The sequence below is a fragment of the Lactuca saligna genome, chromosome 8, assembly GCF_052625555.1.
Source record: "Lactuca saligna cultivar CGN05327 chromosome 8, ASM5262555v1, whole genome shotgun sequence".
Lineage (NCBI taxonomy): Eukaryota > Viridiplantae > Streptophyta > Magnoliopsida > Asterales > Asteraceae > Lactuca > Lactuca saligna.
Window position 1 is genome coordinate 107,457,603 of NC_136424.1, and position 72,089 is coordinate 107,529,691.

The 72,089-nt window shown below is 38.1% G+C and overlaps 5 protein-coding genes and 1 long non-coding RNA gene across 6 annotated transcripts; 1 reads left to right on the top strand and 5 right to left on the bottom strand.

Moving 5' to 3' along the window:
* Positions 1-4,195: 4,195 nt before the first annotated feature.
* On the bottom strand, positions 4,196-6,519 carry LOC145009986 (uncharacterized). Its single transcript, XM_078968590.1, has 4 exons — positions 6,487-6,519; positions 5,805-6,373; positions 5,542-5,612; positions 4,196-5,427 (listed from the first exon to the last, which is right to left on the bottom strand). Exons 1-4 carry the CDS (start codon positions 6,517-6,519, stop codon positions 4,196-4,198), a joined length of 1,905 nt encoding a protein of 634 aa, XP_078824716.1.
* Positions 6,520-6,804: 285 nt separating this feature from the next.
* LOC145011715 (uncharacterized) lies at positions 6,805-13,602 on the bottom strand. The gene is made up of 3 exons (XM_078970444.1): positions 13,546-13,602; positions 12,144-12,987; positions 6,805-8,253 (listed from the first exon to the last, which is right to left on the bottom strand). Exons 2-3 carry the CDS (start codon positions 12,961-12,963, stop codon positions 7,013-7,015), a joined length of 2,061 nt encoding a protein of 686 aa, XP_078826570.1. The 5' UTR covers positions 12,964-12,987; positions 13,546-13,602; the 3' UTR covers positions 6,805-7,012.
* Positions 13,603-29,338: 15,736 nt separating this feature from the next.
* LOC145012089 (uncharacterized) lies at positions 29,339-30,846 on the bottom strand. The gene is made up of 2 exons (XR_013664378.1): positions 30,632-30,846; positions 29,339-30,007 (listed from the first exon to the last, which is right to left on the bottom strand). It is a non-coding gene; the product is annotated as an uncharacterized LOC145012089 (long non-coding RNA).
* A 510-nt stretch (positions 30,847-31,356) lies between these two features.
* LOC145012782 (uncharacterized) lies at positions 31,357-33,118 on the bottom strand. Its single transcript, XM_078971578.1, has 2 exons — positions 32,973-33,118; positions 31,357-32,750 (listed from the first exon to the last, which is right to left on the bottom strand). The coding sequence occupies exon 2, from the start codon at positions 32,735-32,737 to the stop codon at positions 31,436-31,438; it is 1,302 nt and encodes a 433-aa protein (XP_078827704.1). The 5' UTR covers positions 32,738-32,750; positions 32,973-33,118; the 3' UTR covers positions 31,357-31,435.
* A 1,319-nt stretch (positions 33,119-34,437) lies between these two features.
* On the top strand, positions 34,438-35,035 carry INH3 (inhibitor-3). Its single transcript, XM_078967043.1, has one exon. The coding sequence runs from the start codon at positions 34,501-34,503 to the stop codon at positions 34,801-34,803; it is 303 nt and encodes a 100-aa protein (XP_078823169.1). The 5' UTR covers positions 34,438-34,500; the 3' UTR covers positions 34,804-35,035.
* A 2,043-nt stretch (positions 35,036-37,078) lies between these two features.
* Positions 37,079-39,528, bottom strand: LOC145012212 (uncharacterized). Its single transcript, XM_078971003.1, has 3 exons — positions 39,142-39,528; positions 37,564-38,784; positions 37,079-37,452 (listed from the first exon to the last, which is right to left on the bottom strand). Exons 2-3 carry the CDS (start codon positions 38,725-38,727, stop codon positions 37,429-37,431), a joined length of 1,188 nt encoding a protein of 395 aa, XP_078827129.1. The 5' UTR covers positions 38,728-38,784; positions 39,142-39,528; the 3' UTR covers positions 37,079-37,428.
* Between the last annotated feature and the right edge of the window lie 32,561 nt (positions 39,529-72,089).

Sequence of the window (72,089 nt, forward strand, 5' to 3'; positions counted from 1 at the left end):
GTGCTCCGCCTGTTTCCATAGGGGTGCAAGGGGGAGAAGAAGGTCGAAGCAAAGAAGAGGATGCGAAAACTGTCGGAAAGGTGATATCAACTCAGCTTGTTGCTACTCTTCCAATTCCTTCAAAACCAATTTCTGCAACAACAATTACTACAAGAACAATTACCAAAGGTATTGTTATTGGAAGAAATGAAGGAGCTTCAAGCTCAATACCTCAAAAGGATGTTGTTGGAAGAGGAAAAGGAATATTATATGAAAAATCAAAAGAAGAGTTGAAAGCAGAGGCTGAGGCTGAGATGGAGAGAATGAGGCAAGTTCAGAGCATTATGAGGCAACGGGCAAGTGATCCTCCCTCCATGAATAAAGGAGACCCTGCAAAACTTTACTCTTACGAAACCATAGAGTCAAAAGTTGTGTGTAGGGAGATGTATGAGTTTGAGAAGAAGCCAAAGAGAAGTTATGATATTGCGAACTCAGATCATTGCCAGTTGGACTTCCCTATAAATGAAATGCTGTTCATCAATGCACAATATAAGATCAGTGAGAAATTTGATAATCCGAATGATTATACTCAAATGAAAATCAGATTTCATGCTGTCTTGGGGAAGAATCCTGATGAAGTTTGGTCGTTAATGAAGATGAAAAAGGTGGTGACGATAAAGAAAGATATTCTGTTTGAAGAGATGCTACAGAATTTTAGATACTTTGTTATCAGAGCTGACAACAAACAATATGACTTCACAGTTGCTGACTTTCCTTTGATAAATTGCAATGACTTAATTCAAGTAGCACTGATCTTGAAGCATATGGAAGAAAACAATCTCAAAGTCTCTGATACAGATGTGTTTAAAGCAGGCTTCGCACATGTGAAGACTTTCATAGAAAATTATTTCGATTGTCTAGCCCTTACTGATGATGAATTAGCACATGTTGTGGGAAGGGAAGTGAAAGTTCCATGGGAGGAGACTTTGACACAATCTGCTTTGTCAAAGTATGCTGTTGGAGAAATCTGCCTAAAACCTTTTGGCATGGTGTTTTCTGGGAGAGACACAAAAGGAAACCCGAAGAAATTTTTGTTTAAAGTCTCAGAGATTGAAAGATATAATTCTTCGCAATATATGCACTTCATTGTACGTATGAACAATTGCAAGAAGAATACCGAAGGAGACAAGAAAGATTTGAAGAATGTGATCTCCTGGTATGGAGAAGTGCGAAATGCAATTCATTCTGCAATTCAAAAGCTTATGAGTTGAATTGTATCGACTGTTTACAAAGGGGGAGAATGTTGATGCATATTGTAAAAGTCGAATAGAGTGTTTTGTATAGTTTCGCATTTTATGTTATTTTACTAAGTCATCTTTTGTGCGAAGTTAAAATGTATAGACTTAGTATATTTTTTGTTCGTTCCCTATAAATAGGGACTTAGGCTAGAAGTTGTAGCACGATGCTTGAACTCACTTCTGCTTAACTTTGTAGTCAGTCTTAATCAATATGAGATCTGATTAATATTTACTCTTTGTGTTCTTCATCTTAAATCGTTCAAATCTATCTTTTCTTTTTCTAAATTCTTGATAACAATACTCATCAAATTTGAAACACTATTTCATTTTATTCGGCGTTAAATGTATATAAAGTAGTAACATAAATTTATCTATGTGGCATCCTAGTTTCATTGTTTCTGTTACCACATTTTATTTTTAAAAATGTACCAAATTATAGCGATATCATGATAACTGTTTTGGCATATGTTATAAAAACTGTATTTTTATTTTCCTTTTTACCAGTTCTAAACAGTAAATAAATCTTTAGTAACAGACGCACACAAAAAAAAATACTCTCTCACATATTTCATTCACAACTTCAAAACATACAAGAAAAATAACCACCAAAACAAATCAATCAATCAATCACCTGTGAGAGCATGTGGTCTATGCTCAAAGGTAAAAAGAGACATTCCTGTTTGTGAAACAGCTCTAACAAATCCCATGTTAGCAGTTAATGTTGGAGAATGCCAATAATCTCCTGTCCCAAAAACAATCTTATTCTTCAATGCAAGTTTTCTAGTGGTTGGAAAACTCATCACTCGTGTTGGAAGACTCATCATTCGTGTTGTGTGAAATGTGTGAAATGTGTTTCAGGTACATCTTAGGATCGCGGGAATGCGCTGGCATGATTGTACACACCAGCTTGTGGATTTATGTTTTGAGGATTCTGGGATATTTGACAAACAATTTTTATGTTTTGTGTTTTGAAACATTAACAAATTAGGCATGAGAGATGTTAAACTATGTTTTGTGTGGAATTAAAAATGAAAATTTAATTTGAAAATTTAGAGTGTTACAAGTTGACTTTGAAATGAAAGAAGATAATTTGAATAAAAATGAGTTATTTGTTACTTATACGATATTTTTTTAGTTTTATAAAACAATCTTTCATGAATATTATCTTTAAATAGTGTGTGCATTTTTGTTCCTATTTGTGAGGAATCAACTGTCATAGTTTCTGGTGGTATAAAGTTGTGCTGATAAAGGTGGTTGTATGCAATTAGAGAAGGGCACATGGCAAGACCTAGAGACCAAGAATGTTAGTTTTGTAATTTCCTTCCTAATTAAAATTATTACATCTCTTTTTATAAATGCTAACTGTGTTGTTAATTTTGGTGTGGTAGATGATGTGTAATATTCAACACAAATGTTCAAAAATTCAAATATGAAGACCAATAGGCAAACATAATATTTCCTTCCTCATTTACTTTTTGGTCAGAATTGGAGTTTAATTCCATTCCTATCCTGCATTTGGTTTAAAATGAATAAACAACAAAGATCCCTAATCTAGAAAAAAGCAGGAAGGCATCAAAGTAAGTAGCACTTGGTCCTATTTCCATGGGACTAAACATGAATTAGAATCCAGTTTCATTCCAATCCTTCTTTCGGACATAAGATATTAAGAAATGGAGAAGATGTATGTGGAAATGCAAAATATGAGACGAAATTCAAATTTATGGTACATTATACTTTGAAATCAAATATTAATCAATGTTAAACTTTGACAGAAGCTTTAGGTATTTTAATGTTAATGTGTGGATTGTATAATTATTGGATGTGTTTGGTATTTAAATGTTAATGTTTGGTTTGAGATTTTATTATTATTTGATGTTTTTGATATTTTTGTTTTACATTAATAACGAATAATAAAATATGATATTATATATTTGCGAGGGATTAGCTAAGGAAAGAAAAAAAATCACATCCTAAATTTGCGAGGAATTAGCTACAGAAAGGAAAAAAAATCACATTTTAAATTTGTGAGGGATTACTGACAAAAAAATTGAGGTTTGCGAGTGATTAGTGACGAAATATAGTATTAAGTTATGTTGCTAGAGTCCTAAATAACCATAGTAAGTGACCAATCGTCGCTATGGCCGTCGCAAGAAAAAAACCATGCTCCGTCGCTAAATCTCTCACTAAGTCATTAACCACACTTTAATTGGCTATAGAGTAAATCTGTTTATCCGTCGCAACGCTCTTTAGCGACGGACTCGTCTGTCTCTAAAACCTATGTTTCTAGTAGTGAGTTGTGATATCTAAAAATAAAATAAAATTGGATCTGTTAATTAAGTTGATGTTTGAGCTTTAATTTCTGGAACTATTGGGTTGATGTTTGATATTTGAGTTGATTAGTTGGAATGTAATAGCGTTTCTTGTCTTCAATTTGAACTGTTGTATATCGTTTTAGACATAAGTTTTGTATATTATAGATTTTCATCCCCTCTTCTGCAAAAGGACATTTCATATATTTATTCCTGTGATCACCATCCCATCATGAATAATTGTGTTCTTCAACTAGAATTAAAGATTGTTACAAGATAATATAAAATACTTAATGATTTTAAATGATTCACACCAACTCATAAATCCGAAGCTAGTTAAAAATGATTCATGATATAAATAACAAAAGTAAAGAGTATGGCTACATACACCAAGCCCAAACCAAACGACTTTTTTTTTTAATCTTTACATCAAGGGAGAGCATTATATGCATATGTTGGTATTACAAGGGAGGCTAAAAGTGGTATATATGCAGGTTTTATGAATTAAAACAGGGGACTGAAGGACGCAAAAAAAAAAAAGGTTGCACCTTTATTCACTTTCACAGTAAAACAAGATGAGACGATACCATCAACGTACACTTTGCCATTTTAACTCAACAATGATTGGTTGTTGTTTTTAATTTGTTTTGATAATTGTTTTTTCATTCTGTACCATGCAAGGTGTGGGAATACTAGCGCTCTTAGTATATTGGCAGGTTGATGACACTCATTATGAACTGTGTACTTGCATTTCAAGCAATTAAAGATCATCCTATACTGCAATTTTTCATGACAGTAATAGCAATTACCATGGGACTTGATCCCTTGAGTAAATGTTAGAAGATGTCGGTGTTGTATTAACCGAAACGTCCCTCCAAACTTGACATTAGCGAAATAGAAAATAGATCTCTTATAGTGGGTATATACAGCCTGCTCACACTGAATGATTAAGGGTGCACAAGCAGTATGCATAGACTGGAAACAAGTACCACAATGATAGAACCAAGATTCTGGGTTAAATTCTTCCTCACAAATTTCACAAAAGTAGTCGCCAGGATGGTTCTCGACTGGATTGTATCTTAGGGTCAATGGATGCTTATCGTACTTGTGCCTAATCAATCCAGGCAACATAAAAGCACACTCTGTATCCAAGTAGAAATCGCATGAAGGGCAAAAGAATGCAATGCAATTTATTAGGTAATTACCACATGCATCGCATGATGTTTCCGATAGACTGGATGAAGCATCTATTCTAGAGAGAAGATGGTCAGGGTGAGCTTCATGCGTGATTTCTTTGGGTAGGAATGCACAACTGACATCTAGATAATACTCACAAGTCCTACATCCATACGAAAAACCATTGGAAGGTAACATGCAAATTTTACACCCAAAAACACGAAACATTTCAGTAGTAATGCTTGGCATGAGAAAAAGTGTATGGTTTGGATGCCCAGGGTGGTCTTCTATTTTAGGGGGTAGCCTAGCACACCACTCATGAAGAACAAACCCACAATCTAGACGAACATCTTTTAAACACTTATAAAATGGTATTTCTATGATTGGTTTCACACATCCATCACATAATAGTTGAATTTTCTTCAAGGGGTTGTGAAGTAAAATCGAATTCTTATTGAGTGATGTTTGCTTGTCTACAAGAACCAGTGGGTGATTATGAGTAAGATGTTTGAGATGTTCACCATGGTTTTCATCAAGTACTACAAAGTCCTTCTCATTATTGATAAAATGGTGCTTGAGAAGATTGTAACTTTCATTAGGAAATGGACAACGGAGAAGATTAGGATGGTCATCATCTTTGAAATTTTTACAAATCTTTCCACAACCTAATAAATAAAACAAATACTGAAATTTTATCTAAGACCAATAAATCTTTGAGAACATCAAAAAAGAATATATATATATATATATATATATATATATATATATATATATATTACCTGGGCGCAAAAATTGGCCGTACTTTGAAGTTGCACAGTGAATGTGGACATAGTATCGACATCTATCACACCTGTAAACCCAAAAGTAAATATAGAAGCTTGTATCACAAATTCTACATCTGGGATAGAACTTAACTTTTTGATCAATGTTGGGAAAGGAATATGTGAGGGTAAGTGGATGAGAATGAGTGAAAGTGTGATTAGTCGGTTGTTGGATAAGTAATTTGGTAGGAGAGAGAGCACAATCCTGATGGATCCAAAACCAATAACAAGTGGTGCAGTGGTAGAAAGTCCCTTCATGTTTGCGACCACATGCATTGCAACTAGATGTCAATTTCTTTGGGTTACGTTGCAGTTGGTGATGGTGGCTTGGGTGGGCTATCTTTTGTTGAGACATGGTAGCACAAATTATGTCCATATTGAATTTGCAAATGGAACAATGGTAATTGATCAAATTCTTCCACTTATGAGTGCATAAACCACAGGTCCATTCTTTATCTGAACTAAAATAAAGATCTGGATCTTGAAATCCCTTGGATAAGGTAAGATTGTGGTTAGGATTATGTAATGGGTGGTCTTGTAGGGTATTGGGGATTTCTGCACAAAATTTGTGTAAAGAGTAGTTGCAATTCTTGCAAGTGTAGTAACGCAAATGAAATGAATAGATGTCTTCCTCACACATGTTGCATTGGCCAACATGGTGGTCTTCAACCACAAAGTCATCTACATCTTCCTCTTCATTGTGGTTTGGCTGTAGTTGGACAAGGTTGAGTGGATGATTGTGACTGAAGTGCTCAACTTGCTCCATTGCAGATATCGATGAAATGTCTAGCTACACAAATAGATGCAACTAGAAACATGAATCTTTATGCCATCACATAAGAAAAATCATTGGTCAATCGTGTGTAGACATATCTTACACTCTTAGGTTTATCAAGTAGAAACCATGAGATCAACGTTTGATCTCAACTTGCACATTAAGTGAAGTTCATGGTTTCAACATCCAAATAAATTTGAATACGATATATAAATCATGTAGATAAATGCTCGTCTTAATTAGCTTGGTTTTTTTCCAAACAAGATTTTTTGATCAAAGGCAAACTCATACGCCAAGCCCAAACCAAACGACTTTTTTTTTTTAATTATTACATCAATGGAGAGCATTATATGCATATGTTGGTATTACAGGGGAGGCAAAATTGGTATATATGCAGGTTTTATGAATTAAAACATGGTACAGAAGGACGCAAAAAAAAGGCACCACCTTTATTCACTATCATAGTAAAACAAGAACAAGAGGGGACGATACCATCAACGTACACTTTGCCATTTTAAACTAAAACAAATGCAGGAAATAACGAAACTAACTCGGTACTATATATAGCCAACATGGCATATAACTTACTCAAAACTCTACAAAAACAAAAACTTTCTGCAATAATAATTAAATAAAAAAGCTCAAATATCTGGATTAAGTCAACAATGATTGGTTCTTTTTTTTAATACGTTTTGATAATGTAGGTTGTCGCTTCTTCATTTTGTGACATGAAAATAGTTTTGCGAAGAACGTGGTTCTTTTCTTGGCAGGTTGACGACACTCATAATGAACTGCGTACGTGCATTTCAAGCAATCAAAGATCATCATATACTGCAATTTTCCATCACAGTGCTTGCATAGACCATGGCGGTTGATCCCTTGAGTAAATTTTAGAAGATGTCGGTGATCTTTTATCCGAAACATCCCTCCAAACTTGACATTAGCGAAATAGAAAATAGATATCTTATATTGGGTATATACAGCGTGCTCACACTGAATGATTAAGGGTGCACATGCAGTATGCATAGACTGGACACAAGTGCCACAATGATAGAACCAAGATTCTGGGTTAAATTCTTCCTCACAAATTTCACAAAAGTAGTCGCCAGGATGGTTCTCGACTGGATTGTATCTTAGGGTCAATGGATGCTTATCGTACTTGTGCCTAATCAATCCAGGCAACATAAAAGCGCACTCTGTATCCAAGTAGAAATTGCAAGAACGGCAACAGAATGCGATGCAATTTATTAGGTAATTTCCACATGCATCGCATGGTGTTTCTGATAGACTGGCTGAAGCATCTATTCTTGAGAGAAGATGGTCAGGGTGAGCCTCATGCGTGATTTCTTTGGGTAGGAATGCACAATTGACATCTACAGAATAATCACAAGTACTGCATCCATATGAAAAACCATTGGAAGGTAACATGCAAATTTTACACTCAAAAACACGAAACATTTCAGTAGTAATGTTTGGCATGAGAGAAAGTGTATGGTTTGGATGACCAGGGTGGTCTTCTATTTTAGGGGGTAGCCTAGCACACCACTCATGAAGAACAAACCCACAATCTAGACGAACATCTTTTAAACACTTGTAAAATCGTATTTCTGTGATTGGTTTCACACATCCATCACATAATAGTTGAATTTTCTTCAAGGGGTTGTGAAGTAAAATTGAATCCTTATTGAGTGATGTTTGCTTGTCTACAAGAACCAGTGGGTGATTATGAGTAAGATGTTTGAGCGGTTCACCATGGTTTTCATCAAGTACTACAAAGTCATTCTCATTATTGATAAAATGGTGCTTGAGAAGATTGTAACTTTCATCAGGAAATGGACAACAGAGAAGATTAGGATGGTCATCATCTTTGAAATTTTTACAAATCTTTCCACGACCTGATAAAAAAAACAAATACTGAAATTTTATCTAAGACCAATAAATCTTTGAGAACATCAAAAAAGAATATATATATATATATATATATATATATATATATATATATATATATATATATATATATATATAATTTTTTAAAATTAAGTTTGGTATCTAGACAACCTTATTTTTTAAAATTTCATTTTAACAAGTTCATAATATAAAAAATATATTAAACCTTTAAAATGATTTCTAATTTAAAAAATAAAAAATATAACGTCTTATTTTTTATAAAAAGTTAGAAACATTTAAATAAAACCTTTGTAACTTTGTATCTTTAACAATAGTATTTTTGGAAAAAATAATTACACACTTATAAAAATAGTATTATGATGAACTCTATCATTTATTTTTTTGAACTTGAATAAAAAATAAATTATGTTATATTTTATAAAAACAAATATTTCTTAAAATCAAAATATAAATACTTTAAAAAACTTATTTTTTTAAATTCTTTTTACAAAGTCGGTACTATAATAAGTAGAAATATTATTTAATTCTTTTTTTTTATTTGAAGAAAATTTCCAAGTCTTTTTTTATGAAAAATTAAAAAAAAAATCAGACTTTCATTATTGTGGTTATTTTGTAGAAATTAAATTTTAATAATTTTGGTTTTTTCTCATTTTTATTTTTACAGAAAAAAAAATTATTGACAAAAAAAAACTGTTGAAAAATGAAAAATACTCACTCCCCTAGTGGCGATACGTGTCACATGTAGGGAGAATTAGGCGCCTGTGGTACGTTTGGACGAGAATACCTCATATTCTACTAGGTTCTAACTTGTAGAAACCACAATTAGTATATTTAAAAATTTTATATAGATAAAAAAAATAAAAAAATGTCAAAAAAACCCTAAGATATTATCAATTGTAAGTAGTTATGAATTAATTTGTTAAGCAAAATAAACATAACAATGTTATTAGGATATGATTGTGTATTTTCAAATTTTGAATTGAATTTAATTTAATACCAAAAAAATAATAATAATAATAAGAATCGTAGAAAAATATCACGTATCAAAAAGAGATTCTAAAAAACTGACACGTACCATTTTTAGGTTTTATTTATTAGAAAAGGTAGATTACTTTTCTACTCACCCAACTTAAAAAACGGTCCCTTCTTTTTTATGATAATTAGGTAAATAAACCCTTGTTTTTCTAGACTTGTTTATTTTCAACTTAATAAATCTAACTATTAAAATTAATTAATAAATGGTATAGATTTATCCTCGCCGTCCTCATTAATTTTTGAGTCCTCATTCGTCTCTCTCTCTCTCTCTCTCTCTCTCTCTATATATATATATATATATATATATATATATATATATATATATATATATATATATATATATATATATATATATATATATATATATATATATATATATATATATATATATACACACACACACAATCATGTAGGAACTCAAAAACTGATTAACCATCATCAGTATTAAGGTCATTTGTGTAAGTGATAAAAGCTAGATGGTAATTAGGTAAAAATTGAAGGGTAGCAAAGTAATTGGCCTAAACTGCCATTGTCGTGAAATCTCGGACGTATCAAACAAATTCTCCTCCTACTACACATGTCGACGACAGGTTAAATGAGTTTTTTTTTATTTAATAAACTAGGTGAATGCTCGTACGTTGCGTAGAAACACATATATAGTTGAAATCCTTATAAATATATGTTTTTTTTTTCTAAATATAACAATAACATGTTAAATTTGATATAATGATTTGTATAATAAATTAATATAATATATTGATTATTTTGAATTATATGATAATATATATATATATTTATAATCTTAATCGTTTGAATGACTTCTATCCACAAGTTACACATGAATAAATTAAATATAATATATGGTTTACTGTTATTTATAGTTGTTGTTATTGTTAATTAATTTTTTAAAATTTATTTGCTTAATATTTTAATTTCTATCATTATAATTATTTAAAACATCAAAAGTTGCTTTTTTTAAGTTAACAATATAATCATTTATATAGAGTTATTTTTAACTATTGTTATTGTAAATTATTTTAATTTACTTATTTGAAACTTTTAATGATTATAAAAAATATATTTAGAAAATATTTTAATTAAATTGAGATTACAATTTAGTTTTTGCATTTATCACTATAATTTATTACTTTTAACTATTTACAAAATATTTTTTAGTTTTGTAAGTGGAATTGAAATTTATATTTAAGTTGACATTGTAATATCATATTTAAATTAATAATTTAAGCATTTTATCCAAACAGTTCAAAAGTTATAACTTTAAATTGATAATGGTTTATATATAACAATATTTTAAATCTAACAAATTAAGCATAATATGTTAAAAGTGAATGACATAACTTTATAAGTAGAAATTAAAGAAATTATTTTAAAAATTGAAATGTAGTTTATTTATACATACAGTTTAGATTTGATATTTATTTAACCTTATTAACCACTTATAATCATTATTAGAGAGACACTACAATTTATCATTTTTATCTATTTACAAAATATTTTTTTGGGTTGTTTAAGTTAAACTAAAATTTATATTTAAGTTGGTCCTGTAATATAATGTTTAAATTAATAATCTAAATATTTTATATAAATTGTTCCAAATTTGTATCTTTAAAATGATGATAGTTTACATCTATCAATATATTAAAACTAATAATCAAGTATAAAATATTAAAAGTTAAAAAACATAAATTTATAAGTAGAAGAAAGATATACTTCAATATTTAAATTTAGTTTATATATGATTACACTTTAGTTTTGATATTTATTTAACCTTATTAACCAACTTATAATTATTATTAGAAAAAAATGAAAGGTCTTGAGAGTTTCAAATGAATGTGGTGAAATACTTTTACACACTATAAAAATTTCTTCAAAAATTTTAGTAAAAATTTAAGAAATACTATTACACACTATTCTAAAAGGACTTTGTTAGTTAAAAAGATTAAAAATATTAAACAAAATAAGCATAATGTGTTTTACATACCAAACTTGTTTTTAAAAAATTAAAAGTTTTTAAAAAGATGTTGAACATAATATGATCAATTAGAGATTATTCAAAATATTTATGATTCAAAAATATTATGATTCGATATGTTTATGATCTTTAACTTGTTATGATCTAAAAATATTTTGATTCAATTATTTAATAATCCTTTATTATTATATTTTATATGATTCAAAATTAAATGATTGAAAAAATATAATGATCTAAATGTTGTATTGAACAAAAACTTTATTTAATTCAATATATTATGATCCAAAACTTTATGATGCATAATATCGTTACGATTCAAAATAATTTGATTCAAAATTTTATGATCCAAAAATAATATGATTCAAAAAAATTATGAACGGAAAATATTATGATTCTTAATATTATTCTTATTTAAAATTTTATAATGGTTAAACATTAAAACTAAAACCGATATTTAGTTTTTTTTTTTTTAAAAAGCAAAAAAATCAAAATACAAAAACAAAAATAAAGAAAAAACTCCTACTATCTTCAAGTATGTATTAATATATATATATATATATATATATATATATATATATATATATATATATATATATATATATATATATATATATATATATATATATTAAAGTAAAATAAACAAAAAAAAAAAAACGTTAAAACCAAGGAAATGAGTTTAACGTTTGTGTCCTTGACGAAATCATTAATGGAGAATAATCCTTACGATTCATACCAATTTTTTGGATTTTATCGTATCCGGACCTATATATATATATATATATATATATATATATATATATATATATATATATATATATATATATATATATATATATATATATATATTACCTGGGCGCAAAAACTGGTCGTACTTTGAAGTTGCACAGTGAATGTGGACATAATATCGACATTTATCACACCTGTAAACCCAAAAGTAAATGTAGAAGCCTGTATCACAAATTCTACATTTGGGATAGAACTTAACTTTTTGATCAATGTTGGGAAAGGAATATGTTAGGGTAAGTGGATGAGCATGAGTGAGAGTGTGATTAGTAGGTTGTTGGATAAGTAATTTGGTAGGAGACAAAGCACAATTCTGATGGATCCAAAACCAATAACAAGTGGTGCAGTGGTAGAAAGTCCCTTCATGTTCACGACCACATGCATTGCAAATAGATACCAATTTCTTTGGGTTACGTTGCAGTTGGTGATGGTGGCTTGGGTGGTTTATCTTTTGTTGAGACATGGTAGCACAAATTATGTCCATATTGAATTTGCAAATGGAACAATGGTAATTGAAGAAGTTATTCCGCTTATGATTGCATAAACCACAGGTCCATTCTTTATTTGAACTAAAATAAAGATCTGGATCTGGAAATCCCTTGGACAAGGTAAGATTGTGGTTAGGATTATGTAATGGGTGGTCATGTAGGGTTTTGGGGATTTCTGCGCAAAATTTGTGTAAAGAGTAGCTGCAATTCTTGCAAGTGTAGTAACATAAATGAAATGAATAAATGTCTTCCTCACACATGTTGCATTGGCCAACATGGTGGTCTTCAACCACAAGGTCATCTACATCTTCCTCTTCCTCTTCCTCTTCATTGTGGTTTGGCTGTAGTTGGACAAGGTTGAGTGGATGATTGTGACTGAAGTGCTCAAGTTGCTCCATTGCAGATATCGATGAAATGTCTAGCTACACAAATAGATGCAGCTAGAAACATGAATCTTTATGCCATCACATAAGAAAAATCATTGGTCAATCGTGTGTAGACATATCTTACACTCTTAGGTTTATCAAGTAGAAACCATGAGATCAACGTTTGATCTCAACTTGCACATTAAGTGAAGTTCATGGTTTCAACATCCAAATAAATTTAAATACGATATATAAATCATGCAGATAAATGCTCGTCTTAATTAGCTTGGTTTTTTTCCAAACAAGATTTTTTGATCAAAGGCAAACTCATGATCAATTTCCTTCTGCTTATCAGATATCATGGATACAGGATACACAAAAAAACATATATCCTTTTACTTGGTGATTTCAACTCAATCTTTGTGAACCATATTAAAATCCATAACTAAATATCACACCACCGTTCTAATGAACAATAATTGAATTGAAAATATGCATATAACATGATTAAATCCTACTTCTTTATGTTTTTCTGTATTTCTACATATATATAAAAAAAAACTCAAAAATGAAATAGAAAAAGTGTAACATGTTGTATTGAGATGAAACTTGTACCTTAAAGCAAAACAGTGGATATAAAAGTTGGAAAGGGACTAATGTTTGGGCAATGAAGACGCGATATGAACCGGTACTTATAAAGGAATGAATAAGAATATGTTAGGTTACACTTAAGAAACTTGTTATTTATCAAGAAATCTCAACTTTGATGCTGCAAAAGAAAGTCATCCTAATTCCATTCTTAGATTGAATCCAAAGCAAATAACACTTGTAATATTCCCCCCCCCCCCCCCCCTTATTGTTTTAAGAAGAACTTTTTAAAAACATTTCTAACAAGATACTTATAACGGAAGGACATACAGAAAAAAGTATACAAAATTGTAATGAAGTAAGCAATTAGAGAAAAAAAAATACATATTTTAAAGATATAGAGGAGTGCATTTGATAAAAACAGAAAAATACGTAAAATGTGTATTTTAAGAAGGATTTTATGAGAGCAAGAAGATGACCACAATCAAAAAGGTGGCTATGTGTGGTCGACCTCGAAACATGAGTCTGATGCAATGTTTAAAAACCCGGGTTGACCCGGCCGGCTCAACCGGTTGGACCATGACCCGGGGTAGAAGGCGGGTCAATTCAGACCGGTTTTTTGTAAAAATACAAACCGGATAGAACCGGCCGGGTTTCCACTAAACCGTGGTTTAACCGCTTATGTCGAACTGGTTAAAACCGTATTGACCCATTTTAATAGGGTTTGGATAGTTGGAAACAAGTAGCGAACACCAAAACAACGAGCCGTTTGCAGTTTCTTCAATGTTTTTAAATATTTAAACTTTGTGGACATTAAATTATTGGTTGTATATGTTTATGCATTATGCATGAAAGTAAAAATATATAAAAATAGAAAAAGACCATAAACCGGGTTGACCCGGCAGTTCAACCGGTTGAACCGGTTGACCCGTGAACCGGTCATCATACCGGGTCAACCAAAAACCCGAGTTTAAAACATTGGTCTGATGTAAATTTGAAACACTATTTCATTTTATTCAGCGTTAAATGTATATAAAGTAGTAACATAAATTTATCTATGTGGCATCCTAGTTTCATTGTTTCTGTTACCACATTTTATTTTTAAAAATGTACCAAATTATAGCGATATCATGATAACTGTTTTGGCATATGTTATAAAAACTGTATTTTTTTCCTTTTTACCAGTTCTACACTGTAAACAAATCTTTAGTAACAGACGCACACAAAAAAATACTCTCTCACATATTTCATTCACAACTTCAAAACATACAAGAAAAATAACCACCGAAACAAATCAATTAATCAATCACCTGTGAGAGCACGTGGTCTATGCTCAAAGGTAAAAAGAGACATTCCTGTTTGTGAAACAGCTCTAACAAATCCCATGTTAGCAGTTAATGTTGGAGAATGCCAATAATCTCCTGTCCCAAAAACAATCTTATTCTTCAATGCAAGTTTTCTAGTGGTTGGAAGACTCATCATTCGTGTTGAAGGACTATCTTTAACAACCACCACATGCTTCACCAACTCACCTACCCTTAACTTCTCATTAAGGTGACCAAGGAACTGCACCTCACGCAACCAAAACTCGCACTTGGAGAACTTAGCGAAAAGCCTCTCCCTTCTCAACACTTCTAGCACCTCCCTCAGGTGCTCCTCATGCTGCTCCTGAGTCTTGGAGTACACCAAGATGTCATCTATGAATACTATCACAGACCGATCCAGCATCGGTCTGCATACGCGATTCATGAGGTCCATGAATGCGGCTGGAGCATTAGTGAGCTCAAAAGGCATCACTACAAACTCATAATGACCATATCGGGTCCTGAAAGCAGTCTTCTGCACATCTTCGCCTCTAACTCGCATCTGGTGATATCCGGAGCGTAAATCAATCTTGGAGAACCAAGACGCTCCCTGAAGCTGATCAAACAAATCATCGATCCTCGGGAGAGGGTAACGGTTCTTCACCGTTACCTTATTCAGATCCCGGTAGTCGATGCACATACAGTGCGACCCATCCTTCTTCTTTACAAATAAGATCGGCGCCCCCCAGGGTGAACTACTCGGCCAAATAAAACCCTTATCCATCAACTCCTGCAGCTGCGTAGACAACTCCTGCATCTCAGGAGGAGCTAACCGATACGGTGCCTTGGCTATCGGAGCCGCACCAGGAATTAGGTCAATCCCAAATTCGACCTGTCTCTCGGGAGGTATTCCAGGTAAATCCTCTGGGAATACATCCGGAAAGTCTCGCACGACCGGAACATCGTCCCCTGTCGACTTGCCCTCCACCCGGACATCCATAACGTAGGCTACATAGCCTGCGCAACCCTGCTGAAAACAGCATCTCGCCCTCGCGGCTGAACAAAGAACTGGTCCACGCTGTGGTCTCTCGCCCTGAATCACTAACTCACCACCACTGGGAGTGCGAATCCTCACTAGCTGTAACTCGCAATCAATCACGGCCCCGTTGGGACTCAACCAATCCATGCCTACTATAACCTTATTTCCTCGCAGGGGAATAGGGACCAAATCCACCAAAAACTGCTCGTCAAACAACTGAAGAGAACATCCTCGATGTACTCTGGCAACCCTCACGGTCCTATCATCTGCTATCTCAACCTCTAGTGGGCAATCCAGCTCCCCAGGAGCTCTACTAAATCTCTTGCTAAGCACTAGCGATACAAACGATCGGGTAGCCCCCGAATCAAATAATACTGTAGCAGAGATGCCGTTCACAGAGAACGACCCTATACAAAACATATAACCATAAGCAATACTCAATGATAATAACAATAATGCAGAGATGAAGGGAAAAATACATACCCGTCACCACATCTGGAGTCGCTCGCGCCTCCTCTGCTGTCAACTGAAAAGCTCGGCTCCTAGCCACTGGTGTCTCTGCTCGGTCCTAACGGCCATCTGTAATCCTCAAAGTAGCAGGGGCAGGTACAACCACCTTCCCTGCTGCAGCTAAACTTGGACACTGGGACTTTTTATGTCCCCTCTGATTGCACTGAAAGCAAATCAGATCTGATGCTGCAACAGCAGTAGCAGGGTCCGTACAATCCCTGCTCATATGCCCAGTCCGACCGCACTTGTAGCAGCCGGAACTCCCTGCCTTGCACGTTCCCTCGTGCAATCTCCCACACTTGCCACATCGACCATGGCTCTACTGACTCCTGGACCTGTGATCAGATACCTTGGGCTTTTTGCCCGAACCTCCTGAACCCGAAACCGCCTCCGGTTTCCTCCTCTTCTCCATCTCTAGGTCAATCTCCCTCTCCCGAGCTCTAGCAATCATGTCATCCAGCGTTTTACAGCTGGATCGGCTCACAAACATGCGAATATCACTCCGCAACATCTCATGATAACGGGTATTCTTCATCTCCTCATCGGCTGCATACTGAGGAACAAGAAGAGCCCTCTCCCTGAACTTGGCGGTGATCTCCGCCACGGTCTTTGTAGTCTGTGTGAGGTCCTGAAACTCTCGGGCTAACTGCTGTACCTCAATAACTAGTGCAAACTCTGCCCTGAACCTGGTAGAGAAATCGGCCCAGGTCATGGCATCTAACGCTGCATCATCTCCAATGGTATGACCGACCTCCTCCCACCAATCCCGTGCCATGTCCTTCAGAAGACAGGACGCCAATCTGACCTTGTCCCCCTCGGGACACCTGCTAGTGCGGAATGCGTTGGCCACATCCGCCAACCATCTCGTGCTCGCTATGGGGTCCCACGCCCCATGGTAGTCTGGAGCTCCACATGCCCTGAACTCCCTAAACATAAGTGTGCGTGACCCCATCATGGCCGCCATCTCGGCACGGAAGATGCCCAATCTCGCATCCATCAGATCTAAAATACTCTCCTTGATCGAACCGAAGATCACAGGAGTCTGCTCTAGTATGATGCGGGTAACCTCAGAAGAAAGGAACTCTCTGGTCTGCTCATCCATCTGCCCGGCCTCCGGGCCTGATCCCCCTCCGACATCTGAACTGCCGACTGCTGGTCTCGAACACAAAACTACCATTCTGAAACATATCATAACAACATCAGAAAACTGAAATATCTCAAGGGATCATGATACTACTACTAGCTTCCTGGTCTTGTCTTGGCCTTCCTTGATTCGAGTACGGATCCTCTGCTTTCAGTAGTACGGGCCCATACTACCTTCCACATCTATCTGTACTTTCCTCAAGAACTGCCTTGACTCCACCAAGTCACTTCTACTACTGCTGCTCTCTGCTACTCTCATCCTAGGCTTGCCCTTGGGAAATCTTGACTCTGCTCAAAACAGTCCTCAGTTGCTGAAGGCCTCCTAGAAATGCTAATTAGCCATCACCTGAATACCATCACATGTGATGAGGCTTGGATAATCCTTCGAGTAAAAGGCTCGTCCCTACAATGGTTAGACTCAAACAAGAGCTGCGCAATAGGGCCAAATCCAACACTCTGAGATTGTTCAACCCTGATCACATGTGACGTGACGTATTCACCTAACGACTAACTCTCATTACTAAGAGTTCTACAAAGCACGAAGCAAGCAGCATTCGAACACTGTAAAATTACCAAAGCAATCCTACTCTCATAACGAGAAACCGATCTGGCATACAATGCTAAACTCGCGCTACCAGGCATAACCTAAATAGGCTATCCTACTGTTGTCTACTCGTTACTAGCATGCAGTTCTCATAAAGCTAAACACATATAACAGGCACATAAGGCATCCTCCTAGATCCTTAGTCTTATACTAGCATGTTGTTCTACTGAAACTGGAACAATTATTCATAATTATAAAACTTGTATGGGTAATTTGGGAGTACTTACTTGAGCTCGGCTGATCGCATGCACCACACCCTTATCTTGTTTAAAACTTCTTTTCTTTCTAAGTGTTTTTTTTTCATTCGAAAACATTCTTCCTTTTTGAAAATCCTTTTATCTCTCCCTTAGTTTGAGTTCAGATACACCCGGGGTGCACCCGAATCCCTCAAACCAAGGCTCTGATACCACCTTGTAACATCCCAAAAGAAATGACCCTAATTTTTTTTTTTAATAATTACTAAAAACACCATAATAAAATCATAAGGTAAACTCATACGTCAATATCTCACAACAATAATAAAGTGTTATAAGTGAACTGAATCAAAAATGTATTAGTCACATCTATGAAAAACAAAACAACTCCCACGACAAATGATACTGTGGTGTGTGTGTGCGATGCCATCAACCCGAGCTCTTCCCTTTGCTTGCGGAAGTACCTGAAACCAAAACTGAAACTGTAAGCACGAAGCTTAGTGAGCTCCCCCAAACTACCACATACCAAATAATACATATAATCACATACTGGGCCTTTCCCACTGCATTGGATCGAAGTACGGAAACTGCATCGGACCAAAGTCCGGAACTACCCAGGGCCTTGCCCTCTGCATCGGATCGGGATCCGGAACTACTGAGGCCTTGCCTCCTGCATCGGACCAAAGTCTGGAACTACTGCATTGGACCGAAGTCCGGAACTGACTGCATCGGACAAAAGTCCGGAACATGCTGTACATAGCATCACATAAGCATATCAACTAACATGAGTACATACATAGCATACTGCATCGGGATGTAACCCGGAACACATAACTCCAAATACTGTCCGAGCCACGAAGGCATCAAACATACTAAAATCTGCATCGAACCGAAGTCCGGATACTACTGATAGCTAAACGGGCCGGCATTGTGGCCTTAGACCCGTTCCTACTGAAGGGAAACTCACCTCGTGATCTGGCTGCTGAGTGTGTGGCTCCGGGAACTATCTGTTGTTGCTCCGGTATCTCCCCGGCTACAAATCCACAATTACACTCAATCAAATTATTAATAACTGTATTGGGGTGAATGACTCCTTTACCCCTGGCTAAAGTCAACTCTCCTGGTCAAAGTCAACTTTACAGTTGACCTGACTCGCCGAGTTGGGCCGCCAACTCGCCGAGTCCCTACTCTCATTTCTCACCCTACTCGCTACTACTCGTCGAGTGCGGCATCAACTCGACGAGTTCCCTTTCGAATCTAAAACTTCAGGCAATCTGCATCAGACTCGCCGAGCCGTATGAACAACTCGACGAGTTGTTCTTCGAGCTAAGAAGATTGCATTGGACTCGCCGAGTTGTATGAACAACTCGCCGAGTCCCTCCATTACTGAGTCTAACCACAACTCACTGAGTCCACTCCATCACTCACTGGTCTCACTCGGCATCACTCAAAAAGGGAAAAATCGGGGCCTCGCGGCTCGACTCGCCGAGTCGTTCTTCCGACTCGCCGAGTCGCTTGCATGCAGCAACTCAAAACTTGATTCTGCTTGAATCCAGTGCATAAAACTTATAGATCTGGACTCCCTTAACTCGATTAGCACGTAAATATTCTATCTTTACGTGCCCATATGCATTCATGAAGATAAAATAGCTCAAAAAGCATAATAAAGGCTAGATCTAGGGTTTCCATGCAAAGTATCTTCATAAAGGCAATAGATCTGGGCTCTGAAACTTCTCAATGAATAGATCTAAGGATATCTCGACTTATTAGGGCATTCATACAATCATAAGGCTTGGGAGAAGCATCAACTAGATCTAGAAGAGTTCTAATGGAGGTTTAAAGCATAAAACAAGAGGGAAATCCGAAGAATACCTCAAATAACTCTGATTTGCCCTTGGATCTTTGCACTACTCCTCTTCTCCTTGCTCCTTTCTTCTTCTCCTTCTTCAAGCCTTCACAAATCACACAAGAACACTTAGATCACTCAAGGATGGATTAGGGTTTTCTCTCAGCGTTCTGAGGGTGAAGGAGGCGAGAATGGGGGCTATAAGGTGGATTAAATAGTGAGCAACCCGAAGATTTAGGGTTTCAACCTGGCAGGCCGACTCGTCGAGTCCCGAATATGGACTCGCCGAGTCGCCGATCTATACGCTGATCAAAAAAACGACCCTACTTGACGAGTCGGGACATAGACTCGCCGAGTTCCTCCATTAACTTCAAAAAAATAAATACTAAAACCACATACCAAGGACGGGTCGTTACAATTCTCCCCCACTTGACTCAGACTTCGTCCTCGAAGTCTGCTGCTGCATCTGCAAATAACCCGGGATAGTGCTCTCTCATTTCGTCTTCAGCCTCCCACGTCCACTCAGACCCCTTCCGGTGCTCTCACTACACCTTCACTAGCTGATTTACCTTGTTCCTCAAGGTCTTTGCTTTCCGGTCCAGAATCGCGACCGGCCTCTCAATATAATTCAAGCTGCTATCCACCTGGATATCCTCTAAAGGAACAACTGCTGACTCGTCCACCAAACACTTCCTTAACTGAGACACATGGAAAGTGTTGTGGATCTGGCTAAGCTCTGCCGGAAGATCTAACCGATAAGCAACCCGACCCACCCGGGCCAAAACCCTGAAAGGACCAATAAACCTGGGACCCAACTTGCCCCTCTTCCGGAACCTGATAACACCCTTCCAAGGTGAGACCTTCAGAAGAACCATGTCCCCCACCCGGAACTCCAAGTCTGAACGCCTCCTATCGGCGTAACTCTTCTGCCGACTCTGCGCAGTCTGCAATCTACTACGGACCTGCTGGATCAACTCGGTCGTCTTGAGCACCACCTCAGTGCTCCCAATGACTCGCTGACCCACCTCGCCCCAACAAATCGGCGTCCTGCACTTCCTCCCATAAAGCATCTCAAAGGGAGGTCGATCGATGCTCGCATGATAACTGTTGTTATATGAAAATTCCGCTAACGGAAGATATGTATCCCAACTGCCACCAAAATCCAAAACGCATGCCCTAAGCATGTCCTCGAGAGTCTGAATCGTCCTCTCACTCTGCCCGTCCGTCTGAGGGTGGAAAGCAGTGCTGAAGTGGAGACGAGTACCCATCTCGTCATGGAACCGCTTCCAGAATCGGGAGGTAAAACGAACATCTCGGTCTGACACCACCGATACCGGCACTCCATGGCGTGCCACAATCTCACGCACATAGATATCGGCTAACTTTTCTGCTGATATACTCTCCTGGATCGGGATAAAATGGGCACTCTTCGTCAACCGATCCACTACTACCCATATCGAATCTACTCCTCATGCGGTCCTGGGAAGCTTGGTGATAAAATCCATAGTGATGTCCTCCCATTTCCACACGGGAATGTCTAACGGCTGCATCTTGCCGTGAGGCCTCTGATGTTCTGCATTGACCTTCCTGCAGGTCAGACACCTCTCCACATACCAAGCAACATTCCGCTTCATGCAGGGCCACCAATAATCGGGTCGAAGATCTCTATACATCTTCGTTGCCCCTTGATGGATAGAAAATCGAGACTTATGAGCCTCGTCCATCAACACCTGTCGTACTCCGCCTCCGTACGGTACCCACACTCTCCTATGAAGGGTTAACAACCCCCGACTATCATAATCGAACGCAGCTACTCGACCTACAATCCTCTCGCATTTCTGCTTCTCTTCCTTGAGGCCCTCAACCTGAGCCTCCCTGATCCGTTCCAACAACGGAGTAATCACAGTCATTCTCAAACACAAATCTCTGATAGGGGCTGCTGTCACCTTCCGACTTAAGGCATCGGCCACTACATTGGCCTTCCCTGGGTGATAAAGGATTTCACAATCATAATCCTTCAGCACATCCAACCATCTCCTCTGCCTCATGTTTAGACTCGGTTGATCCATAAGGTATCTCAAACTCTTGTGATCTGTGTAGATGGTACAACGAACCCCATAAAGATAATGTCTCCAAATCTTGAGGGCAAACACCACTGCCCCCAGCTCCAAGTCGTGCGTAGGATAATTAGCCTCGTGAGGCTTCAACTGTCTCGAGGCGTAGGCTATCACATGCCCCCGCTGCATCAACACTGCTCCCATACCTGTGATTGAGGCATCACAGTAGACTACAAAATCCTCTATCCCCTCGGGCAGGGAAAGAATCGGAGCCTCGCATAACCTTTGCCTGAGGGTCTCGAATGTCGTCTGCTGCTCAGGACCCCAACGAAACACCACCGACTTCCTAATCAGTCGGGTGAGCGGTACTGCGATCTTGGAGAAATCCTGAATGAACCTCCAGTAATACCCTGCCAACCCCAAGAAACTCCGAATCTCGGTTGGAGACCTCGGGACTTCCCACTGCATCACGGCCTCTATCTTGGCCGGATCTACCAATATACCCTTCTGGTTGATGAGGTGACCAAGGAACTGCACCTCACGCAACCAAAACTCGCACTTGGAGAACTTAGCGAAAAGCCTCTCCCTTCTCAACACTTCTAGCACCTCCCTCAGGTGCTCCTCATGCTGCTCCTGAGTCTTGGAGTACACCAAGATGTCATCTATGAATACTATCACAGACCGATCCAGCATCGGTCTGCATACGCGATTCATGAGGTCCATGAATGCGGCTGGAGCATTAGTGAGCCCAAAAGGCATCACTACAAACTCATAATGACCATATCGGGTCCTGAAAGCATTCTTCTGCACATCTTCGCCTCTAACTCGCATCTGGTGATATCCGGAGCGTAAATCAATCTTGGAGAACCAAGACGCTCCCTGAAGCTGATCAAACAAATCATCTATCCTCGGGAGAGGGTAACGGTTCTTCACCGTTACCTTATTCAGCTCCCGGTAGTCGATGCACATACGGTGCGACCCATCCTTCTTCTTCACAAATAAGATCGGCGCCCCCCAGGGTGAACTACTCGGCCGAATAAAACCCTTGTCCAGCAACTCCTGCAGCTGCGTAGACAACTCCTGCATCTCAGGGGGAGCTAACCGATACGGTGCCTTGGCTATCAGAGTCGCACTAGAAATTAGGTCAATCCCAAACTCGACTTGTCTCTCGGGAGGTATTCCAGGTAAATCCTCCGGAAATACATCCGGAAAGTCTCGCACTACCGGAACATCGTCCACAGTCGACTTGCCCTCCACCCGGGCATCCATAACGTAGGCTACATAGCCTGCGCAACCCTGCTGAAAATAGCGTCTCGCCCTCGCGGCTGAACAAAGAATTGGTCCACGCTGTGGTCTCTCGCCCTGAATCACTAACTCACCACCACTGGGAGTGCGAATCCTCACTAGCTGTAACTCGCAATCAATCACGGCCCCGTTGGGACTCAACCAATCCATGCCTACTATAACCTTATTTCCTCGCAGGGGAATAGGGACCAAATCCACCAAAAACTGCTCGTCAAACAACTGAACAGAACATCCTCGATGTACTTTGGCAACCCTCACGGTCCTATCATCTGCTATCTCAACCTCTAGTGGGCAATCCAGCTCCCCAGGAGCTCTACTAAATCTCTTGCTAAGCGCTAGCGATACAAATGATCGGGTAGCCCCCGAATCAAATAATACTGTAGCAGAGATGCCGTTCACAGAGAACGACCCTATACAAAACTTATAACCATAAGCAATACTCAATAATAATAACAATAATGCAGAGATGAAGGGAAAAATACATACCCGTCACCACATCTGGAGTCGCTCGCGCCTCCTCTGCTGTCAACTGAAAAGCTCGGCTCCTAGCCACTGGTGTCTCTGCTCGGTCCTGACGGCCATCTGTAATCCTCAAAGTAGCAGGGGCAGGTGCAACCACCTTCCCTGCTGCAGCTAAACTTGGACACTGGGACTTTTTATGTCCCCTCTTATTGCACTGAAAGCAAATCAGATCTGATGCTGCAACAGCAGTAGCAGGGTCCGTACAATCCCTGCTCATATGCCCAATCCGACCGCACTTGTAGCAGCCGGAACTCCCTGCCTTGCACGTTCCCTCGTGCAATCTCCCACACTTGCCACATCGACCATGGCTCTACTGACTCCTGGACCTGTGATCAGATACCTTGGGCTTTTTGCCCGAACCTCCTGAACCCGAAACCGCCTCCGGTTTCCTCCTCTTCTCCATCTCTAGGTCAATCTCCCTCTCCCGAGCTCTAGCAATCATGTCATCCAGCGTTTTACAGCTGGACCGACTCACAAACATGCGAATATCACTCCGCAACATCTCATGATAACGGGTATTCTTCATCTCCTCATCGGCTGCATACTGAGGAACAAGAAGAGCCCTCTCCCTGAACTTGGCGGTGATCTCCGCCACGGTCTCTGTAGTCTGTGTGAGGTCCTGAAACTCTCGGGCTAACTGCTGTACCTCAATAACTGGTGCAAACTCTGCCCTGAACCTGGTAGAGAAATCGGCCCAGGTCATGGCATCTAACGCTGCATCATCTCCAATGGTATGACCGACCTCCTCCCACCAATCCCGTGCCATGTCCTTCAGAAGACAGGACGCCAATCTGACCTTGTCCCCCTCGGGACACCTGCTAGTGCGGAATGCATTGGCCACATCCGCCAACCATCTCGTGCTCGCTATGGGGTCCCGCGCCCCATGGTAGTCTGGAGCTCCACATGCCCTGAACTCCCTGAACATAAGTGTGCGCGACCCCATCATGGCCGCCATCTCGGCACGGAAGATGCCCAATCTCTCATCCATCAGCTCTAAAATACCCTCCTTGATTGAACCGAAGATCACAGGAGTCTGCTCTAGTATGATGCGGGTAACCTCAGAAGAAAGGAACTCTCTGGTCTGCTCATCCATCTGCCCGGCCTCTGGGCCTGATCCTGATCCTGATCCCCCTCCGGCATCTGAACTGCCGACTGCTGGTCTCGAACACAAAACTACCATTCTGAAACATATCATAACAACATCAGAAAACTGAAATATCTCAAGGGATCATGATACTACTACTAGCTTCCTGGTCTTGTCTTGGCCTTCCTTGATTCGAGTACGGATCCTCTGCTTTCAGTAGTACGGGCCCATACTACCTTCCACTTCTATCCGTACTTTCATAACGAGAAACCGATCTGGCATACAATGTTAAACTCGCGCTACCAGGCATAACCTAAATAGGCTATCCTACTGTTGTCTACTCGTTACTAGCATGCAGTTCTCATAAAGCTAAACACATATAATAGGCACATAAGGCATCCTCCTAGATCCTTAGTCCTATACTAGCATGCTGTTCTACTGAAACTGGAACAATTATTCATAATTATAAAACTTGTATGGGTAATTTGGGAGTACTTACTTGAGCTCGGCTGATCGCATGCACCACACCCTTATCTTGTTTAAAACTTCTTTTCTTTCTAAGTGTTGTTTTTTTTTTTTCATTCGAAAACATTCTTCCTTTTTGAAAATCTTTTTATCTCTCCCTTAGTTTGAGTTCAGATACACCCGGGGTGCACCCGAATCCCTCAAACCAAGGCTCTGATACCAACTTGTAACATCCCAAAAGAAATGACCCAAATTTTTTTTTAAAATAATTACTAAAAACACCATAATAAAATCATAAGGTAAACTCGTACGTCAATATCTCACAACAATAATAAAGTGTTATAAGTGAACTGAATCAAAAATGTATTAGTCACATCTATGAAAAACAAAACAACTCCCAGGACAAATGATACTGTGGTGTGTGTGTGCGATGCCATCAACCCGAGCTCTTCCCTTTGCTTGCGGAAGTACCTGAAACCAAAACTGAAACTGTAAGCACAAAGCTTAGTGAGCTCCCCCAAACTACCACATACCAAATAATACATATAATCACATACTGGGCCTTGCCCACTGCATCGGACCGAAGTCCGGAAACTGCATCGGACCAAAGTCCGGAACTACCCAGGGCCTTGCCCTCTACATCGGATCGGGATCCGGAACTACTGAGGCCTTGCCTCCTGCATCGGACCAAAGTCCGGAACTACTGCATCGGACCAAAGTTCGGAACTGACTGCATCGGACAGAAGTCCGGAACATACTGTACATAGCATCACATAAGCATATCAACTAACATGAGTACATACATAGCATACTACATCGTGATGTAACCCGGAACACATAACTCCAAATACTGTCTGAGCCACGAAGGCATCAAACATACTAAAATCTGCATCGAACCAAAGTCCGGATACTACTGCTAGCTAAACGGGCCGGCATTGTGGCCTTAGACCCGTTCCTACTGAAGGGAAACTCACCTCGTGATCTGGCTGCTGAGTGTGTGGCTCTGGGAACTATCTGCTGCTGCTCCGGTATCTCCCCGGCTACAAATCCACAATTACACTCAATCAAATTATTAATAACTGTATTGGGGTGAATGACTCCTTTACCCCTGGCTAAAGTCAACTCTCCTGGTCAAAGTCAACTTTACAGTTGACCTGACTCGCCGAGTTGGGCCGCCAACTCGCCGAGTCCCTACTCTCATTTCTCACCCTACTCGCTGCTACTCGTCGAGTGCGGCATCAACTCGACGAGTTCCCTTTCGAATCTAAAACTTCAGGCAATCTGCATCAGACTCGCCGAGCCGTATGAACAACTCGACGAGTTGTTCTTCGAGCTAAGAAGATTGCATTGGACTCGCCGAGTTGTATGAACAACTCGCCGAGTCCCTCCATTACTGAGTCTAACCACAACTCACTGAGTCCACTCCATCACTCACTGGTCTCACTCGGCATCACTCAAAAAGGGAAAAATCGGGGACTCGCGGCTCGACTCGCCGAGTCGTTCTTCCGACTCGCCGAGTCGCTTGCATGCAGCAACTCAAAACTTGATTCTGCTTGAATCCAGTGCATAAAACTTATAGATCTGGACTCCCTTAACTCGATTAGCACGTAAATATTCTATCTTTACGTGCCCATATGCATTCATGAAGATAAAATAGCTCAAAAAGCATAATAAAGGCTAGATCTAGGGTTTCCATGCAAAGTATCTTCATAAAGGCAATAGATCTGGGCTCTGAAACTTCTCAATGAATAGATCTAAGGATATCTCGACTTATTAGGGCATTCATACAATCATAAGGCTTGGGAGAAGCATCAACTAGATCTAGAAGAGTTCTAATGGAGGTTTAAAGCATAAAACAAGAGGGAAATCCGAAGAATACCTCAAATAACTCTGATTTGCCCTTGGATCTTTGCACTACTCCTCTTCTCCTTGCTCCTTTCTTCTTCTCCTTCTTCAAGCCTTCACAAATCACACAAGAACACTTAGATCACTCAAGGATGGATTAGGGTTTTCTCACAGCGTTCTGAGGGTGAAGGAGGCGAGAATGGGGGCTATAAGGTGGATTAAATAGTGAGCAACCCGAAGATTTAGGGTTTCAACCTGGCAGGCCGACTCGTCGAGTCCCGAATATGGACTCGCCGAGTCGCCGATCTATATGTTGATCAACAACGCGACCCTACTCGACGAGCCGGGACATAGACTCGCCGAGTTCCTCCATTAACTTCAAAAAAATAAATACTAAAACCACATACCAGGGACAGGTCGTTACATGCTAACTGTGTTGTTAATTTTAATGTGGTAGATGATGTGTAATATTCAACACAAATGTTCAAAAATTCAAATCTGAAGACCAATAGGCAAACATAATATTTCCTTCCTCATTTACTTTTTGGTCAGAATTGGAGTTCAATTCCATTCCTATCCCGCATTTGGTTTAAAATGAGTAAACAACAAAGATCCCTAATCTAGAAAAAAGCAGGAAGGCATCAAAGTAAGTAGCACTTGGTCCTATTTCCATGGGACTAAACAGGAATTAGAATCCAGTTTCATTCCAATCCTTCTTTCGGACATAAGATATTAAGAAATGGAGAAGATGTATGTGGAAATGCAAAATATGAGACGAAATTCAAATTTATGGTACATTATACTTTGAAATCAAATATTAATCAATGTTAAACTTTGACAGAAGCTTTAGGTATTTTAATGTTAATGTGTGGATTGTATAATTATCGGATGTGTTTGGTATTTAAATGTTAATGTTTGGTTTGAGATTTTATTATTATTTGATGTTTTTGATATTTTTGTTTTACATTAATAACGAAAAATAAAATATGATATTATATATTTGCGAGGGATTAGCTAAGGAAAGAAAAAAAATCACATCCTAAATTTGCGAGGAATTAGCTACAGAAAGGAAAAAAAATCACATTTTAAATTTGTGAGGGATTATTGACAAAAAAAATTGAGGTTTGCGAGTGATTAGTGACGAAATATAGTATTAAGTTATGTCGCTAGTGTCCTAAATAACCATAGTAAGTGACCAATCGTCGCTATGGCCGTCGCAAGAAAAAAACCATGCTCCGTCGCTAAATCTCTCACTAAGTCATTAACCACACTTTAATTGGCTATAGAGTAAATCTGTTTATCCGTCGCAACGCTCTTTAGCGACGGACTCGTCTGTCTCTAAAACCTATGTTTCTAGTAGTGAGCTGTGATATCTAAAAATAAAATAAAATTGGATCTGTTAATTAAGTTGATGTTTGAGCTTTAATTTCTGGAACTATTGGGTTGATGTTTGATCTTTGAGTTGATTAGTTGGAATGTAATAGCGTTTCTTGTCTTCAATTTGAACTGTTGTATATCGTTTTAGACATAAGTTTTGTATATTATAGATTTTCATCCCCTCTTCTGCAAAAGGACATTTCATATATTTATTCCTGTGATCACCATCCCATCATGAATAATTGAGTTCAACTAGAATTAAAGATTGTTACAAGATAATATAAAATACTTGATGATTTTAAATGATTCACACCAACTCATAAATCCGAAGCTAGTTAAAAATGATTGACGATATAAATAACAAAAGTAAAGAGTATGGCTACATACACCAAGCCCAAACCAAACGACTTTTTTTTTAATCTTTACATGAAGGGAGAGCATTATATGCATATGTTGGTATTACAGGGGAGGCTAAAAGTAGTATATATGCAGGTTTTATGAATTAAAACAGGGGACAGAAGGACGCAAAAAAAAAAGGCTGCACCTTTATTCACTTTCACAGTAAAACGAGATGAGACGATACCATCAACGTAGTAACATGCAAATTTTACACCCAAAAACACGAAACATTTCAGTAGTAATGTCTGGCATGAGAGAAAGTGTATGGTTTGGATGCCCAGGGTGGTCTTCTATTTTAGGGGGTAGCCTAGCACACCACTCATGAAGAACAAACCCACAATCTAGATGAACGTCTTTTAAATACTTGTAAAATGGTATTTCTGTGATTGGTTTCACACATCCATCACATAATAGTTGAATTTTCTTCAAGGGGTTGTGAAGTAAAATCGAATTCTTATTCAGTGATGTTTGCTTGTCTACAAGAACCAGTGGGTGATTGTGAGTAAGATATTTAAGCGGTTCACCATGGTTTTCATCAAGTACTACAAAGTCCTTCTCATTATTGATAAAATGGTGCGTGAGAAGATTGTAACTTTCATCAGGAAATGGACAACAGAGAAGATTAGGATTGTCATCCTCACACATGTTGCATTGGCCAACATGGTGGTCTTCAACCACAAAGTCATCTACATCTTCCTCTTCATTGTGGTTTGTTTGTAGTTGGACAAGGTTGAGTGGATGATTGTGACTGAAGTGCTCAAGTTGCTCCATTGCAGATATCGATGAAATGTCTAGCTACACAAATAGATGCAGCTAGAAACATGAATCTTTATGCCATATCACATAAGAAAAATCATTGGTCAATCGTGTGTAGACATATCTTACACTCTTAGGTTTATCAAGTAGAAACCATGAGATCAACGTTTGATCTCAACTTGCACATTAAGTGAAGTTCATGGTTTCAACATCCAAATAAATTTGAATACGATATATAAATCATGCAGATAAATGCTCGTCTTAATTAGCTTGGTTTTTTTCCAAACAAGATTTTTTGATCAAAGGCAAACTCATGATCAATTTCCTTCTGCTTATCAGATATCATGGATACAGGATACACAACAAAACATATATCCTTTTACTTGGTGATTTCAACTCAATCTTTATGAACCATATTAAAATCCATCACTAAATATTTCAACTCAATCTTTGTGAACCATATTAAAATCCATCACTAAATATCACACCACCGTTCTAATGAACAATAATAGAATTGAAAATATGCATATAACATGATTAAATCCTACTTCTTTATGTTTTTCTGTATTTCTACATATATATATATATATATATATATATATATAAAAACTCAAAAATGAAATAGAAAAAGCGTAACATGTTGTATTGAGATGAAACTTGTACCTTAAAGCAAAACAGTGGATATAAAAGTTGGAAAGGGACTAATGTTTGGGCAATGAAGACGTGATATGAACCGGTACTTATAAAGGAATGAATAAGAATATGTTAGGTTACAGTTAAGGAACTTGCTATTTATCAAAAAATCTCAACTTTGATGCTGCAATAGAAAGTCATCCTAATTCTATTCTTAGATTGAATCCAAAGCAAATAAGACTTGTAATATCCCCCCCCCCCCCTTATTGTTTTAAGAACTTTTTAAAAACATTTCTAATAAGATACTTATAATGGAAGGATATACAGAAAAAAGTATACAAAATTGTAATGAAGTAAGCAATTAGAGAAAAAAAATACATATTTAAAAGATACAGAGGAATGCATTTGATGGAAACAGAAAAATACGCAAAAATGTGTATTTTAAGAAGGATTTTATAAGAGCAAGAAGATGACCACTAATTCCAAAGGTGCCTATGTGTGGTCGACCTCGAAGCATGAGTCTGATGTAAATTTGAAACACTATTTCATTTTATTCAGCGTTAAATGTATATAAAGTAGTAACATAAATTTATCTATGTGTCATCCTAGTTTCATTGTTTCTGTTACCACATTTTATTTTAAAAATGTACCAAATTATAGCGATATCATGATAACTGTTTTGGGATATGTTATAAAAACTGTATTTTTTTTTTCCAGTTCTAAATAGTAAACAAATCTTTAGTAACAGACGCACACAAACAAATACTCTTTCACATATTTCATTCACAACTTCAAAACATACAAGAAAAATAACCACCAAAACAAATCAATCAATCAATCACCTGTGAGAGCACGTGGTCTATGCTCAAAGGTAAAAAGAGACATTCCTGTTTGTGAAACAGCTCTAACAAATCCCATGTTAGCAGTTAATGTTGGAGAATGCCAATAATCTCCTGTCCCAAAAACAATCTTATTCTTCAATGCAAGTTTTCTAGTGGTTGGAAGACTCATCATTCGTGTTGAAGGACTATCTTTAACAACCACCACATGTTTCACCAACTCACCTGCCCTTAACTTCTCATTAACCCCTCCACACATCAAAACCAAATCCTTAAACTCCTCAAAAACACTCTCGCATACAATACCTTTTCTCCCAAACATAACCTTCCCTATATCCACATGTATCGGATCCTTAATCTCAGACATAACCTGGGAGATCACAAACTCCGTGTTCCCTTTAAACCGGGATCTTAACTCCGCTTCAGGTGTATCCAAAAGCTTTTGTGTTCCACCATTGCTGATACCCGATACAATAGCAATCAAAGCTGTTGTATCAAAGTTTATGTAATTTTCATTATCTGGTGAACTCATTTGTGAAACAAGATTGCCAAAAGAGCCTTCAAATTTGACATTAGTAGGTTTTACCAAAGGGTTGGTTACAAAAGGCTCCTTTATGACAGGTGGAGAATCGAGCTTTATTTCAAGAACAGATGCATGCTGATATGATCTTGGAAGAACATCTATCCATCCATCTTCTAGTTCTTTGGAGAAATTAATGTCAAAATTCGAAAATGTTGATCCGATGTCAACGGGTTGAAATTCGTTAAGAAAATTATCGAGTGTGAATCTGTCTAGCCCGTTTGAGAAGAAAAAGATTATGGAAGTAGGTTTTAATGCAACAGAGGTGTGAGCTGCTTCAAGAAGAAGATGGATTTTAGCCTGTAAACCTTTGTTTTTTAAAGATTCTTGATGGGTGTTCCATGATATATACTTTGGGTTCCTATCGGATACAATAAACCAAACTGGGTTTCCATTGAAAGTGCAAACTATATCAACATGCGCACCTTTATGAAGCTCGTTGTGTCTTGTGGGTTGGAATTTGATTGTTTTGCAGACACGTGTCACGCCAGATATGTCTGGATGTTGAAGGACGTGAACTACTGCTTCAAAATGGCCGATGTTGACAGAAATTGAGGGGTCGGAATTTGGAGTGAAGTCATTTGATGAAACGCGAGAGAGGAAAGAGAGCTCTGATTGGATCAATCTGAGGAGAGTATGCTTGCAGGATGGATTCAAGGATAAGGTTTCTAGCGTACTCATCACAGCCTCGCATCTCTTTTTTGCTTCTTCGACCATTGCGCCTAGAACCCTAAAAGCCCCATGAAAATGTTGTTATCAGATTTAGGATCTTAAATTAATCTCCGCCAAAAAAGGACTTGACTTGTTGATTTTATTTCCAACACGAATGAAAGCAAATTAACTAGAGGTGATCAAATTCTGATTGATTTCGAACTTTTAGGGTTCCACAAAACGAGTTGTTATAAGTAATTTGATGATCAATTTGGGGATAAGATCAGATATTCGAACTCACCAGATGTCAATTAAGAAGATTCTGTACCTTCACTATAAATTGTCCCTGCAACAAAATAACACAGAAACCCTAATCCGGAAATCACCATTGTACAGATGGAGGGCGGGGTTCATAATTTCATACATAGTATTTTTTTTAGTTCGAATTTTTTAATAATTAAAAACTAAAACATCTCTAAACTTCTTTGCATATGAATATCAATAATGAATTTTATAGATTTGATTAGTAAAACTTTGTTTTTCAAATTTATGATAAAAATAATAAAGTGGAAAAAAAAATCAGTGTAACGAAATTGATTTCTATAAATAGATATAACTTTATTTAAATGATTTTTAATATAAAAAAAAAGTTTATTATCTTATTTTAGTTTTCAAGGTAGGATTTGTTTACTCCAACAACCTCTAATAACTCTAATCTAATAACTCTAAGGTGTTGTTTGTTGTTTTTTTGTAAAAAAAAAAACATATTCGAACCTCTTACTACTGCGCAGAGCAATACACGTGCATCATTTTTCATATCGCAGTTATTTATTTTTTAAAAGTGTCCGAAGTAAAAAAAAAAAAAAAAAAAAAACTTATACGCGTGTTCTGTTTGGGGCAACGCTTGTATTGCCACTTCCAACCACTTCCAATCTCTTCTTTTTTCTTTGTTGAATTTTTTATATGTTGAATTCTTGTTTCACATTCTTTTTTTTTTCTTTTTTTTTTTTTTTAAATTCTTAGTGAATTATTTTTTTCGTTTTTTTATTATATTGAATAATGATAATTTTTTGCTAAAATTATTTATTTTTTACTAAAATATAATTATTTTGTTGAAATATCATTATTTTTTGCTGAAATATCATATATTATTAAATTTTCGGTATTAATAAACTATATTCAATACATAAAATCAGTTTATTTTATTTTTTTAATATCTGCAACAACATGCTGATGTTAAAAAAACAAACACGCTTCTTGTTACAATTTGCAGCCGTTTGGTTCACTTCTTTTTTTGTAAAGGTGTAATGTTCGGTTCCTGGTATGTATTTTAAATTAGATTTTTTTAATAACTAAAAACTAAATATCTCAAAATTTCTTTCCATATGAATATCAATAATGAGTTGTATAGATTTGATTTGATTAGTAAAACTTTGTTTTTCAAATTTATGATAAAAATAATAAAATGGAAAAAAACATCAGTGTAAAGAAATTGATTTTTATGAAGAGATATAACTTTATTTAAATGATTTTTAATATAAAAAAAAAGTTTATTATCTTATTTTAGTTTTCAAGCTAGGATTTGTTAACTCAAACAATTTTGTAATTATTAGTACCGAAACTTTGGTGGTCGAAATATAATAACTAGAACATATTGGACTATTATGAAAACGAGTTTTAAAGTGAAAGAGGTGCAGAAAGAAAAGTTGAATACGACAGCGTATGACTGAATTATTGAATTTGCGTAGCACACACATATATATAGAAGCTTTCCCCAAATTAAATCGTACATACCGGAATAAAGCCCTAGAAATTTCAAGAAGGCGAAAATGGCGAGACCTGCAAGGCAATTGGCAACGACCACCACAACTATAACATTAGAGAACCCATCTCCGCCGCAGACAACAACCCTAACATTGACGCTCAATCCAAGGAAGAAGAAGGTGACATGGAAAGAAGGCACCGTCGATAACGAGTTTCTCCAAAAGAAGAGCTCAAAAAAATGCTGCATCTTCCATAAACAAAAACCTTTCGATGAAGATTCCAGCGACGAGGAGGATTGTCACGATCATCATCATGACCATGATTGCGGCGGATCGAAGAAGGATGACGACGGTGCATCGACGAGCTAGGTCATTTCTATCCCCTATTGATACTATACGGTTTGTAAAATCTATGGGTTTTTGCGAGGGCTAAAACTTCTCGGGAAATTTTTGTGTATATAGAAACATAATCATGATTCCAATATATTGAATCGGATGCTCTAGATCTGATTACGTATTGGAGTTCGATTTGTGTGATGTTCCAGCATATTGATTGGATTTTGTATTCTATGTGGCTGTTGAATGAATTTTGATTTCTAGATGCTCGATTCTACTGTTTTTTACGAATTGGTATTCTAGAATCCTTCCCTAACATTTATATCATATGGACATATTATCTCTGTTTCGGGTTATCTTCTATGTAAGCGGATATGGATGTGATGGTTTCAAATGCCTCTATAATTTGTTATATTCCTAAGAATGTGGTATACGATGTTCTTATTGATGACAATTTGATTAATTGGTATTGATTTTCTTTTAGATTTATGATATTGCCTGATCTTAATCGTCAAATTACTGAATTTAAAACCCTAGAGAGACTGTAAATAGTACTATAGTAGTAAGACAAACTATGGATTATAAGCAGGACAAAAATGAGAATAATCTTAAGGAAATAGCTAACATATTTTTGCACTATAATGTTAAACTGTATTAGCAATGTATTTGTAATTTTCTATGGATTATATCATTTTTTAACCTGAAATACTGCTTACTTGTTAATTTTTTCTTTCAATTTTCTGCATATGTGGCATCCTACTCAAGCTTATGTAGCAGATGAAGTGGCAATAACCCATGTCACAAACGTTTCATATTACTCAAGCTAGAAACTAAAAACTAGGCCTGGCAATCGTGTTGGGTTGGTGGGTCAAAATATGCCAACCCAAACACGATCCATTTAACTATACAGGTCACGGGTTGGCGGGTTTGGAACATAAACCCATATATGACCCATCAACCCATTTATTTATACGGGTTCACAAGTTGGCGGGTTCATGGGTCAGATTTGGGTTCGTGGGTTCAAATTTTAGATATTTAAGTCTTAAACATCCAAATGAAAATTAAAAGCATTCATAGAAACATGTTACAGACTTAGCTTTATAGATTACGATTTATAACCTTAGACCATCCACCACGAATCCACCACGAGTAATAATGTCAAAACAATCAAATGGTATATATTATATAATACTTATTAAATATTAATACTTGATACATAAATACATTTAAAAATATAATAATTTTTTTATTAAGAATATAAACAGGTTGGCGGGTCAACCCGTTTATTTTTTGAGAAACTCATATATGACCCGTTTAATAAACGGGTTGATGAGTTGACGGGTTGAAAAACTCAACTCAAACCCATTTATTTCGTGTCGTGTCGCGTGTGTTGTCAAGAATTGTGAGCCCTACTAAAAACTAACTTTTAGCTTTTAGGTTAGCTAATTTGGTAATATTATGATTTTGACCAATAAGATTAAATCAGAATAGATATTCATTTAAAAAAAAAAAAAAAAAGAATGGATAAAGTAAGTAACAAAGTTTTCCAGTGCAGTTTTTATTTGTGGAAGGCAATGGGATGGGTATTTTTTGCCATGTGTACTTTTCTTTGAGTGCAAGGAAGGGAAAAGAAAAAAAAAAAAAGGGAAAGGAAAAGATAATAAGTGTAAATTATCTTTTTACTTATATAATTATGTTGTAAAAAGAGTCTAAATATATTTTTAATATGGAGAAAAAAGGGAAGAAAAAGGAAATTTGATAATTTTGTAATTGTTGCTGAGTATTTGATAATTGCAAGCATATCAATAAGAGGAAAGCAGGAAACAAATATCCTTGTCGTCATCATATTTCATAAAAAAAAAATTCAAGTATCCTTGCTTTTCAAATATCGGATGTAAAGATTAAAAAGAAGAAACAACAGAATCTTCTTCCTTTTTTTCCACATACAACAAAACCAAAACCACAACTTTTTCTTTGTTTCTTTCCTTTTACTTCTTTTCTTTACCTTTGCCTCCTTTCTTTATCCCGATAAAGACCATGAGAACATAGTGTAAAGGTGGGTTGGAAGTCACTAAACTAGAGGTGCCAATCAAATCATATGAAAAGAAACTAATTTGGCTTGTAAGTTATTTACAACGATCAAACACATATTATGAAAACAAGAAAAAAGAAACCCGAAACTCGCCTAAAATATTTTCAAACATTTATAATAACCATAAATCATTTTATTAACACGCCTCCATATTTATATCAACAATACTCTTTGTATTCATAGTTGATACTTGATACATGAATTATATACAAAATCTTAGAAAGAAAAAATATATATATACTTCCAATCAAATTACTTGACCAGAATTAACAATTACACTGCAAGAATTCATTTAGTGTTATCTCAAGTTAAGTCTCAAAATACAATGATTCTTTTACACGATAAAAGTTACCAATCACCATTGAGTTAACTCACTTCCAAATACAATATGTTATGTACAAGTATATATGCCATAGGTACAAATCTAAACCGCCACCAACCAACCAACCAAATCACAAAAATCACTCTCACTTTACACACCAAACCTCGTAGTTGTAGTTAGAAACATAAAAAGTAAAAAACTTACATGGTATCGTATCAACAATTAGGAAGATTGTTAAATCACATCACAGCCAAAAGTGCAGCATTGCCTGTTCAAATAACGACCAAAATTGAATAAATCAGTATACTCAGGGACCAAAAACGTAATTAACTCATATTTCCAAAAACATTACCAAAACAGAAAATGTTAAAATACCTACCTCTGAAAGTTGAAGCATTTGCAAGTCATAATTCTGAGACAAATTTTCATTTTTCTTGTTTCCATTTCTGATCTCAAATTGTATTGAATCCAATTTCTGATTTATCTCATTTAACAATCTCAACACTTCTTCCTTTCCTGTAATCCCAACTTGTTCATCTTCTATCTCATCCTCTCTTCTCTTCACTTGTTGAGATGACCCTTCAACAGGAAAATCAATCGCCATCTGGCAATCCACAACAATATTCTCTCCCTTTTCTTTCTGTTTCAAAAGTAACATTTTTTCGTATGATTTTATAGCCTCTTCAGGAAAAATCAACACTTTTTCCAACTTATTTTCACCTCCCAAGATCAATTTCCCATTATTATCCTTCGCCTCATTTTCATGGTTTAAAACAACTTCAATTTCAGGGACTTCAAACACATCATGCACACTTAAAGAACAAGTATCCGAAGGTGTTTCGTCATTTTCCAACTTTTTGACACTTTGATTTTCATCTAATTCGTTTGTTTGAGGAAACCCAGATGAAGGTTTTGAAGATTTGATCCTTAAATTGACATATTCATCACCTGCCATCTCTTCAACTATCTTATCCAACTTTCGAATCTGATCCCAATAACTTTGTTTCTCTAACTCAAGACTTTCATCTTCCCCTACATTTTCATCCAATGTTGTTGAAATTATATCAGAATCTGGACTTATGGATCGATGCCTTTTCAAATAAGCAAGTCTCAGAAGTTTTGGGGGTGCAGAGTTTCTTCTCAAAAGACTTTCATGGCTTGTTTCATTGGCTTCAATATCTTCAAACCCTAAGCTAGCTAGCTTGTATCTGTAGGCTTGAAGTTGACAATCTAATGAAGCAATTTCCATTTCTTTTTGGTGGATTTGTTCTTCGAATATTTCCATGGATTCCTCTGCATGACACATCTTTTCTTCTGCTAGTCTTTTGTAGTGCTCGGACTCCATTTTTACAGAAGCTTTTTCTCCTTGAAGACGAAGAATCATTGCTAATGCTTCACTAGCTGCTGAAGAAGAGGCTTCTCTTTCTACATCTAATTCATTGTAAAGTTTTTGAAGTAGTTGTTGTTGAGCACGAAGAGTTTCTTTTAAAGATTTGCCACTTTCTTCTATTGCAAATATTGAATCCGTGTTGTTTTCTGTCATTTTAAGATTGATATTCGCTATCCCATAACATCAAGCCTCTAATATATACCAAAGATTCTGCAAAAAAGCATGAAAGGTTTATATTATTAGTATAAATATGGGTAGTTGAAGAACTTGAAAGATTTACCACTATTTTTTTTAAGGTTTCTTGTGATTTTATATGGAATATAGATGCGGATTTAAGCCCTTGTTTAGAAAAGTCGACTTGAAAGTGTTGTGGACTGGAAATTAGGAACCTCGAACAGCCCAGGTCCAAGAACATAATTATTAATTAAAGATATTGAAAAAACAACTCAAGAACAACGCCAAAAGGCAAAATATGTTTTACCCAAACATGAGAAAGGAGAAGAACAGATGCAAAAACTTCTCACAGACACTTCCACAAACAGTTTGTATGCATTCGAAATAGTTTACCTTTGCACGTCAAAGAACATCCAAATGTAAAATCCACGCAAACACTTCGTTGATCAGAAAGCCACAGCGACTCATCAACGCCCACTACTTCAATTTTGAAAATGAATCAGTAGATGTTCAGATAAGAACCCTACGGAAGATTCGATCATGGAATCCGATCAAACTTGTAAAGAAGAAACCGATTCTAGTAAACTGTACACAAAAGGAAAAAGAAAAAGAAGGTGCATCATAATATCAATCCAACAATCGATGCGTCTCGTAACTGTTTGCTGTTTTGTCTTATCGAAACGAGAAACAGATACCGATTTTGGGGTTTAGGTTGTTTGGATGAATAAATTTGTTTGTTAGTCTCGAAGCCTAACTATATGGGTGTTCAATACGACTTTTGAACTGTAGTCATAATTGAAGTACATATAAATAAATATATTTAAGCATTATATTCATATTTATTGTGGCTATAATCGCTTTAATTAAGTTTAATATTTTCAAACATGCCGCTTTTTGAATTTTAACATCATGAAATCTAATAATACCAGATAAATAAAATAGTTAATATTAGTCGGTAGGATTTAATTGTATGATTATGATGGTTGGACCTCTTAACATTTTCTTAAAATAACTTGTATTAATCAATCGTGAAACTTGGTTGATGTTCTTTTAGAATAGGGATTTTAAAATACAATTTATTTGAATTTATGACACATGGGGCCACATTAATGAAAAGGTGGTAGAAGAAAATAAAATAAAGGATTTAAGAAGTCGTTGGATCCCATATTTCCCGGCCGTTCTGCTTAAATATGATCATATGCTTTTTCTTTCACAGTTCACACCTCCAACATAATGATCCTTTAAGCAGAAAGATCTTTTGAAATAAATGTGAGATTTATTTAAAATATATAATTCTTCCAAAAATATATGTTCCTTTTCGAAATTTTGCTTTAAAGTTCAAACTAAAGGTAAGATTTTGATGAGTGAACTGTTTTTACATGCTAAATCATTGTTTTTACTTTTTATATTTTGTTTTATGATATTACTTTATTGGGTTAATGATAAGAAAACCTTTATATTTTTGTCACGGGAAAAACCATAGAAGTCATTTGACTTGTAAAATTAAGCTAAATACGAAGCAAGGCAACTGAGTAAGTCGAATGAAACCAAAACTGAAAACAGACAAGACAGACGGACTGGTCACGTGGTTGTGGCGGACCGATCAGGTGGTATCGAATGAGCCAGCGGACCAGTCAGCTCAAAATGACAATCGTCCGTGAAGAGCAATGATCGATTTGATCAAAGCTATAAGTGGGGCTTCATTTTAAGTTTTGTGGACACACACTTCGAGCTCTCTTGAACTTTTGAGAGCTATGATTGTTGACAAAAATTAGGAATTTTGTTTCATTAATTTTAACATTTAGAGCAAATTACAGTCGTAATCCATGGGGTTTACATTAGGGATGAGAATTTTGATTGAAAATTCGAACCGAGCCAAATTAGACCCGAATAAGCAATTCGATTTGGGTTTCGGGTATCTATATTATGCTTATTCGGTTCGGGTTACCCGAATAAGAGCTAATTCGGTTCTAAATACCTGACCCGAATAAGCATTCATTGTCGCCTTTCTTTGTTCGACAAAAATCAAAATCATGATTCACACTTCTGTTCTCATCGTTCATAATAAAACAAAAAAAAAGACCTACGCTCATCCTCGTTATTTTCAAAATCAACCAATCTTCTCAACTATTTCCAAACTCGAAATCACTTCTGTCAATCCTTCCTCCTGTTTCAGACTTTCAAAAATCGGCCCTTCTTATTACCTCTAAGGATTCACAAATTCCTACTTTTTCTGGTCATGGAAAACTGGGCTTCAACTCAAGAAACTCAAGTAAACAATTAATTCTCATTATGTTAATCGACTATATAATGTTATTTTTCAATGTGTTATTGTATTATGTTAGTCTTTAAATGTTTATGTTACTGTATAAAATTACATTGTTATTCTATTATTCAGGTTATTCGGGTTATAGAATCCTAATACGGTTTATTCGGTTTGTTTTGGTTATTTTAGGTCCCTAATCATTTTATACATGTTATTCGGGTTATTCGGGTAATAACCGAACCGAACCGATTAATACCTGAACCGAACCGAACCCGTATTGGTTAATCGGTTCGGTTTTCGGTTCATGCAATTACTCTTATTTAGTTTTCGGGTTATTCGGGTTCGAGTTGGTTCGGTCCGGTTCCGACCCAAATAACATACCTAGTTAATGATATAACATCTTTTATCTAACTTTTCGAAAAATAACACTAATAGTCCCTAATAAGGGTTTAGATAACACCGATGGTTCACCCAAGTTAACACCGTCTGTTTTTCCATTCATTCACAACCATTTCACACAATAGATGGGTAAATTGGTAAAATGGCATATAAATAAAATAGGGGATGGTCTCAGTAAATCTGGATCGACGCACGTAATGCCCTCCAAAGTGCTATATGATCAATCAATCTCATACAGAATCCGAGAAGTCGTTTGACTATCATCCTTTAACCCTCAAGGCCTAACTCTAAAATCTTTTCAACTGTTGAAAACTCAATCTCTGCCCAAGACTCGTGGCCTTCCTGCCTTCGATGTAATCATTATGAAAGGAAGTTCCTAGAGGATTACAGTAACTAATTTGCATATAATGTGGCAAGGTAGACCAAAGACCTACCTCCTGAACCTATCCTTTTCATTTCCAACTCTGGTTACCATTGGATACTTCAATCGTTGAATTTAAATGCTACAGTTAGTGTTTTTCTTTAAGATTCATTCATTCTTCTGTTAATTTCTTATTCTACATGGTGGTTTTAGTATGAGTCTCATGTATGCAGGTTTTCGAAGTAGGTTTAGTTACATTGAAGTGTATGACTTCATGTTGGATGCTATTATGCTTTGCACTTAAAGTTTATGTTATTATTCGTAAATGATTGAGCCTTTAGTGGATGAAAAGAGAAAAAACAAAGTTTGGACTCTTGTTAAGTGTGTAAAAACTTTGTTTGGGTTCTTAGATGTGCAAATTAGATGGTCGGATGAGATTCAAATACCTGAGACTAGTTATGTCAACAAAATGCTTCACTATATCAATTATTTAAATGATAACACAATTAGATCGGAAAACTCTTAACAAATAGATAGTGGATATGATGCATCTAAATAAAATAGGGGTGGTTTTAGTTGAAGTGAAAGATGATGGAAGGGGTTTTAGATATCATTTTACTAATTTACCCATCTATTGTATGTAGTTGTTATGAAAAGATGGACAAAATAGACTGGGTTAACTTAGGAGGTCAGTTGGTGTTATCCAAACCCTTAATATGGACTGATGGTGTTATTTTGCCAAAAGTTGGACCAAAAGTGTTATATTATGTAAACCATAGGGACCAAGAATGTAATTTACTCTAATATTTAATTTCTTCCTTGGTGAGTCTTTTAGGGTTTGACATTATAAATGCAAGTTGTCACATCCTAACGATTGAGGTATTAAATTACATAGAAGATGTTAAAGGTATAAAATTTGTATATCCAAAATATCGTTACGTTCCACAATTTACTCCCCATACACACATATATTATGTTGCTACGTACCTTCTCGGATGCTTGTGATAGTCTCTCTTAGAGCTTTCTCTAATGAGCAATCCAAATAGCATGTTGCATATTATGTGACAAGTACAGGTTAGAAAGCCATATTGAGGGCGGACCCCCTGTACTGCTCTTTGATGCCTAAGTTAGAAGTCATGTTTAATGCTTTAAGTTTATATGAATTGCTTAAAATGTTTTCTCCTTGCCTTTTAGCGAAGGCTCGTTTTTATAGCTAAGGTTTAGACCAGTTCCTAGCTTCTTCTTTTGGGTTTTGCATTAATCTTCAGGTCATGATGGTGAGCCTCCTTTTCTATTAAAATAGTCTTACTTTTCCCGTGTTTCCTGGAGATACTTTATAGGGTATGTATGATGATAGGGTGATTCTCGCTTTAGTGCTCGACATTTAGGTAGATGCTTGTGCTCCAAGAAGGTAGGTTGGGCTGCTCGACCGTCCTGGTTTTATGTGGACTAGTGGCCTGTATGTACGATGATAGGGTGATTCTCGCTTTAGTGCTCGACATTTAGGTAGATGCTTGTGCTCCAAGAAGGTAGGTTGGGTTGCTCGATCGGCCTGGTTTTATGTGGACTAGTGGCCCTACCCTATTAAGCCCCCCCCCCCCCCCAAACCTATTGTTATGAAGCGCTATTGATGTATAATAATTGGGCTTAAGTGAGTTATTTTTGCTCGCCTTTTCATTCGACCCAGTTGATGGTTTATTCGCTTGCCCACGACTGATCTTAGGCTTATAGGCACTTGAGATCCTCCTAGTAACAGTTGCCTTTTAGCCTTCTAATTCATAATGCTTGTCAAACCTTTTTTAGTTGCGTACTTGTATTCTTTTCTCTTGATCGTCCATATTCCCTTCGCGATTTCTTATTTCTGAATCCTCGTATACTCTATGAAAGAATGTCTCGCTCGATGATGCCCGTTGTTCACTTGACCGTCAGCCATGAACAACTTAACTAGGTTACTGTCAAGTATCATCTTGTTGAAGAAGAATTTTCTCTTCCCGCTGCGAACGCCGTCATTGATCAACCACCACCAGGTAAGGTTGGTTTTTATATTTACGATTTGAGGCCGGTTTGTGAGTTTCCTCCTCAGCGTTCTTCAGTTCAGTTATTGAGGCGTACAAGATCCATACTTTCCAACTAAAACCTAATTCCATTTCAAAAATTATTTGCTTTGAACTTCTGTGTCATGCCTCCTTGGTCATCCGTACTGTTGTCATGTTCTTGTACTTCTTTCGCATTTGCAGTAATGGGGCCTAGTATTATTTTCATTTGAGGGAACATAGTTTTGCTGAAGGTCTTCTGGATTCGATAAAAAATGGAAAAATAAATTTATCTGGCTGAATGCTTCATGCTTCCATTATCGAAATGAAATCCACCTTCCTAGGACGATTGAAGACCAAAAGCCTACTAGGACTAGTGACTTAAGCCAGGATATAGACAAGATCTCCTGTTTAAATGTGATGATGAAGAAATTCCCTGAGGCCTTGTTGCGGCAAGTTGGTAGGAGTCAATATTGGTTGCGTCTTGGCGTTGTTTCGTCATTATTTGTTCTCGGTGCAAGTTTGTTCCCACAAGACATTTTTGAGTTCTTTATTTTTATTATGTGTATTGACCCAATACTTGGCACATGTAGATGGAACTCAATTGCATTTCCTTTTATCTAATTTTGTTAAGGGCATAATTGCTTCACGGGATCTGGGTTTGGAAGATTTTGACCTTCCAATTCTTGATAATAGCTTTACCTATAGTGGTAGCAATGGCAGTAATTCTCACGACGGAGAGGATGAGAGTTTTGAATCTTTGATTGGTTTCACGATTCTTATGATGGCACAAACGTTATCCATACTTCCCTATGACACAAACCTCCTCAATCGGCAGGAGAGCAGGCTGTGAGATGATGAACACTGAGTTTAAGATGGGCCTTCATGAAACAGATCTTCCGTTATATGACCCCTCTCGTGTGCAGAAAATGGAAGAAATGTTTTCAACTTTGTTTTGTGCTGACTATTTATCCTAGTTTGGCTTTCCTTTAGCAAGTGTTGATTAGTTGTGCAAATTGGTGGATTGTGCTGGTGGTAATGTTGCTTCTACAAGTGGTCATGACGGGCACAACGAATCTGAAAAGGTATGGTGTGTGGATGAGGCTGGTGGTATGGTTGTGGGTATTTGTTGAATCACTAATGTTAGTTTGTAGGTTTGTTGAATTTGGACAAGTTCTTCTCCCCCTTTTTTCTTAATATATTTTTGGTGCTTGGTTGTTTTTCCTTTGATATTTGTGTTGATACTTGGGATGATGGTATTGATGTAACCAGGGTGTTTGGTAATATGTATTGCAACATATATTGCTTGATCTTTGAATATGTAAAATGAATTGGTTGTATGATGTTCCTAAAATTAATACCGTGTTTTGCATACGTAATCCTTTCATTTCCCTCTCCCCATATTTCTATTGTGAATCGTCATAATCGTTCGGTTGGCATTTTCTCTATTCCCCTGCTGGTGTGCTTTCAATTTGGATTGTATCCTTATTCCAAAGCTTTAAGCTTGTCGTGAGTACCGTCTCGTAAGGCAGTATTGTTAGAATAGGAATGTCTTTTTTGGCTAAGAAAGTAGTGTGGGTCGGGGTTTTGAAACGTTGACGTGCATGAGATTGTAGTCCGCTGATCGAGTCGCAAAATTTTGGAAAAGGTTGAGGATTTTCTAAGGCTAAATAGATAGTTTTGAACTTTACCTTGTCATGCTCTTGTGGTCGGCTGTCCGAGCTACATGATTTTCATATAATGAAATTACTCTTAGGCTAAGCTTTTAAGTGGGGTCGAAGTGTTTGAACTTCGACCTTTATTAGGTTGCAGTCAGCTTGTTGAGCCACAAATTTAAAATAGATTGACGACGTTCTTCAAGCTACGCGGATAGCCAGGGTCGAAGTGTTGAACTTGACTTTTATTAGGTTTTAGTCGGCTGACTGAGTTACAAAATAGAATAAAGATATTCTTAGGCTAAGCAGGTAGCCAGGGTCGAAGTGTTGAACTTGAACTTTGTTAGATTGTAGTCGGATGACCGCGCTACACAATATAAATAAAATAAAGATATGCTTGGGCTAAGCAGGTAGCTGGGGTTGAAGTGTTGAACTTGGCATTTGTTAGATTGTAGCCAAGCTACAAAATGTAAATAGAATAAAGATATTATTGGGCTAAGCAGGTAGTTGGGGTAGATGTGTTGAACTTGACCTTTGTTAGATTGTATTCATTGACCGAGCTACATAATATAAATAGAATAAAGATATTCTTGGGCTAAGCAGGTAGTCGGGGTCGAAGTGTTGAACTTAACCTTTGTTAGATTGTAGTCGGCTGACCAAGCTACAAAATATAAATAGTATAAATATATTTTTGGGCTAAGCATGTAGTCGGGGTCGAAGTGTTAAACTTAACCTTTGTTAGATTGTAGTCGGTTGACTGAGCTACAAAATATAAATAGAATAAAGACAATCCAGGGCTAATCAGGTAACCAAGGTCGAAGTGTTGAAATTGACCTTTGTTAGATTGTAGTCGGCTGACCGATCTACAAAATATAAACAGAATAAAGATATTCTTGGGCTAAGAAGGTAGCTAGGGTCGAAGTGTTGAACGTAACCTTTGTTAGATTGTAGCCTGCTGACCGAGCTACAAAATATAAATAAAATAAATATATTCTTGGGTTAAGCAGGTAGACGAGATCGAGGTGTTGAACTTCGACCCTTGGTTTTATTTATCATGAAATAACCACGGTAACCGTAGTCGCTTGTCCTACAACATGCTTTTAGTAGGTTGTTGCCACTTAATTGCAAACATGAACATCTATTGTGCACCTTTATACTTACTTTCATGGCCCATCGTGGGTGGTACTATTTCCCAGCGTATTGTTCTCAATTTCTTGTCTCCCCACATCAATATCACAACCGTTGATCGTTTCTTCCCTTTGGTTTTTGTCGAGGGTTGTATAGTCGTTGTTTTGCTTAAGTTATATATGTCCACTAATCATTTCGTGGCTTTGCATTTCTGTCGGTTTCCTTTGGCGTTGGTCGTTTTATCCTACTTGGATTGTTTTTTCCTTTCTTTTGCCCTAGATGGTCCACATTATGCTTTCTTATACATGCTTCTCATGCGATTTCTTGCTTCATCTCGGTTTTCGCTAACTTATTCGGTTCACCTTGTCGGTGCATGTTTTATGTTGACCGGCGCGATGCTTATTGTCTACTTGTGTTTCTTTACAATTACTGATGTGTTGCCTTCTGTGATTTTACATGATGCCCTAGTCGCGAGCAGTTGTAACGCTTGTTTAAGGCATGTGTTGTCTTCTGTTTGTACATCTGATGGCCCTTGATTGTCGTGTGGTATTTGTGTAGTGGTGCTCTGTCTAACCCCTTGCTTCATTGATGGGTAGTTTATTTGGATTTCAAATCGACTTGGGACGTTGTCTAGGTGATCCTCGTTGTCAAAACTCTTACCTTGTTATACTCTTCTTTTGGTGTATATTGTCCCGACACCCGAGTTTGTCTTAAATTTGACAGCTCCATGAATCGCTGATGAGATAACCTTGAATTTCTGCATCATTGTGCGCCCAAAGATGATGTTGTAAGGTGAAGGTGAGTTAATTATCACGAAGCATATTAATCGCATGTTATTCCTCCCATGAGGATAATCGATAAGGGTCAGTGATATGGTGATTAACCCTTCCGGCCATACGTTGTTGTCGGCAAGGCTGACCGGGTGACTTTCTGGTGGACTTGATCTTGCTTATACGTGACCGAGTAGTTGTTTGAAGAAGGTTTATATATGACATTCATAGAGCGTCCACTATCTACGTAGAGATCGCTTGCATGGCTTTTCCCTATAAGACGATGATGACAATCAAATCGTCTCCCCTATGGCGATCATGGATGTAATCCTATTCGTCAAATGTGAAGGTGCAATCCTCCTACTCTGTATTTGGCACTTGCTGTAACGACCAAAAATTTCAACATAATTTAAACTTTTTAAAACAATCCATTTTAATAACATTATTACAAAAAGGTTTTCAATACATTATTTATCAGAGTATTCCCCAGGTTCATTTCATAAAACATAAACGCGAGGAACGGTACGATCACACCTTTGCCTTGCCACAGTCTCCTGAAGAACCTGAAAAACATTAAACCACAACTGTAAGCCCGAAAGCTTAGTGAGATACCCCCAAAATACCAACCACATATACGCCCTTCCAGGATACGACCTTCCGGTCCAAAACATATTGCCTTCCGGCCCATAGCATAAAAAGCATACATAACATAACAGAACATAGAACAGCCATGCATATCGGGTCTACTGAGTGATTGGTCCGCCGTATCGGGCCTTCAGTCCACCGGGTCCACCCTCCGAGTCTAGTCATGTCCTTTGAGTCTATAGTGTGGTTGGTCCGCCCGCACCGGGCCTTCAACCCACCTGGTCCACTCTCTGAGTCTACAGTATTACTGGTCTGCCTGCATCGGGGCTTCAGTCAGCCTGGTCCACTCTCCGAGCCTCGGCACGTCTGGTCTGCCCTCGTGGGGCCTACAGCCTATCCGGACCGCTCGCTGGGCCTTCGGATCAACCGGTCCTCCCTGGGTATCTTGGCCTACAGCACAAAGCAGGACCCGCCTCAACCCATCTCCAGTCCAAACAACCATGTGCACATAAGATACAATCATATAACAGTCATAGTCAACAAACCGATCAAGCAGATCACATAACATATCATTACCCTAACCAGGTTACCGACCTAACCGGTCACTAGCATAGCATCACTCTACATATCGTGAAACCGACCTTAATCAGGTCTCTAGCATATATACCATCCTAGCTACCAGGATGCAGACATATGAAGCAATAACATAACAACCATATTCGAATCACAATCCAATAAAGGGTCGGCCTTGGTGCCTTAGACCCTATTGATATAGTGATGATAACTCACCTCGCGAATGCCGATACTCTGAACTGAAGAAGCAGACTCCCGAACCACCAACTCACCGCAAATCCCGAACTAACCAACATAACAAGCATAAGCATTAGGTCAAACATACTTTCACTTATCGGACCAAGACCAAAGTCCAAATCTTACACAAAGTCCAACATTGGCCCAATTTACCAAATTGGGCCCACCTCACCAAATAGGCCTAGATCCAATATCCCTAATATTAATTGGGCCCAAAATACTCTATTCATAATTTCCAGACTTGGCCCAAACACCAACAACCCACAATTGGCCCAACTCAAAAGCCTAAAAGAAAGTCCACAGGAGGAGTACGCTGGGCGTACCCTCCCTGGTACGCTGGGCGTACAACAATGATCACCAAAAGAAAATGGGGCATTGGCCCGCTACGCGGGGCGTAACTGCGAGATCCATTAAGTCCTTTTAACATCTTAATGGCTTAAGCTCTTAATCCCAAACTTCAGATCCATAGGCCAAATATGATTAGAAATCATAAAGTCTCAGACTTTATCACTTGGGACGTCCTTAAGCTCTTAATCCAAGGTCTTAATCCATTAAGACCTATATAACTCATACATGGAATAACTACAGCCCTTGGGACCTCATTTTTATCACTCAAGACCTCTCCAAAGGTCTGAAAGGACAAATAATCTTGACCAAATCGAACTATACAACAAGGAGAGGACTTTTGGGACAAGAATGGAGACAAAGCTTCAAAATACATAGATCTATGCCATATGAAGGTCAAGCAAGAAACTTTATACCTTAAACCAGCTCCAAAGGGTGGTATTTCTTCAGATGTACAAGCTCCACACGTTCTTCTTCTTCTTTGACAACTTCCCTTTTCTCCTTCAAGCCTTTCTTTTGCCAACAAGAGATTTCCAAGGCCAAACACACCCAAATATGTGAGAATACGAGATCTAGGGTTTTTCTGAGGTTGAAGATGAGCATTAGGGGGCTGAGGGGTGAACCAACATGTTCCTTATATAATGGTTGACCCTAAAAATAGGGTTTGGAGTTACTGAGAGTACGCTGGGCGTACCTCCCTGGTACGCTGGGCGTACTCACCCGGCCAACTCGTATCAATCACCCACTTACGCTGGGCGTACGTCCAGCTTACGCTGGGCGTACCCAGCCAGACTTCAAGATCAAAAGCATGCATGCATGCCATGCATGCATGGGACCATCTCCTTCTTATTCCATAAAGAACTATAAACAATGATCAACTTCGAGGTACCGCAACTCCTCTAATCTAAACCCACTCTCATAACTGACATTCATACAAGGGTGACGAGAAGCCCAATACTTCTAACACATACACTCGCCCGAAACCTTCTCGGATGAAACTCATTTCTCGAAAGGGACCAGAATTAACTTTCTCTTAAATCTCAGTGACTCATAATTAAACACTTGAAGAACAGGGTGTTACAATTCTCCCCCACTTAAATTAGGCTTCGTCCTCGAAGCCTGTGACGTCTCTACTCTGAAACTATCCCTGCAATACTCCGTATGGCCCTCACCGGACCAGGCTTCCCAAGACTCGACCATCGTAATCCAAACCCCAAATTTACCTTTCTTACTGACAAGATGAAACGAGCTTCATCCCTAGAGCAACTCCCATGAGTTCTCCATCGCAATCTCATAACCGCACCAAACTGGCTCTAGTGTCCTCGGGTTAGGAAAACCCCGATACACTGTTGACACTTCCAAACACCCTTCCGGATGCATTTTCACCACATAAAAAAATGTATCTGAAATTCCGAAATTCCATCCATGCATTCCTGCCGAGCCTCAGCAACCATCCAATCCGGATGTGCTCCGTAACACTATCGTAATCTCGCTGCTCAATGACCATAATTGGACCACTCCCAACATAACCCTGCGCTGCTACTTCCACTTCCGTGGATTTACATTCCCTTAGCATGACCGCTAACCATGAGACATACATGTCCTGAACCTGCTCGCAAGGACTCTCGAGTCCATGCACCAACTCCACTACTTCACAATCAATCGTCGGGGCCAGACCTTCTAATGCTAATACATCACAACACACCCAACCCATTTCCTCGAACTGATCCGATAATACCTGCAGAGTCTTCAGCATGACTGGGCCACCTCACCAGGTCTTCAGTCAATCTGGACCACTCTCAAAACCTTCAGCCAATCTGGGCCACCCTCCAGGGCCTTCAGTCTAGCTGGACCGTTCCCCGAGAATTTGGTCTGACTGGTACGCCTTACGGCCTTCAGTCTATCCGGACCGCTCAACTAGCATTCATCATTCCGAGATATCTTTCCGGGAAATCCTCCCCTACATACCGTTCTAGCCCCCTAGGGGTTCCTAACTCTATCTCCACCATACATACTCGATCCCAGCCTGATCCCAGGCCCTTCACAATCAATGCCAGGTCTGTATTCCGCCCCGTACGCCCGCTACTCTCCCATACCAGCCTGCTCTCGGTTGAAAGAAATATCGCCGAAACCCAAGCAGCTAAACAACCTCTCAAGTCTATCGATCATCCAGAGAATTTCCAATTCTCCCCCACTTAAGGCACTAACTATCAACCACCGGTCGCTATCACCAACCTCCCAAAAATAACCTTGCACAAAACCCAACGCTTACACGCAGACTGATTCCCACTAGCACTAGCAACCTTCGCAAAACACATTTCCACACCGATCATCCCGCTCGAAAGGAACCCACTCTTCAATTATCCACTCCTCAGACTGCAGATGCTACCTGACATTCAAACCAATGCCGCATCCACTATTAACCCTCACGAATGATAACCAACGATAGCCCGAAACACTAACCCATAACCATGCCAAACCCTCAAGGAACGACGGATACCAAAACGAAAACCCGAAACACTAACCCATAACCTTACCAAACCCTCACAGAACAACGGATACCAAAACGAAAACCACCCAACGGGACTAGCAAATAAACGATACTCCACAATAATCATAAATAAACAAGACAACAAGAAAGAAACATACCCGCAGCTGCATCCGGCACTGCTCTAACCTCCTCCGCGGTAAGCTGAAAAGCACGACCCTAAGCCCTTGGGGGGCTCCGCTCCACTCTGACCTCCACCCGTGATCCTCAGCGTCGCCGGTGCTGGAGCCTACACCGGTCCTGCAGCAAGCTGTGGACAGTTGACCCTCAAGTGTCCAACCTGATGACAATGATAACATATCCTCAAATCCCGAATTGGCACTAACTGCCGATAATCCCTCGCATAGTGCCCCTCCTTTCCGCACTTGCGGAATGCACCACCGGACCGACAAACTCCAGCGTGACCCCTCCCACACTTTCCACAAATGTGGCTGCCCTGATCTCCCATCCTGGAATCAACGGTTTTAGACCGTTTTGTCGCCGGCTGCGACTGAACCGGAGCTTGCATTAGCTCACGCAACTGCAACTCAATCTCTAACTCACGCCGCCTGGCGGCCTCCTGCAACTCCAACAAGGTCTCGCACCTCTGCGCGGATACAAACTGCCTGATGTCTCTCTTTAGCATACTTAGATATCGGGACATCTGAGCCTGCTCCGAAGCGAACTCAGGGCAAAACATCACCTTCTCAGTAAACATCCTGGTGATTTCCGTCACCGACTCCGAATCCTACTTCAGCTCAAGGAACTCCTGAGCCAACCTCTCCCTCTCGACCTGCGGAACATAACGAGTGCTGAACATCTCTCTGAACTGATCCAATGAAATCGCAGCCCTCTGTGCATCCGAATATGACCCTGTGGTTAATCTCCACCAATCCTTTGCCCCGAGCCTTAACAGGTTCAGAGCACACCTCACCCTCTGATCAGCAGGGCATGAACACGTGGAGAAACACCCCTCCATGTCTGATAACCATCTCATAGCAACGATCGGATCCTGAACTCCATCAAATGTGGGAGGCTTCATATTATCGAAGTCCCGGTACTGAAAACCTCTACTAGCTCCTCCCCCTACCGCTGCTACAACCGCTGTAGTCGCCGCGGCAGCTGTCTCTGTGAGAGCCGCATAGCGCTCATCAAAATACTCCACCATGGCGGTCTTGATCGACCCAAACAGTTCCGACAGCTCGGCCCGGAACAATGCAGCAACCTCATCATGCAGGATCTCACGAATCCTCGCATCCAACTCGTGCATACTCATCTGACCGATAACCTCGGGTGGTACTGACCCATCCGCAACTCCTTCTCCTGCACCCGATCCTGACCCAGATCCACTCCCAGCATGCCTCGAGATCTCCATACTGAAAATAAACCACAAAACCTCAGACACTTCCCACTAACCCGGGAACCAACTCTCCACCCAACCCTAGAGGTCAGGGTTTCCTTGATACGCGTATGGGTCCTGTGCTTTCAGTAGTACGGGCCCATACTACCTTCCACACCTACCCATATTTGTATGAAGTACTTCCACAACACCTTAGTGAAAACATACATAACAACGCTCTACCCTCACTAAAAGAGGAACACTGGAAGTCACAAGCAGAGGAAAACCCTAGGCTAGCAGGCATCACAAAACAGGCAACATTATCATGAAATCCTGAAGATCCCTAGCCTATCTCTAGCATGCTGTTCTATCAAGCTCAATAAGACAAATATCATGAATGGTAATTTGGGGTTACTTACTGGCTCCGGCTGATCGTACCTCCGCGTCCTCCTTTTACTTAATTTAAAAACCATTTTAATTTCTCTTTTAAAACCCTCCTCGATTTGAGACTGGAGTCACACGAGTGTTCCTCCAATTCACTCAAACCAAGGCTGTGATACCAACTTGTAACGACCAAAAATTTCAACATAATTTAAACTTTTCAAAACAATCCATTTTAATAACATTATTACAAAAAGGTTTTCAATACATTATTTATCAGAGTATTCCCCAGGTTCATTTCATAAAACATAAACGCGAGGAACGGTACGATCATGCCTTTGCCTTGCCACAGTCTCCTGAAGAACCTGAAAAACATTAAACCACAACTGTAAGCCTGAAAGCTTAGTGAGATACCCCCAAAATACCAACCACATATACGCCCTTCCAGGCTACGACCTTCCGGTCCAAAACATATTGCCTTCCGACCCATAGCATAAAAAGCATACATAACATAACAGAACATAGAACAGTCATGCATATCGGGTCTATTGAGTGACTGGTCCGCCGTATCGGGCCTTCAGTCTACCGGGTCCACCCTCCGAGTCTAGTCATGTCCTTCGAGTCTATAGTGTGGTTGGTCCGCCCGCACCGGGCCTTCAACCCACCTGGTCCACTATCTGAGTCTATAGTATGACTGGTCCGCCCACATCGGCCCTTCATTCAGCCTGGTCCACTCTCCGAGTCTCGGCACGTCTGGTCCGCCCTCGTGGGTCCTACAGCCTATCCGGACCACTCGTTGGGCTTCGGATCAACCGGTCCGCCCTGGGTATCTTGGCCTACAGCACAAAGCAGGACCCTCCTCAACCCATCTCCAGTCCAAACAACCATGTGCATATAACATACAATCATATAACAATCATAGTCAACAAACCGATCAAGCAGATCACATAACATATCATTACCCTAACCAGGTCACCGACCTAATCGGTCACTAGCATAGCATCACTCTACATATCGTGAAACCGACCTTAATCAGGTCTCTAGCATATACCATCCTAGCTACCAGGATGCAGACATATGAAGCAATAACATAACAACCATATTCGAATCACAATCCAATAAAGGGCCGGCCTTGGTGCCTTAGACCCTGTTGATATAGTGAGGATAACTCACCTCGCGAATGCCGATACTCTGAACTGAAGAAGCAGACTCCCGAACCACCAACTCACCGCAAATCCCGAACTAACCAACATAACAAGCATAAGCATTAGGTCAAACATACTTTCACTTATCGGACCAAGACCAAAGTCCAAATCTTACACAAAGTCCAACATTGGCCCAATTTACCAAATTGGGCCCACCTCACCAAATGGGCCTAGATCCAATATGCCTAATATTAGTTGGGCCCAAAATACTCTATTCATAATTTCTAGACTTGGCCCAAACACCAACAACCCACAATTGGCCCAACTCAAAAGCCTAAAAGAAAGTCCACAGGAGGAGTACGCTGGGCGTACCCTCCCTGGTACGCTGGGCGTACAACAATGATCACCAAAAGAAAACGGGGCATTGGCCCGCTACGCGGGGCGTAACTGCGAGATCCATTAAGTCCTTTTAACATCTTAATGGCTTAAGCTCTTAAGCCCAAACTTTAGATCCATAGGCCAAATATGATTAGAAATCATAAAGTCTCAGACTTTATCACTTGGGACATCCTTAAGCTCTTAATCCAAGGTCTTAATCCATTAAGACCTATATAACTCATACATGGAATAACTACAGCCCTTGGGACCTCATTTTTATCACTCAAGACCTCTCCAAAGGTCTGAAAGGACAAATAATCTTGACCAAATCGAACTATACAACAAGGAGAGGACTTTTGGGACAAGAATGGAGACAAAGCTTCAAAATACATAGATCTATGCCATATGAAGGTCAAGCAAGAAACTTTATACCTTAAACCAGCTCCAAAGGGTGGTATTTCTTCAGATCTACAAGCTCCACACGTTCTTCTTCTTCTTTGACAACTTCCCTTTTCTCCTTCAAGCCTTTCTTTTGCCAACAAGAGCTTTCCAAGGCCAAACACACCCAAATATGAGAGAATAATAGATCTAGGGTTTTTCTGAGGTTGAAGATGAGCATAAGGGGGCTGAGGGGTGAACCAACATGTTCTTTATATAGTGCCTGACCCTAAAAATAGGGTTTGGGGTTTCTGAGAGTACGTTGGGCGTACCTCCCTGGTACGCTGGGCGTACTCACCCGGCCAACTCGTATCAATCACCCACTTACGCTGGGCATACGTCCAGCTTACGCTGGGCGTACCCAGCCAGACTTCAAGATCAAAAGCATGCATGCATGGGACCATCTCCTTCTTATTCCACAAAGAACTATAAACAATGATCAACTTCGAGGTACCGCAACTCCTCTAATCTAAACCCACTCTCATAACTTACATTCATACGAGGGTGACGAGAAGCCCAATTCTTCTAACACATACACCCGCCCGAAACCTTCTCGGATGAAACTCATATCTTGAAAGGGACCAGAATTACCTTTCTCTTAAATCTCAGATGCTGCTTCTTCTTGCTTCATGTACCGGTAGACCCTATCCATCATTTTTTTCATTAGGGATGGTTGTTTCCTTACTAGTTTTTTTGAACAAAGCTCATGGTTTCAAACCGTATGTAAAAGCGACGATTACCATGTTGTTTGATTTCTATGGGGTGTTGAGTGTGGCTTTGTTGAATTTTTGAACGAAGGCATCGATAGATTCATCTTTTCTTTATCTACATCCCAAGATAGCTTGTGTGCCTGCCGTCTACCTTCTTTGTTGTACGAAATGGCCAATGAGTTCTTCTCGTAATTGATTGAAATCACGTATGCTTTCTGCTGGTAAGTTTTTGTACCATAGTCGTGCTGCTCCCGATAGGGTAGTTGGGAAGAAAATACACCAATAGTTTTCATCAAGGTAATAGGTGTCCATCATCCATTAAGAGTTCTCTATATAGTCATCGGGGTCCCCGACCCCATCGTACTTTGTGATCTTAGGTATGTTGGCTCTGTTGGATTAGTGTCTAAGTCCATAACTATATTTGGTATGTACTTGACCCGGTTGTAGCATGGTCCTTTTGGGTTTCCTTCACACTGGTGACTAGACAGGATGACTATTGAGAACAGAGGCTGATTTATTGTTAAGAATAATAAATTGGGGTATAAATATGATTTGCTAATATATTATATGAATAATATATTAATTTGGAATCATATTATTAATTGGTATTTAATCAAAAATTAATTTGGAATTAATTTTGGGATTAAGGGAACTGATTAAAAGTGCAGGGGTTGTTTTGTAATTATTTGATAGCTGATGCTTTGGGACAATGCATCACCTTATTAGACAAGGGCCGAAAATCCTAGAAGGCTCTAGGAGTTTTCATCCAAGGTTAAAGGATAAGGAGTCCATGGACTTGCTTAGGCCCTAAGCTAATGGATTAGGGTTTCCACCCTGAAACCCTAGTTGGCCTCAAGTATAAATAGACCCCTAAGGCATTAGAATTCGGCACCCCTTGGAGAAACCCTAGAAGAGCTGAATTTTCGAGCTTGTTACCCTCCCTTCTCTTTCTCATATTCATCCTCTCACTCAAGTGTGTTTGTGAGCCATTAGAGGTACTACACTTGTGCTACTTGATCTCAAAGAGCTAAGGGAGTTCAAGGAACTAGTTATTATTGCCTTATAACAATAAAATGTATGTATTCTATTCTTGTTTTTTAATTTTGAAAATAATAGATGAATGTTAGGTTTCTTTTTGTGTTCATAAATTTGTATGTCTAATAGTGAAAACATAGATCCAATTAGGGTTGCATGCACACATAGTTGGTAATTTATATTCCTTGATGCTTCTTACTAACGGTGAATTATCTTATCGTAAAACTCATTTGATAGTGTAACGACGTGAAAATTTAAAACAAATTTTCATTTTTCGAACAACATAAAACTCATACAATATTTTCAAATATCATGTTCGTCAAATATCATCATAATAAAACATATCCCAAGATCACAAAATACAATCCTCTGTTAGTTTGTACGGATCATGTCGGTGCCTTCCCGTAATCCTCACTAGTACTTGAAACACATAACACATAACACTGTAAGCGTAAATGCTTAGTGAGTTCCCTAAAATACCACATACAACACATATTAGCCACTCGAGGCGATAACTCTGTTTGTCCCTCTGGTCAATGTATCTCCATGGGACCCTCCAGTCCTATAGCTCTTTGGACCCTTTGGTTCTAATTCTGTGGACCCTCTGGTCCTAACTCTGTGGACCTTCCGGTCCTAACTCTGTAAAGTCTAAATCATACATGGCACAAATCACATAGAAATCACATCATATAAATAGCATACAAATTACTCTATCACATAACTCTAATTACCACTTTAGGTAAAGTATAGTGAGAAGACTCACCTCGTATGAAGTCAGATAAACTCTCGTGCTCGAATACCCCGACCTAGTCTCCTCCTATCAACAGGATAACATCTCTAATCAAAATCTTCTCATGTTCTCATCTCTAATAATGGGTAGAAGACCATTCTACCCCTCTCTTACCTTTCTTGAATCAGCTTGACCAAAACCCCAAGGTCAACTGAAGTCAACTCTAGTCGATTGTCAAACTTGACCAGACTCGTCGAGTGCACATGGGTGACTCGGCGAGTCCAAGCGTGTCCTCTGAATCCTTCTAAGGTCTCACTCGACTCATCGAGTGAACCTTCCACTCGAAGGGTTACCACTGGTCAAGCATTGTGGTGCAACCCCGACTCGACTTGTCGAGTTCCCTTCTGGACTCGGCGAGTTCCTTCCGTGGCAACACTCAAATGACCTTCTGAGGTCAGATCTGTTTCTCTAACCTATAGATCTGACCTTACCATACTCAATAATCACGTAAAGGTCCAATCTTTAAACTCATGCAACGTCCATAATACTTATTTTGGTGAAATAGCTTATAAAATGGCAACCTAGGTTTATATCTACAATGGAACAACATAAAGCAGGATGGTTGGGACTCTCTGGACCTCTCAAGGTCTAGATCTAAGAAGCATTCCACCTTGGGACCTCATATGCTTTGAATCCATGCTAAAGAAGGAGTAAGAAAACCCTAGATTCAAGTAGATCACCATAAACACGAGTTTGAGCATAGATCTATACTCTAGTAGCCTCTTCTGATAAAATGGTAGCAAAGCTCCTTCACCCGTCTAGCTTGCCCTCTTTCGTTCTTTCTTGCAAAATCACACTAGAAATGATGCAAATAGCTTTTTCTCTCACTCACTATGCTCTATGCCTCTGGTTCTCTGAAGGGTAAAGGTGGCCGCCAATGAGGGCCATAAGATCCTTTAAATAGGGCACATACCCGAGGATTTAGGGTTTATGGCCGCATCGCGGACTCATCGAGTCGACTCTCCGACTCGTCAAGTCCTTCATTAAACACATCACCAAGTCGTGATCCTACTCGACGAGTCTAGGTGCTAACTCGTCGAGTCTCTCTTCTTTACATAAAATAAATAATTAAAATATGATACCTGGAATTTCGGATGTTACAGATAGCGGTGTCATTGTTCCCGTGTCGCTCAATATGTGTGTTCGGTGGTTGTTGGGATGTTGGTTGTCCATCTAAGGCAGGTTTCAGGGTGTACAGTTGTTGGTATTAGGGCAGCCAGTAAGCCTGGTAATGTGTAAATACGAAAGGTGGCGGTAATGGTGTGTATGGTTGTATGTTGTGGTTGGCCATCAGGCTTCCAACGAAGTGTTGCTGTAGCAAAGGTGGCAACGACTATATTGTCGCTTCCTTATTTTTTGTTGTAATTTTGGTTGGTTCTCTGGGAGCGCTTGCGCCTGCCATACTCGAGCCACTAACCATTTTCCATTGTGATTGAATCATCCTTCCTGGCTTTCTTCGCTCGTCCTGCCGCCCATTCAGTTATTTCTGTCTTAATAAGTGTGTTTAGTTGGCATGAAGGTGTGATGTGTACTTGTGGTTCAGTGACCTTGGTTGTTAACGTGGTCAGTGTGAATGCGAGGATTAAATTGATTGGGATAAATGGTGTTTAGTTTCTTGGCCTAGTTGATTGTGTTTTTTTCTTGCATAGTTATATACGGATGGCGCCAATGTTGCTACGTAGCTTCTTGGATTCTCATGGTAGTCTCTCTTAGAGCTTTCTCCAATGAGACAGTCCAAGGAGCACGTTTTATGGTATGTGACAAGTATAGGTTAGAAAGCCATACCGAGGTCGGACCCCCGATATTTCTCTCCGATGCCTAAGTTAGAAGTCATGTTTAAAGCTTTAAGTGTATATGAATTGCTTAGAATGTTTTCTCCTTACCTTTCAATGAAGGCTCGTTCTTATAGCAAAGGTTTGGACCAGTTCATGGCTTCTTCTTTTGGGGTTTTCATTAATCTTCAGCCTTCAGGTCATGATGGTGAGCCTCATTTTCTATTAAAATAGTCTTGTTTTTCCCATGTTTCCTGGAGATGCTTTATATGGTATTTACGTGATAGGGTGATTCTTGCTTTAGTGCTCGACACTTAGGTAGATGCTTGTGCTTCGGGCAGGCAAGCCGAGTTGTTCGTCTGGCCTGGTTTTATATGGATTGGTGGCGCTACCCCATTACCTTGTAAATAATAGTTCGTTGTTGGATAAAAAATTAGTCTGAGTTAAGCTTTTGGTAAACTTACACAAGAATTAAAGTTTAATTCCTAAAAGAACAAATATTGTATTTTGTGATTTTTAAGTATTTCACATTTGTTTATGCCTTTCTTTGTTCTCATTTAACATAATTTATTAGAGACGAGTTAAAATGGTCAACTATAGTGGAATAGGTTGCACAACTACAATCTTTTGCAATGTATAATGTGGCAATGGTGTGTCATATGCACGCATGATACTGTCTGTAAGGCCTGTAAGGTGGGGCTAAACGATTAAGTGATTTGAGTTATAATTATTCATTTTATTGAATAATTAAAATCCTCGAATATGATAATTATTCGTTATACCCGTTATAGGTTATATAAATATTTATTTATTGTATACACGTTATGTGGACAAATATTATGAGTATATAATATTTTTAGAAAATCTTGTTATTATTATATCGTCGAGTGATACGTTAACATTTTAAATAAATGATTATTACGATAAACAATTTTAATGGAAGTTGTAGTAGTCGTGATGACGATTCCATGAGTATGAATAACGCCTAAATCTGCTTTCATATGAATAAGTTACGATTTTTCAAAGTTTCGCCTTCAACCTAATACAACAATGTGTGTCATAAAAAGTGAAATGAAGATCGGTTCCTTGTTAGAAAAAACAATCTAAACGAAAGTTGATGTCCTCGTAAATACGAATATGTCAACATAAAGAGCATAAAAAACGGTGTTCGTATAAAGAAGTTATTAATTTCGCAAAGTATTTTACAGTGTAATCCCCATGTATTGTAAAATAAAAATAGAATGTGACTAGCTGACGGAGTCTAAATAAAAGTTTTAGTCCCCGTCAATATTAAATTAAGGATATAAAGAACGTAAAAAACGAAGCTTATATCCAAAAGTTAAGATTTTTCAAAGATTTAGGATTTTACTTTTTAGCGGTGAGGTGGAGGCTCGAGAGTGTGTCACGTGGCTAAGCATTGCAGCTTTCGAGCTTCTAGTCAATTTAGTGGTGAGGTGGAGGCTCGAGAGTGTGTCACGTGTGTCACCCCAAGGCTCGATATTTTCGAGCTTCTAGTCAATTTAGCAAAGCATTGCAGCTTTCGAGATCCCGACGTAAAGCAGTATTCATAGTTGAAGTTCTGCCCGCGACTTTCCAAACTTTTGTTAGAAAACTCTGTAAGTTAAGATGCACTTACTACACTTTAAGTGTAACTTATAATTATATTCATAGTCATTATTATGAACCTGTAACACCCAGAATCTAGAAGACTCGGAAAGGAAAGAAAACCCTAAGTCAAAGGGTCAACTCATCGAGTCTAATGAGGAACTCGACGAGTCAGAGCGGGTTCTGTGTCGCGGATTAAGTGACCAAAATGCGGTGAGTCGGTAGTGGACTCGGTGAGTCTGGTCTGGGTTTAGAAACCCTAATTCTGGGACTTAGTGCCATATTTAAGCATCTTATTCTCTTCCCTAGGGTTCATTACAACCTCTCTCGTCCAAAACCCCAAAACCCTAGCCACCCAACTTCATTCTTGAGCTTTTGGTGAAGATTAAGGTCCATTGGAGTGGATTTTGAAGGTTTGGAAGAAAGGAGCAAGGAAGGAAGAGTAGATCCAACCTCTATATCGACTTGGAAACTATGACGAGGTAAAAAGTCTAGACCTTGAGTTTTCAATTGATAGATCCCCTTTCTAGCTTGCCTTTTTGTCACATTTGGATCATTTACAAGGTTAATCCGAGTATTAAACCCTTGAGGATGGATTTGGATAACAGATCTGGACACTCTTAAGCTTTAGGAGCTCAGAGTTGCTGGCTTTATCCAGCTAAGATCCCATTTCATGACCTAGACCTTCTTTCTAGCTTGGATTAAGAGTCTTAGCTTCATAACACCTTGCATGCACGTAAAGTTAGCAAATTTACATGCTATGCTAGCATAAGGAGTTCAGATCTATGAGTTTGAGGTGTTGGAATGAACTAGAATCGGCAGAATACAATTTTCATAAGATGAACTTGGCGAGTCAATTCATGGACTCGACGAGTCGGGTTGCAAATCCAAACCCTTCTGTTTATGAGTCGGATCAGTGTGTGGGGTTAGAGAAGGACTCAGCCAGCCTGTGTCCGTAATGGACATGAAGATCATGGTACTCAACGAGTTCAAGGAGGAACTCGGCGAGTCCAATGCAATCTCCTTAGCTTATGAAGATGGTCTCGACGGGTTGTAGAACAACTCGGCTAGTCGGTTGAGGATGCTCCCAAATGTTTAGTTGAAGGAGAACCCATCTAGTTGTTGCTAGGCTTTATGAGTAGAGTCGAGGTTGTTTTGGGATTTGAGGAGCATGGACTCGACGAGTTAGTAGAACAACTCGGCGTGTCGAGTCAACTGGAAGTTGACTCTAACCATTGACTTTGACCTTGAGAAAGGCCTTGACTAGAGTTGACCTATTTGACTTCTGGAGGATAGTTAGGCTAATTGTTATTATTGTTATTGGTAGCTCGGGGAGCTAGAGGATCAACGGTTCAGAGAGTTGTCGGATAGCAGCCAGAGGGTTATCAGCAGCTTTAGCAGTTTGATGTGAGCCTACTCACTGTTTGTATGGGTCTACAGCCACAATGCAGGACCATTTAGTTTATGTATGAAAGGAAGACCAGGGGGTTAGCCCTAGGCATTACGCATGAAAGACCAGAGACGGCTCCTGGCACACAATATGTTATTATGTATGGCAGGAAGACCCGGGGGTTAGCCTTAGGCAATATGTATGAAAGACCAGGAGGTGGCTCCTGGCGTACTGTATGCTATTATGTACGAAAGACCAGGAGGTGGCTCCTGGCGCACTGTATGCTATTATGCATGAAAGACCGGGAGGTGGCTCCTGGCACATTATATGCTGAGTTGCCTAATAGAGTAGTATGTATAGTTATCTTGGCGATGCTTGCATGGAAGACCAGGGGGTGACCCTTGGCACTTGTCTGTAAGACCGAGGGAGTGGCCCCAGGCTTGACCAGGAAGACCACGTGTGGCCCGTGGCATAATCGCAAGACTATGTTTGGCACATAGCACCTTAGCAAGACTATGTTTGGCACATAGCACCTTACTTGATTATGGATATGTTGGTTATGTATGGCTCTTGGTTATGTATGGCATGTATGGACTAGTTGGTATGCATGGTATGTGGTATCTGGGGAACTCGCTTAGCTTTGTGCTTACAGTTTTCAGTTTTGGTTTCAGGTACCTTGTTTTCAAAGAAAAGAGTCGGCTCGATTGCAACGCATCACACTATGATTTCCGCACATGAATCTTTGGGATTACACTCTGATATGGTTTTCTGATAATATGTTTTGATTATTGACACTTTGGGTTGACATGAGATATTATTATGAATGTTTTTATATTGTTGGTTTTATATAATAACTCAATTAAAACGAAATTTTTGGTCTTGAATTTTAGGATGTTACAGAACCTATAATTAAGATTTGTCTTTAATTCCTGTCATGATACTGATCGATCTACTTATGACAGTGATGTCTAGGTTAGATCTAGTGAGGTGTTTAAAGTTGATTTTTTAAATAGTATACTCTGTATACTAAATGGATCTTATCTCTGATATGATCTTACCTGGGTATTTCTTATATGATAGAATTCGGTATTTCTTGTGATTATTGAATAATCCGAAAATAATTGATATAACTTTATAAATATGAACAAATACTAAAGTGTAGTAATATTCATATTTATGTTGTTTAAAAATGAAAAGCTGAAGTGTTAGTCGAAGAGCTAACTTTCTTGTGGATCTTCCACCTTCATCAAGTGAGTGCATATTTACTCTCATGAGCATGCTTTAATATAAGTATTGAATACTTAAAGAATTAAATATATATTGAAAGTGTGTTATTTGTATTCTATGTTGATAATATAGTTTATATATGATACATGTTAACTTTAAATACTATATAACATTATGTGCGATCAAGATACAATTAAATAAGTGCTAAAAGTATTTCTGGTTATACAACGTGACAATCGTATTACAAGCATTATTACTTAAAAGGTTTAAGGTATAGAGAATACTTAAGGATGGAAAGTGTAACACCCCGGTTATTAAATAAATAAAATAGATAAACTAATATGTATAGTAGCCTTAAAATCCATAATATTTTAGTGGGGTGTTGGTTTCGGGATCCAAATGTTATAAATTGGATTATTCGGGGATTAAAGTGTAATTTCAGAATTTATTTTGTAAAGATTTTTAGAAGTCAAGGGGTGTTTGGTAAGTATTGAACTTAATTTGAAAGGATTTATGGAAGCAGGGGCTAAAAAGTAAATTTTAGACCTAAGTTGAAAAGGAATTGTAGGGGTAGGGGATGCTTGGTAAAATTTCGGACTTGATTTGTAAGGAATTTCAAAAGGCAGGAATTAAATGGTAGTAATTGCAACTAGTTTGTAAAGATTCTTATGGGGAGGGTTGGAAGTGTAAAGATGAAACAAGATTTAAAGGTTACAGGTATAACCCGCCACCCTCTCATGCAACCCTCATATATATTGTATCAAACCCAAACCCTAACCCTATATTTCATCCAGCCGCCATGTGAGACTCCAGTTGCCAACCACGTCCCTCCATCTGCCTATTCGCTGCCTCCCTGTTTGTTGAAGCCGTAAAACGCTGAAGGAGCACGGGAACATCTAGTCGTCTCACTACTGAAAATGTCGTGGATTGCGAAGCTCGAGCCATCGCTATGAACAAGAGAGAGATCGGTTGGACTGCAACCGTTGATAATGCAACCCCCCAGCTCCACCGCAACCGATGTGGTTCGTCGTTGCCGTTGGAAATGGCTATCAGCTGCCATTTCAACTTGTTCCAGCTCCACCTGCTTCCTAGTCGATGGATTAGAGCGGTGGTCTCATATCGGGGATGGATATATGTTATTATTGAGGCCGTAAACCACCAGCCATCGTTGTTGCGCCACCGTTGCTGCTGTTTCATCGGTCCTTTCGGCGCGCCACCGTCTGCTACCACCTTTTGTCACCACCAGCCACCGTTGAAGGTGGTTGTGTGTGTGTTTTACTATCTGTTTAGGTATGTGTGTATGTGTGTGTGGTTATATTTCCATTGTTAGTGTGTGTTGTGCATGTTTTGTCTAGCCGGAAAATCATGAAAGCGACCACCACCACCGTGAGGAGGTGGCTGCCCCCATGTACCACCGCCGACCACCATAAGGGAGGATGTGTGTGTGTGCATTTGTTATAGTGTGTGTGTTTATTTTAGGGTATTGCATTGTAAAATTGTAATTGGTGATGAAATAATAAAAAGAAACTCATAACCACCACCATGAGGTGGTGGCCGCCGCCGTGAACCGCCGTTGACCACCACTACCCAAGGTGGTAGTGGGTGATACCCAACTAGTGAAACCTGAATGCACCTAGTGAAACCCTAATAGGCCTAATGAAACCCTAATGGATGTAAGGACTAAGCTTTTAGGCCTATTGGGTTGGGATTGGATTGGAAACCCTAATTAGGGTTTAGAAAACCCTAATTTTGGAATCATTGGCTTGGACTTATCGGGACCTGAATTTTGGGCCATTGGAATTGGATTATGTATTAAGCCCGACCACACCATATGATTTGTCTAGTAGAGTGATGGACTTAATGGATTAAGTCCTTAATGGGTTAAGTGAGAAACACTTAACCCTAATCGTTATTTTATGTGAAAACCCTAATTTCACTTGGGCCTTAAGTTGGGCCTTGATGATTGAGATATTGGTGGGCCATACAAGAATAATCATATGGACTAGAATATGTAGATGAGCTTTAGGGTAAGGCCCATATGTGAGGTTCGAGCCCAATTTGGAAATCTGGGCCATAGATGGGCCATAATTTGGCCTTTATGATTATGAGATATTGGGTCATCAGAAATACCAAATGTTTGGACTGGACTAAATGGTTGGGCCTTAGAATAAGGTCATGTAAAGGTTGTTGGATTAGTGTCTAAGTCCATAACTATAATTGGTATATACTTGACCCAACCCGGAATGGTCCATTTGGGTTGCATGGCATCATGCATTTGGATAGACTAAAATGAGAGAAATTACACTTAAGGTTTATTAATATATTATAATTTCTAATATATTAATAATATTATTTAATTAGTATTGATTAAGAATTAATCTAGAATTAAGTGATCAAAAGAAGAATAATTAAATATATGGGTTGATTGTGTAAATCATCCATACTTGTATAGTGGGCTAAGACTCCATGGATTATCAAGTTGGGCTAAAACCCATAGGATACTCCATGGTGTATTTGAACCCATGGATCCAAGGAAATGGAAAGCCATGAGAATTAGGGTTTACCCTAATTGTAACAACTATATAAGCATCATATTCTTGTGCTAAAATCGACCACTATGTGTGTATGTAGAGGGCAAGCCGATTTCATGAAGTGTGCATTTTCTCTCAAGTTATTCCATGTGCATTTGGTGTTGTGTGAACCATTTGAGGTCTCATATTTGGGGCACTAGGCTCTTGAGCTCCATGGAATCAAGCACCAACAAAGAGGTATGTAATCCTACTAGTTTTATATTACTTGTACTTCATAATATGCTAGTTAGGATAATACCTTGGAAAAATTGATATTTGCATGTATAATAGAGAAAACATAGATCCAAGGTATTTAGGGTTGCATGTACACCATAGGAGTGTTAGAATTCTCATAACATAACAGTGGTATCAGAGCCTAGGCTTGTTTTCACTTATACTTGATACAAACTGCTTAAAAATCGAAGTTTTGTGCGGTCTGGACAAGGGACTCGACGAGTCCAAGGCAAAGTTCATCCAACTCGCCGAGTTGGTTCATGCACTCGACGAGTTGGACCCCCAAACATCATATCTTCGAGTTTTGGTGCTGGAATTGGTCTAGAATCATTACCTTTGAATGTTTTGGACTTATAAAACCTGTTTTTAATGTGATAATGATTATGTTAAACCAATTTCAATGATATAATCAAAGTTTCAAGTTTGTATATGTTTATGTAAATCTTGAAAAATTGTTGATTATGAATGTTCATTCTTGTGAGTTTTAGTTAGATCATAGGAATTATGTGCAAATTGTTTTGTTAGTATAATTCTTGATTTTAATGAAATTGTATGGACTCCATAGCTTGTCCTCAAGTTATGGATTACCAAAAGTTTTTTGTGTTACCTTGTTTATGAGTTGATTTAGATTAATAAAAAAATTTATGTGTTAGTTGTTTTCAATCCATATTGATCTAAAAAAAAGTTCATAAAATATGTTTTTGTAACTTGTCTTCAAGTTATATGAAAAGTAATATTTATGAATCTTAAAATTCTTATTGCCAAAGGTTACACAAAATGAAGATTCTTGTTCATTAAATTGTTTTATGACTCCATAACTTGTCCTCAAGTTATGGAAGTTAAGAGTCACTTCTTTAAAAGTGTTATTAAAGAATAAGGAGTTACATAAAATGAAGAGTCTTCATTTTAATGTACATTAAACTCATAAGTTATGAATATGAAAGGTTTTGAATAGTTTTAAAATTTGCCCTCAAGTTTTGGAATTTGTAAAGTCTCACACACATTAATGCTTTAATTCCAAACTCTAGAATTTTAAAAGTTAAAATTCAAACTTTATGAACTTTATTAAATTAATTAAAGTGTTTAATAAAAGGAGTTAATAGTTCCATAATGATATGGTTTAAGTTTAATTAAATTAAGAGTATAGTTTAATTAATAAGATTAAACCACCAAGTATTTTAAATGTGTAAAATACACCCTTATACTATTATAATATTAAAAGTTAATACCTATATATATGTATAAGAGTAAAGTCAATTTTACCGTTAGTAGGCCTCATTCACGAAGCCAGTCTCTAAGGGGGGTATAAGGTTATTGCCTATAAAATGGTAGTTTAATGGGTGTCCACTCTCACCCACTACTTCCTTGACTGGTGGAGGGTCATTAGCCGAATGGGTAGGATTGGACTATAATTCTCCATTCATTAAAAGTATAATGATAAATACTAAGTAACTAAACACTTATAAATTCTCAATCTTAGTTACTTAGGAAAATGTGAAAAGGTGCTAACCCATGAAATTGCACTTTGCACCTTGTTAAGTCGTTAGTGGAGCGTGTATGGTTAACCAGCATACTAACCTGGGACTGGCCAAGGGTGGCAAAGAGTAACTTAAATTTATCGTAGATCGGTGGAGAGTGTGTGGTTAATCGGCACATCGATTAGGTGATAAATATTAAGGGTACCAAGTATATTTGCATGGTTATTCACACCTTGTTTGTGATCCTCGGCATCCCAGTCACAAACTTGAGAGGGCACAATCGAGATTCAAACATGCCATTGAAAGTTCAATGTATCTCAAAAGATCTAGGAGTTTCAAATCCAATGAAAACTTAATTATATTTCGTTTTTCATGGTGGAAATTGGTATATCGTCATTTACCTACCTTCAACTATTTTATAACTCGGATTACGGCATCCCTCTTCCAGTTATAAGTAGGTTGTTGGGGTCCTAGCCTTAATATTTCATATTGGGTGTTATATTAAGGACTTTAAATCAACTAACTTGAATTTCTCCCTTATAGATATCTCCTTTAGACAACTATGGTCTTCCCAAATCTGTAGGAACAAGCTTCCTAATGAAGATGATACTCGAAATGGAAATCAAGGTGAAAGATCAATCCCTTTGTTGTGCATTAGTGGGACTGGAAATCATACTTCACTTCTTCCACCTCCTCCAATAAATCTCCCTATCCCACAAGTTTCAAGACTTTTTAAGTTCTAAGTCACTCAATCCCTATTGGCAAGAAAAGTTTATATGTGCTTACATCTTAGATGTTAAGTCACATATCGACAAGCCGGGAGATTCGGATGTCAAAGTCTCGAGGTAGCTGACTGTTGACTTGTTTCTTCAGCCACTCCCTGATGACAGATCACGACATAACCCTTAATGATCTTACCTATTTGCTTGATGATGCTGAATCAACAATGATTTGGAGCATTGGTAAAGCAAATTAGATTGGAAGATCTACTTCCCAAACCTATTTGGACATTGACAATGGTGACATTGGAAGTCTAGAAAAACTTTCTCTTCCAATTGAGAGGGATCATCCATGGTCAAGTCGTTTGGCCTAATGGTGAGGAGAAAGTCTAAGGCTGTGATAGTCCCGTATACCATTTCCAAAGAGTCCATATATTTCTTTTTCCAATAAAAGGGACATTGGTTACGAAGTTGCCCAATTTACCTAAAATTTCATAAGGAAGGTAAAGTCAAAAAGTTTGACTTTGCTTTGGGTAAACTCCATTATCTAACTCTATTAAGTGTCTTTTTTAGATTCGTAATACAAGATGTAATGTAATTACATTTTGATGTTTTGGAAGAATCAAAGGAAGCTTAAAGTATGATTATGCTGATTCTGATCGCGAAGATGGATTTCGATCGCATGGTCCGATGATCAGAATTTTGAGCTGTTGCGTAAGAGTTATGATATATATTGCTTAGGAATAGACAACAAAATGTTTTCATATGTATTTGCATTATAAGGATAAGTTTTTCCGCAAGTTTTTAAATAAAAGAAAATTTTTGTTTTATTTATTTTAAGTATCCTTACAATGGTATTTGTGAAAAAAAAATGTTGTTCATATGTTTCCATTGATAAGCAATATTGGTAAATGGATTTGATTCTTTCATTTATTGTAGTGTCACAATTTACCAAATAAGGAAAGATTCGCATCACCCAAGGTTCAGTTGGATAGAAACTTGGAATCATGCAACTTGTATTGTATGATGAATGAGAAATTTTCATCTATGCGAAATTAAGATTAATTCCTTGTTCACATGTATATGTGAGTCAAGTGAAGGACAAAGGGACCGGGTACACTTGGCTGTGCGCTGATAAGGGTCACCACAAAGTTCAATACGATTATTCGTTATGCTTTACTAAAGTTTAGTAAATATGGTTATGCTTACAAGTTTAAGTGTAATTCTGAAACATTGGAAAAGTTTCAATGTATGGCAGAACAGATAAGAAGGATCAAATAAGGCAGAAAGATAAAAGTTTCTCCAATCTAAAGAGATGGGAGAGTACTTGAGTATCTTGTTTTATGACTATCTTAGTGATTATAAAACCATATCACAATTGATTCTCTAAGGAAACCTTATTGCATTTGTTTGACTAAGGAGAGGAATCATGAATTGTTGAAATGGTTAAATCAAAAGATAAATCATACTTCGTTCCAAATCAAATCTTAGAGTCATACTCCAAGATTGAGCCTTGAGTGACATAGTCTTAAGAAAGGTTTAAAACACTTTTCAAATGTAGAGTAAAATGTTTCTTACTCTTGTACATTTGAAATTGGTAAATTGTGATATTTTGGATAAAATAAAGACCAATTAAGGCCAATTGTGTGAAGTATTTGTCTTGATAAGAATCCACACCAACTCTTGAATATATGTTTTGTCAAGGAATGGTTCTTGACAAAGAGAGTCTTATATGTCAAGAGGACAGTGGATTCTAAAAGATCCTGAAATAATTTCAAGAACTAATCAAGAGTATTGTTAATCACTAGCCCACGTCCTTCAGTCCATATGTGTTTGGATTTGCCACTAACCTTGTCTTTTGATTATGGTTACGACAAATTAACATGGATAGGAACACTTACACCACATAAAATTGAAGTGTCATAAGGTTTCTTTCCGATTCATGAAAATGATGGTGAGGAAACTCTTTCACTAAGTAGATTTTAAGTAGATAGCAATTGTGATATTTGCATTCTCAAAGTCATTAGTGGAGCGCATGTGGTTAACCGGCACACTAGCATGAACTTGTGAGAAATGGCAAAGGTCTAAACAATTGAGAATATGATTACGACATCTCTTTTCATAGTTCTGAAACTGTTTAGACACACATGTGTGCTATCTAAGGAAAGGTGTATGATTTTGATAAAGTCTTATCAAAGCATCTCGTATCAAAAATCTGAACTTTCGTAAGAAAGTTAATGAAGTATTGTTTTTTCTAGAAGTCCAGCTGATTTTTGAGTACATGTCAAAGTTAGTGGGAGCATAAGTGTTATGCTAGTAAGGTAATAATCATTATGCTACTGGGAGCATGATGATTATGTTGCAAGTTAGCAATGTTAGTTATAGAAAACAAAAGTTTCAATTCATTTTGAAAAGTTGTTTTCCTATAATTAAAGGAGAGGGTTTTATACTTCATTCCAATTCTACAAGCTTAGATTGAGATTTTAATCAACTTTAGTCAAGGATATATATGAATGTTAGGTTGGAATGGTTCAATATAAGGAAATTATATATATGTTGCATTCTCAAAATTCGATTATGATTACGACATACCTCTTCATAGTTCGAACTGTGAGAACATGGAATAGGAAAAATTTATAGCATAAATCATGTCCCATATGATTTGGGTATAGGTTTGATTACATGTGCTATAATATTTATCCATTATAAATTTTCCAAATGCCTAGGACATTAGGAGGGAAAAGGAATAGAACTGGATATGACTAAAATGATTAAGAAATTGTCGAGGACAATCTGAGGTTTACCAAAGATTGGTTGCTCATGGATAATTGGAAGTATATAGTTAGGACCATATTAACATATTCTGAAAAGAGGCAACTCTTATTTAGAAGTGATAGTTAAAATGGTAATGTGGAATTGTTTCCATAGGTGGAAGTTATTCTTTGAATTTGTGTAAGATTAGAAAACTTAATGCAAAGAAGGATGTTCAAAGGAATGCACTTTGAATTTAAGATTTCATTTCCATGGGATTGCTTTCCATTGGAGTACTCTGTAATGTCTGTTGCCAAGTCTTTGTGACTTTGTGCATATTCATTACAAGGGGATCATTGCATATAAGTTTAGAATCTAACAGATTATAGTAAATGGCAAGAGTTTGGTATTCATACATTTACAATAAGGATTGGAATTGTGAAATAAGCATCATTGAAATGTTGTCAATCGATCTGTTTCACAAAGAGATGACCATATGT

Excerpts from the sequence above, each read along its gene's own strand:
- INH3 (XM_078967043.1), top strand. The coding sequence starts at position 34,501 with ATGGCGAGACCTGCAAGGCAATTGGCAACGACCACCACAACTATAACA.
- LOC145009986 (XM_078968590.1), bottom strand. The coding sequence starts at position 6,519 with ATGTGCAAGTTGAGATCAAACGTTGATCTCATG. Across the intron at positions 5,613-5,804 it reads CACTGCACCACTTGTTATTG|GTGTGATAGATGTCGATACT; the intron begins GTTTTGGATCCA and ends TTGGGTTTACAG. Across the intron at positions 5,428-5,541 it reads CGGCCAATTTTTGCGCCCAG|GTTGTGGAAAGATTTGTAAA; the intron begins GTAATATATATA and ends TTTATTTATTAG.
- LOC145012782 (XM_078971578.1), bottom strand. The coding sequence starts at position 32,737 with ATGGTCGAAGAAGCAAAAAAGAGATGCGAGGCTGTGATGAGTACGCTA.
- LOC145011715 (XM_078970444.1), bottom strand. The coding sequence starts at position 12,963 with ATGGAGCAACTTGAGCACTTCAGTCACAATCATCCACTCAACCTTGTC. Across the intron at positions 8,254-12,143 it reads CGACCAGTTTTTGCGCCCAG|GTCGTGGAAAGATTTGTAAA; the intron begins GTAATATATATA and ends TTTTTTTATCAG.
- LOC145012212 (XM_078971003.1), bottom strand. The coding sequence starts at position 38,727 with ATGACAGAAAACAACACGGATTCAATATTTGCAATAGAAGAAAGTGGC. Across the intron at positions 37,453-37,563 it reads AAATGCTTCAACTTTCAGAG|GCAATGCTGCACTTTTGGCT; the intron begins GTAGGTATTTTA and ends TTATTTGAACAG.